This window comes from Scomber japonicus, chromosome 17, assembly GCF_027409825.1.
Source record: "Scomber japonicus isolate fScoJap1 chromosome 17, fScoJap1.pri, whole genome shotgun sequence".
Lineage (NCBI taxonomy): Eukaryota > Metazoa > Chordata > Actinopteri > Scombriformes > Scombridae > Scomber > Scomber japonicus.
The window spans coordinates 5,500,109-5,572,197 of NC_070594.1; the positions used below are offsets into that span (position 1 = coordinate 5,500,109).

The 72,089-nt window shown below is 39.2% G+C and overlaps 2 long non-coding RNA genes across 3 annotated transcripts; both read right to left on the minus strand.

The window, feature by feature from the left end:
* Positions 1-13,250: 13,250 nt before the first annotated feature.
* On the minus strand, positions 13,251-13,899 carry LOC128377617 (uncharacterized). The gene is made up of 3 exons (XR_008323329.1): positions 13,885-13,899; positions 13,510-13,776; positions 13,251-13,337 (listed from the first exon to the last, which is right to left on the minus strand). It is a non-coding gene; the product is annotated as an uncharacterized LOC128377617 (long non-coding RNA).
* An 8,236-nt stretch (positions 13,900-22,135) lies between these two features.
* LOC128377618 (uncharacterized) lies at positions 22,136-42,601 on the minus strand. 2 transcript variants are annotated; one of them, XR_008323330.1, is made up of 4 exons: positions 42,582-42,601; positions 42,237-42,284; positions 41,993-42,061; positions 41,744-41,869 (listed from the first exon to the last, which is right to left on the minus strand). It is a non-coding gene; the product is annotated as an uncharacterized LOC128377618 (long non-coding RNA). The 2 variants fall into 2 exon arrangements; XR_008323331.1 differs by lacking the exons at positions 41,744-41,869; positions 41,993-42,061; positions 42,582-42,601 and adding exons at positions 22,136-22,383; positions 22,553-22,621 and having other exon boundaries at positions 42,237-42,277.
* Positions 42,602-72,089: the final 29,488 nt, after the last annotated feature.

Here is a 72,089-nt window from a genome sequence, read left to right on the forward strand (position 1 = left end):
TTCTCATTGTTACTTCTGTTGTTGCTGTTGTTGTGTCGTCACCAGGACAAATGGAAGAACAATAACAACCCCCCCACCCCAAAAAAACAAAACAAATTGTGAGGAAAGAAAATACCTTATGTAACTAAAAGAATGCTATCATCACGATTATACAAATGTAGGTTGTGATTCACATAATTTCATGGTGATTATAAACATCTAATATTAATATTAATCTTACCTGAGGACTGAGGGCTGAAGGTAAACACATGCTTTTCTTGAGTGAAACCATCTGTCACTTCACACTTAAACACCTCATGATATGATGACTTCAGCTCAAGATTAGAAATAGGAAATATCACATCACTGCGGCAGACTCCCTTTGATATGTGCAGGTCTTCATGCATATTTTTACCCTCATACCACCACTGCACTGTGTGTTTGCATGAATCATGTGTCCGCACAAAGCAGAACAGCTCCACATTGCCACTTACTTCACGTTCATCAACTGGTGAAGAACATGAAGACACAATTGCTTTATAAATAATTGTAATGTTTCAGCATGTTGTTCTGACAAGACGGTTTGAGCTGAAGACTAAATTGTGTAAATACTCACTTTTCAAAGTAGACAGAACAACCCGTGTGTCTGATCCTGATCTGTGCTGCTGACAATGGTAAAGACCAACATCCACAGACATGACCTTCTTTACAACCAGAGAACAGTCCGCTGCAACACTCAATCTATCTGATTTAATTATAGTATTTTCCTGAATTTGCCCTTGTATGACCAGATCTGCAGTGATTCCACTTGAATCGATGAAGATCCAGTAAGTGTTGTTACATTTATCCTGATTGGCTATCACATGATTACAAGGCAGAGTAGCATCATCTCCCTCTCTGACGATGACAGAGGGAAACTGTCCAGTCACTGCTGTGAAAAAACGAGATAGAAACATGAGAAATTAGCTCAAATATGAATACAGCTACCTGCCTATAGCTAGTATGAAGAAAAGTAGATTCAACAGCAGTTTTCAAAAGTGATTCTTGGTTTTCAAGAGTCCACTAAACTCATCAGATGAAAAACAAACAGCTGTTGGCTATCTTGATGAATAAAGTGTTTCTGGTATTTTCTGTGTCTCCTTACCTTTAATCTGAAGCTCCAGTATCACAAATACAACCATTTGAATCCATCTGAATGTATCCATCGTGTCTTTCTGTCTCTTTTTCTGCTCTTTCTCAGCTTACAACGGTCACAGTCTCTGAAGTGGTGCGTGCAAGCAACAAATGGTGAATCTACTTCCTGTAAGTTGTTTCCTCATTTTGAGGAACTGACTTACAGGAAGTAGGGTCTGTGTAACAATCTTTTATCATTTGCAAATCGCTGAATTGATGTAAGTAGGGAATATCAACTTTACATCTATCCAAGTGTCTCAGTTTGATCAGTATTTACAGTTTAGTCTTTTATAGTTAACTTTCTCATAGTGAGTCCAACGATAGATTAATAATCGGCAGTCTTTTCTAAAAATACAGCTGCAGGAGGAAGTTGTGGTTCAGTGAGGAGATGACATCAACCACTGACGTTTTCAGTCTCACAGATGATGTGGAGAGAGTCAGCTGACCAGAAATGAATATCAAACATTTTCAGTCAAAATGTAAACTTCACTCATGCAGGAATCAACTAGGAACAGAACTTGGAACCAGGAACAAAATCTCAAATATTCAGGTACAATTTGGATGTTTCACATTTTTAGAAGAGCAAAACTGAAATGATAATTCATATTTTCTGAGTGGTTTGTGAGTATTTTTTGACCAGTCTCTGCCAACCTCACTCAATAGAGGGTGCTGATTTCTGCCATTTCCAGTGAATCACAAAATTTGTAGCAGCCTTTCTGTGATATGTACAGGTCTTTATGCACATAAAATAAAATGTGTGTATATATGTAAACAAAAATATATAATCAGTTTAAAGCGCTATTTGTCAAGATATGCACGTGTTCACAAGTTCATAATATGAGCGGTACAATGTAATGTAGCAAAAACGTGTGAAACTGCTCTTGTGGTGTGAGGTTTTGGTATTGACAGACCTCAGCCTCTTGCTGGAGGGAAATGTTTGGAAAGGTACAAATGGAACAAATAAATGTTGAATTTGGATGCAGAGCAGTCCCTTAAACTTTGCTATATCACCCCACAATGCAAGAGTTTCCTCCCAGCTGACTGTTATTTTAAAATTTCATCTTTAAATTTTTTGGTTGATGAACTTTTAAACATTCATCAAGCAAAAGGTGTCCTACTCAAAGGTTTTACTGTTTAACCTACTGCACAAAACACTTAATTTATCCTGGAAATGATCATACAAACAACCACCACAAGAAAACACTGCCTGCTGAATTTTTCTGTAATAGACCAAGACTACAATCTTTCCCCAAACTTAACCAAGTGCCACCAGTGCCAAAACACCATATTATTACAGGATCGGATATTTTGGTGGAAAAACAAATTGTGAGTAGGGACGTTGTCACTGAGTATTTCCCTCATAGTACATTCAGTATGTACAGTACAGTTTTTGCAACTTGCAAAATACATTAACCTCTTAAACTTTGCTTGGTCAGTTACTACAAGCTCATGCTGTGCAGCTAAACTTAGCTCAAATCCACTCCACGCGTCAATCCAAGTGGCAACCAAATGTCAGACTGAATTTAAGGGAAACCAGAAGGGGAAGCGAGGCAGAGGTACAAAGTCCAGTAAGGCAAGTTCTTTAATCCAAGAGGAGGCAGGTGGTCATACATGGCTAGCAGGAATCAGGCAAACAAAACAGGCAAGGAGCAGGCAGAAAATCTGACGTAAAAAAACCAAACCGGTCGTACACAAAGAAACAAACAGGAATAATGCGAGAAAGCAAGTACACAGGGTAACAAAGACAATCTGGCAAGGAAGACATGGTTGGGGGGCGGGGTTATATACACAGGGAGGCAAGACACAGGTGAAACAAATAGGTAATCAACTAAGGCGGGAAAAAGAACAAAGAGGGGAAGTAAAACTGACAGCACAAGGGAAGACTACACTTTCAAAATAAAACAGGAAGTGTACAACACTACATAAAATACAGAGTCTGACAGGAAACAAGACTTCTCAAATATTTCCATTTAATGAAATGGTACAGTCATAATGTCACAGTTAGGCAGGCAAATGGACCCAAATGCAGAAGCAACAGGCAGAAAGAGTCATAAACAAAGGAGAGAAGAGACATAGAAATTGGATCTCCACAAAGAAAACATTCTCACTTTCCTTTTGGGGCTTACAGGAGATATAACTATATAAATACAATTTTACAATTAAAATGTACAACAAAGTAAATCAATTGTACAATGAATGTAAAGATATTAATACGCTGGTCTATTATTTGTTGGGTTAGTTGACAGTAGCATAGATGTTGCTGGGATCAGTGGAGGCTCCGGCAGAAGAGGGGGAAACTCTCACAGTGCTGTAGGTCACTGCATCACCTTCACCATCACCATCATCTTCAACCTGAACCTGAAAACCAAAGAAAACAACACATATCAATCACAACATACAATACATATAGATTTCTGTGTTCGTAACGCAGCAATGATTAGCATAAACCCGCCCCTGCTGCTGTAGGGGTATAAGTACATTCAGCACACACTACTACTACTACAGTCTACAGTTAGCCAGTTAGCTGCGAGTTAGCCGCTGAGCTAGCAGCCGAGTTAGCCGCCGAGCTAGCAGCTGAGTTAGCAGCAGAAAGCTCTCAGACATAGCGTCCATGTTTCTGGTAGAGGTGGTGACTTTGATTGACAGGTGACACTTGGTAGGGGGCGGGGCTTCAGCGAACTCGGAGGCCACACCCACAGCGTTTGGGAGCAGAGAAAGAGGCTGAGTTTTACACAACTTTGAAGCCTAATTTCATATATTTGGCGATTTTTTTAATCATTCAAATTTGGCAGGGTGGTTAACAACACACTTTTCTGTGGTATGTCAAACTCAGAACACATATTTATTCTCACTTTACACAGACTTTAAAGGTTGTAGCTGGTGATTTTCCATATTTTATATTTTTCTTATTATCAACAAATCTCATGTGCAGAGCCAAACTAACAATGAACCTACTTGGTCTACTGATCTATCTAACTCAACTGATAAGTGTTGTACTTGTATCCAAAGCCTGATATATCTGTGTCCTGGACCTCTGTTGTTGTGCATGTGTGGTAACATGTAGCTTGTTGTGCTGCATATTAATGATGTTATTCCAATGTAGTAGAAAGTCAAGAGGTTCTGATAAGTAGCACAACAAGCTAAAGTGAAGCTCTATAAACACAGCCACGTTCCTGCACATGCTCAGTGGTGTCTGTGTCAAGCTGAGTGCTGTGTTTCATGCTGTCTCTAGTTAATTTATTGGGTGTATAGGTTTGATTTATTTGCATGTCTATGTTTGGTTGCTGTCCTTATAGTTTTAAGAACAGCCTTTTTACTTTTCATGCATGTTTTGAGTTAATTGAAACACAGCTGGACCTACAGCTGTGGGTTTTAGTCTTACTTTTAAGGACCTCTCCCTTCTAGAAAAAAGACATTTTGTTGCCAATAGTTTTGTCTTGTCTTACGTCCTTGCACAATGAATATCTACTGTTGCAGCTCATGAGCGTGCGTTTATTAAGTACTGCTCACCCTCATGTGAAGTAACCTCAAAGTGTGGTTTGTAGTAATAGCCTATTTATAACCATATAAGTACAACCACCCTTTCTTACACCTGCCTTAAACTGAACTACTCTACTAAGACTGAAAATGTCTGTTTCAATGCTGTTTTTACAAAAAAAAATAACGAGCTGAAACTCTTTGTGATGAAGGAACATGTCACCCAGTACAAGATGTGACTCATTTACATGTTTTTAATAGTATTTTTTGTCAACAACAGAGGTCTGCAGACCAGAACTTATTTACTGGTTTGGGTATGCACATGGGATTTTTGACAATAAGAAAAATATAGAATTATAACTTAGCTTACCCGGGCTTTACTGTTGGCCTTCTTGGTGTAGCTGACGGAGGCGTAGGAAACACCTTCTTCAGGATCAATCTACACAGTGAAGACAACATGATGGCTGCTCAGTAACATCTGGATTTATACTGACACATTTTTACTATTTGATTTTGTTTTGTTTGATCTCTGAATGCTTTTAAGTTCATTAACAGTTGTCTGAGAGTGTGAGGTTTTTTTTTCTGTGACACCCAACACGTGACACTCATGACTTCCTCCTTCTATTCTAGCTTTTCTGATGTAATCTGTTGCATCAGCTTCCTTTTTCTTCTCTCTTGCAACTCAACAGTCACAGAAGTCAACAGATAGATAACAGTGAGTATAACTTTGTGTAGTGTGTCGTGTGTAGTGTGTAGTGTGTAGTGTGTGTGATCTCACCGAGTCCTGACTGGGTTCTGGAGCAGATTGAGTCACTGCAGGGTTTGAGCTCAGTCTCTGGACAAACACAGTAAAGAAAGTACATGCTTCTGATTGGCTGGTGTAAAAATAATGCGACATTATAGATGTGATTAACACTTAAAGGATAAAGCTGGAAATTTTTTTTTATGTTTCTCAATATCAACCATGAAACTAAACTAAAAATGAATGTATCTACTAACAAGTATTGTGTATGTATCCAAGGCCCCATATATAGGCCACTTCTGTAGGCCGTAGACCTCAGTTGTCCAAAAACTATCAAATGTCACATCACTGCAGTGGGTGACATGTTCCTTCACCATAAAGAGTTTGGTCTCAGTACTTTGTTTAAAAACAAAAGCAGCTCCAAAGACTAATAACAATGATGTAGCTTGTTGTGCTACATGTCACTTTATACAAAAGTTAAATATAATGTACAATATAGTGCAAAATCAAGAGCTTGTTAGCACAATAAGCTACTGTAGCTGTAAACATGTTCCTGCACATGCTCAGTGGCGTCTATCTTACACTGAACTACTCTCCAGAGACTGAAAACATGATTGCTGTTATTGATATTTGGAACTGTTCCTAAACAAACCAACGTGTCCAAAGTTCATAATGATGATTTAATTTGTTTTTGGACAACAACGGAGGTCTACGGCACAGGAATACACACACAATACTTGTTAGTAGATCAGTTCATTGTTGGTTTGGTTCTGCATTCAAGATTTGTGAACTTTCCCCTTTTAAAATGTGATTGTAAGTCAGCTGTTTACTCTGCAAAGTCAGAAAAACATTTGATAATTCAGTTTTAAACTCACCATTTCTTCATCTGTCGGTGCTTTCTTCCCTAAAAAGACAAAAGAGTGAGTCGATTTCCACAGTGAAACTCCAGGTTTGTCAAAACTTCTCGTTAATAAAAGTTTAATTGGAGAATGTTCTTACCTCTAGTTTTCTTCCATCTAATGACAACCACAACAATTATTAAGAGTGCAACTAAACCCACAGCTGCAACGATGTACCGCCACCAAACTGGAAAGAGAGAAAAAACATTCAATACATTTTGGCTGCAGCTCTCTGTTCTTTGTGAATATCTGTCCACCTGCAACCAAGTGTAGGTCTGGCAGTCATACTTTTGTGAGAGAGAGAGAGAAAGATAAAAAGTTCTCACAAGAAATACAAAAAGTGTTCAGTTGCTACCTTCTGATGTTGCTGAGTTCGTCCCTGGTTTGCGGCTGTTTACAGTTGTTCTCATTGTTACTTCTGTTGTTGCTGTTGTTGTGTCGTCACCAGGACAAATGGAAGAACAATAACAACCCCCCCAAAAAAAACACAAATTGTGAGGAAAGAAAATCAGAAATATACAAATGTAGGTTGTGATTCACATCATTTCATGGTGATTATAAACAGCTAATATTAATCTCACCTGAGGACTGAGGGCTGAAGGAAAAGAGATGTTTTTCTTTAGTGAAACCATCTATCACTTCACACTTATATAGCTCATGATATGATGACTTCAGCTCAACATTAGAAATAGGAAATGTTGCAGTACTGTAGCAGCCATCGTTTGATACATCTTTACCCTCATACTGCCATGTCACTCTGTGTCTGCATGTATCATGTGTCCGCACAGAGCAGAACAGCTCCATATTGTCGCTTCCTTCACGTTCATCCACTGGTGAAGAACATGAAGACAAAATGGCTTTATAAATAATTGTAATGTTTCAGCATGTTGTTCTGACAAGACAGTTTGAGCTGAAGACTTAATTGTGTAAATACTCACTTTTCAAAGTAGACAGAAGAACCTGTGTGTCTGATCCTGATCTGTGCTGCTGACAATGGTAAATACCAACATCCACAGACATGACCTTCATTACAACCAGAGAACAGTCTGCTGTAACACTCAGTCTGTCTGATTTAATTTTGCTATTTTCCTGAATCTGCCCTTGTATGATCAGATCTGCATTGCTGAAGATCCAGTAAGTATTGTTACATTTATCCGGATTGGCTATCACATGTTTACAAGGCAAAGTGGCATCATCTCCCTCTCTGACGATGACAGAGGAAATCCCTCCAGTCACTGTTGAAAACATGAGATAGAAACATTAGAAATAAGAACAAATATAAATATGGCTTTCATGTCTATAATAAGTGTGAAGATTCAACAGCAGTTTGCAAAAAGTATCTGGTTCTTGGTTTTCAAGAGTCCATTTAACTCATCAGGTGAAAAACAAACAGCTGTTGGCTGTCTAGATGAATAAAGTGTTTCTGGTATTTTCTGTGTCTCCTTACCTTTAATCTGAAGCTCCAGTATCACAAATACAACCATTTGAATCCATCTGAATGTATCCATCGTGTCTTTCTGTCTCTTTTTCTGCTCTTTCTCAGCTTATAACGGTCAGAGTCTCTGAAGTGGTGCGTGTAAGCGACAAATGGTAAATCTACTTCCTGTAAGTTATTTCCTCATTTTGAGGAACTGACTTACAGGAAGTAGGGTCTGTGTATTTTTTCTCTCCTTTGCAAATTGCTGAATTGATGTAAGTAGGGAATATCAACTTTTCATCTATCCAATTTTCTCAGTTTGATCAGCATTTACCGTTTAGTCTTTCATAGTTAACTTTCTCATAGTGAGTCCAACGATAGATTAATAATCAGCAGTCATTTCTAAAAATACAGCTGCAGGAGGAAGCTGTGGTTCAGTGAGGAGATGACATCAACCACTGACGTTTTCAGTCTCACAGATGATGTGGAGAGAGTCAGCTGACCAGAAATGAATATCAAACATTTTCAGTCAAAATGTAAACTTCACTCATGCAGGAATCTTCTTCTTATGAACTCAGAACTTAAACTGGATTTTAGAGCTAGGAACAGAACTAGGAACCAGGAACAAAATCTCATATATTCAGGTACAATTTGCATGTTTCACATTTTTAGAAGAGCAAAACTAAAATGATAATTCATATTTTCTGAGAGTGGTTTGGGAGTATTTTTTGACCAGTCTCTGCCAACCTCACTCAATAGAGGGCGCTGATTTCTGCCCTTCCAGTGATTCACAAAATTTGTAGCAGCCTTTCTGTGATATGTACAGGTCTTTATGCACATAAAATAAAATATATGATCAGTTTAAAGCACTATTTGTCAAGATATGCACGTGTTCACAAGTTCATAATGTGAGCGGTACAATGTAATGTGCAAAAATGTGTGAAACTGCTCTTGTGGTATGAGGTTTTGGTATTGACAGACCTCAGCCTCTTGCTGGAGGGAAATGTTTGGAAAGGTACAAATGGAACAAATAATCGTGAATTTGGATGCAGAGCAGTCCCTTAAACGTTGCCATATCACCCCACAATGTAAGATTTTCCTCCCAGCTGACTGTTATTTTAAAATTTCATCTTTAAATTTTTTGGTTGATGAACTTTTAAACATTCATCAAGCAAAAGGTGTCCTACTCAAAGGTTTTACTGTTTAACATACTGCACCCTCTTCTGGACAAAACACTTAATTTATCCTGGAAATGATCATACAAACAACAACCACAAGAAAACACTGCCTGCTGAATTTTTCTGTAATAGACCAAGACTACAATCTTTCCCCAAACTTAACCAAGTGCCACCAGTGCCAAAACATAACCATATTATTACAGGATCGGATATTTTGGTGGAAAAACAAATTGTGAGTAGGGACGTTGTCACTGAGTATTTCCCTCATAGTACATTCAGTATGTACGGTACAGTTTTTGCAACTTGCCAAATACATTAACCTCTTAAACTTTGCTTGGTCAGTTACTACAAGCTCATGCTGTGCAGCTAAACTTAGCTCAAATCCACTCCACGCGTCAATCCAAGTGGCAACCAAATGTCAGACTGAATTTAAGGGAAACCAGAAGGGGAAGCGAGGCAGAGGTACAAAGTCCAGTAAGGCAAGTTCTTTAATCCAAGAGGAGGCAGGTGGTCATACACGAAAAGGATAGCAGGAATCAGGCAAACAAAGCAGGCAAGAAGCAGGCAGAAAATCTGAGGTCAAAAAAACAAACAGGTCTTACACCAAAAAACAAACAGGAATAACGCGAGAAAGCAAGTACACAGGGTAACAAAGACAATCTGGCAAGGAAGACATGGTTGGGGGGGGGCGGGGTTATATACACAAGGAGGCAAGACACAGGTGAAACAAATAGGTAATCAACTAAGGCGGGAAAAAGAACAAAGAGGGGAAGTAAAACTAACAGCACAAGGGAAGACTACACTTTCAAAATAAAACAGGAAGTGTACAACACAACATAAAATACAGAGTCTGACAGGAAACAAGACTTCTCAAATATTTCCATTTAATGAAATGGTACAGTCATAATGTCACAGTTAGGCAGGCAAATGGACCCAAATGCAGAAGCAACAGACAGAAAGAGTCATAATCAAAGGAGAGAAGAGACATAGAAATTGGATCTCCAGAAAGAAAACATTCTCACTTTCCTTTTGGGGCTTCCAGGAGATATAACTATATAAATACAATTTTACAATTAAAATGTACAACAAAGTAAATCAATTGTACAATGAATGTAAAGATATTAATACTCTGGTCTATTATTTGTTGGGTTCGTTGACAGTAGCATAGATGTTGTTGGGATCAGTGGAGGCTCCGGCAGAAGAGGGGGAAACTCTCACAGTGCTGTAGGTCACTGCATCACCTTCACCATCACCATCATCTTCAACCCGAACCTGAGAAACAAAGAAAATAACACATATCAATCACAACATACAATACATATAGATGTCTGTGTTCGTAACGCGGCAGTGATTAGCATAAACCCGCCTCTGCTGCTGTAGGGGTATAAATACATTCAGCGCACACTACTACTACTACAGTCTACAGTTAGCTGCGAGTTAGCCGCTGAGCTAGCAGCCGAGTTAGCCGCCGAGCTAGCAGCTGAGTTAGCAGCAGAAAGCTCTCAGACATAGCGTCCATGTTTCTGATAGAGGTGGTGAATTTGATTGACAGGTGACACTTGGTAGGGGGCGGGGCTTCAGCGAACTCGGAGGCCACACCCACAGTGTTTGGGAGCAGAGAAAGAGGCTTAGTTTTACACAACTTTGAAGCCTAATTTCATATATTTGGCACTTTTTTTAATCATTCAAATTTGGCAGGGTGGTTAACAACACACTTTTCTGTGGTATGTCAAACTCAGAACACATATTTATTCTCACTTTACATGGACTTTAAAGGTTTTAGGTGGTGATTTTCCATATTTTATATTTTTCTTATTGTCAACAAATCTCATGTGCAGAGCCAAACTAACAATGAACCTACTTGGTCTACTGATCTAACTCAACTGATCTATTTATAAGTGTTGTACTTGTGTCCAAAGCCTGATATATCTGTGTCCTGGACCTCTGTTGTTGTGCATGTGTGGTAACGTGTAGCTTGTTGTGCTGCATATTAATGATGTTATTCCAATGTAGTAGAAAGTCAAGAGGTTCTGATAAGTAGCACAACAAGCTAAAGTGAAGCTCTATAAACACAACCACGTTCCTGCACATGCTCAGTGGTGTCTGTGTCAAGCTGAGTGCTGTGTTTCATGCTGTCTTTAGTTAATTTATTGTGTGTATTTTATTTAACTGCATGTATAGGTTCGATTTATTTGCATGCATGTTTTGAGTTAATTGAAACCCATCTGGACCCACAGCTGTGGGTTTTAGTCTTACTTTTAAGGACCTCTCCCTTCTAGAAAAAAGACATTTTGTTGCCAATAGTTTTGTCTTGTCTCACGTCCTTGCACAATAAATATCTACTGTTGCAACTCATGAGCTTGTGTTTATTAAGTACTGCTCACCCTCATATGAAGTAACCTCAAAGTGTGGTTTGTAGTAATAGCCTATTTATAACCATATAAGTACAACCACCCTTTCTTACACCTGCCTTACACAGAACTACTCTACTAAGACTGAAAATGTCTGTTTCGATGCTGTTTTACAAACAAAGTAAGATGCCGAAGCTCTTTGTGATGAAGGAACATGTCACCCAGTACAAGATGTGACTCATTTACATGTTTTTAATAGGTTTTTTTTTACTCATTTATGTATTTTAATAGTGTTTTTGTCAACAACAGAGGTCTACAGACCAGAACTCATTTACTGGTTTGGGTCTGAACATGGGTTTTTTGACAATAAGAAAAATATAGAAAATAGCTTACCCGGGCTTTACTGTTGGTCTTCTTGGTGTAGCTGACGGAGGCATAGGAAACACCTTCTTCAGGATCAACCTACACAGTGAAGACAACATGATGACTGCTCAGTAACATCTGGATTTATACTGACACATTTTTACTACTTGATTTTGTTTTGTTTGATCTCTGAATGCTTTTAAGTTCATTAACAGTTGTCTGAGAGTGTGAGGTTTTTTTTTCTGTGACACCGTGACACTCATGACTTCCTCCTTCTATTCTAGCTTTTCTGATGTAATCTGTTGCATCAGCTTCCTTTTTCTTCTCTCTTGCAACTCAACAGTCATTGTATGTCTCATGCAGAAGTCAAAGACGCATAACAGTGAGTATAACTTTGTGTAGTGTGTAGTGTGTAGTGTGTGTGATCTCACCGAGTCCTGACTGGTTTCTGGAGCAGATTGAGTCACTGCAGGGTTTGAGCTCAGTCTCTGGACAAACACAGTAAAGAAAGTACATGCTTCTGATTGGCTGGTGTAAAAATAATGCGATATTATAGATGTGATTAACACTTAAAGGATAAAGCTGGCAATTTTTTTATGTTTCTCAATATCAACCATGAAACTAAACTAAAAATTAATGTATCTACTAATACGTATTGTGTATGTATCCAAGGCCCCATATATAGGCCACTTCTCTAAGCAGTAGACCTCAGTTGTTGTCCAAAAACTATCAAATGTCACATCACTGCAGTGGGTGACATGTTCCTTCACCATAAAGAGTTTGGTCTCAGTACTTTGTTTAAAAACAAAAACAGCTCCAAAGACTAATAACAATGATGTAGCTTGTTGTGCTACATATCACTTTATACAAAAGTTAAATATAATGTACAATACAGTGCAAAATCAAGAGCTTGTTAGCACAATAAGCTACTGTAGCTGTAAACATGTTCCTGCACATGCTCAGTGGCGTCTATCTTACACTGAACTACTCTCCAGAGACTGAAAACGTGATCGCTGTTATTGATATTTGGAACTGTTCCTAAACAAACCAACATGTCCAAAGTTCATAATGATGATTTAATTCGTTTTTGGACAACAACGCAGGTCTACGGCACAGGAATACACACACAATACTCATTAGTAGATCAGTTCATTGTTGTTTTGGTTCTGCATTCAAGATTTGTGAACTTTCCCCTTTTAAAATGTGATTGTAAGTCAGCTGTTTACTCTGCAAAGTCAGAAAAACATTTGATAATTCAGTTTTAAACTCACCATTTCTTCATCTGTCGGTGCTTTCTTCCCTAAAAAGACAAAAGAATGAGTCGATTTCTCCAGTGAAACTCCAGGTGTGTCAAAACTTTGTCTATGAAAGTTAAATCAGAGAATGTTCTTACCTCTATTTTTCTTCCATCTAATGACAACCACAACAATTATTAAGAGTGCAACTAAACCCACAGCTGCAATGATGTACCACCACCAAACTGGAAAGAGAGAAAAAACATTCAATACGTTTTTGCTGCAGCTCTCTGTTCTTAGAGAAGAGAATATCTGTCCACCTGCAGCCAAGTGTAGGTCTGGCATTCATACTTTTGTCTTTGAAAGCTAAAAGAGAGAGAGAGAGGAAGATAAAAAGTTTTCACAAGAAATAAAAAAAGTGTTCAGTTGCTACCTTCTGGTGTTGCTGAGTTCGTCCCTGGTTTCTGGCTGTTTACAGTTGTTCTCATTGTTACTTCTGTTTTTGCTGTTGTTGTGTCGTCACCTGGACAAATGAAACAACAAAACACCACAAATTGTGAGGCATGAGAATACCATGTGTTTATCATCTGAAGTAACTATAAAAATGCTATGATCACAAATATACAAAGAAAACAAATAAAGGTTGTGATTCACATCATTTCATGGTGATTATAAACAGCTAATAATAATCTCACCTGAGGACTGAGGGCTGAAGGTAAACAGATGCTTTTCTTGAGTGTAACCATCTATCACTTCACACTTAAACATCTTATGATATGATGACTTCAGCTCAAGATTAGAAATAGAAAATCTTGCATCACTCCGGCAGCCTCCCTTTGACATGTGCAGGCCTTCATGCACATTTTCACCCTCATACAGCCACTGCACTGTGTGTCTGCATGTATCATGTTTCCGCACAAAGCAGAAAAGCTCCACATGGCCACTTTCTTCACGTTCATCAACTGGTGAAGAACATAAAGACAAAATTGCTTTATACATGATTGTAATGTTTCAGTATGTTGTTCTAACAAGACAGTTTGAGCTGAAGACTCAATTGTGTAAATACTCACTTTTCAAAGTAGACAGAACAACCTCAGTATCTCGTCCTGATATTTGCTGTCGACAGAAGTAACGACCAACATCCTCTTGTGTGACCTTCTTTACAACCAGAGAACAGTCCGCTGTAACACTCAGTCGGTCTGATTTAATTTTGGTATTTTCATTACTCTGCCCTTGTTTGACCAAATCTGCAGTGTTTCTTCTTGAATCGCTGACGCTCCAGTAAGTATTGCCGCATTTATCCTGATTGGCTATCACATGTTTACAAGGCAGAGTTGCATCATGTCCCTCTCTGACGATGACAGAGGAAAACTGTTCAGTCACTGCTGTGAAAAAACATGAGATAGAAACATGAGAAATAAACTAAAATATGAATACAGCTTCCTGCTTATAGCTAATGTGAATAAAAGTAGATTCAACAGCAGTTTGCAAAAGTGGTTCTTGGTTTTCAAGAGTCCACTAAACTCATCAGATGAAAAACAAACAGCTGTTGGCTGTCTAGATGAATAAAGTGTTTCTGGTATGTTCTGTGTCTCCTTACCTGTAATCTGAAGCTCCAGTATCACAAATACAACCATTTGAATCCATCTGAATGTATCCATTGTGTCTTTCTGTCTCTTTTTCTGCTCTTTCTCAGCTTATAACGGTCGGAGTCTCTGAAGTGGTGCGTGTAAGCGACAAATGGTGAATCTACTTCCTATAAGTTATTTCCTCATTTTGAGAAACTGACTTACAGGAAGTAGGGTCAGTGTATTTTTTTCTCTCCTTTGCAAATTGCTGAATTGATGTAAGTAGGGAATATCAACTTTTCATCTATCCAAGTTTCTCATTTTGATCAGCATTACAGTTTAGTCTTTTATAGTTAACTTTCTCATAGTGAGTCCAACGATAAATTAATAATCAGCAGTCTTTTCTAAAAATACCGCTGCAGGAGGAAGCTGTGGTTCAGTGAGGAGATGACTCAAACCACTGACATTTTCAGATGACTCAAACCACTGACGTTTTTCAGTCTCTCAGATAATGTGGAGAGAATCAGCTGACCAGAAATACAAATTTAAAGTCAAAATGTAAACTTCACTCATGCAGGAATCAAGCTGGGTGTTAGAGCTGAAGGGGAAAGTCACCAGTCACCCACCCAGGAACAAAATCTCAAAATTTCAGGTACAATTTGGATATCATAAAGGGAATTTGGCTTGCGGGTGGTGAAGTCATAGGTGGAGCAAGGCTAAAGAAAAAGAAAATATCACTTTTAAAAGTCACACCGACAACCCCAAAAAGAAGAGATGATTAGATTACCAGGACAGAGACAAATACGCGCAAATGTTTTATTAAGATGGTTAAATTAAACATAACATGTTGCACAGATTCAGGAAGTGACCACAGTAAATCTTCAGGGACATGAGATTGAGTGTGGAGAAGATGCATTTACCACCAGTTCCAGTGTGCAATGGGAGGCTGCTTCTACTACCTTTTTACAATCGGCTCCATTGCCTTGTCAGCCATGTGTATGTGTCCTCAGATGTGTTATGAACTGACTGACATGAGAAACACGAGACACACACCAAAATGCCATATTTACATTTACATTTCACTGATTCACACTTGTCTTGCTCTTGAAAACCGTGTGTATGCATGGTCTCAAGGATGCATGAGCTGCTCATTCTGATTTTGTGAATATCAGTTTGTGAGTGTGAAATGGTGTATGAATGTTTAAACATACATACATAGATACATGTGGCTGCAGGTGTTTGGCATCTCCTCCCTGCTGCAGCTTCTTCCTCACTTAAACCTCTGCAGCTAGTCCAAAATGTTGATCTGTCTGCTGTTCGATCTCTGAGTTTTCCCGTTCATCTCCACTTCTCATCCGTCAAACACATTTAATGTAAGATAATAAAAGTCATGACTCTGTTAATACAATTACAAAACACAGTGTGAGCGTTCAATAAATCTTTATTTGCAGATTTTTATTATAACAGCATCAGTTATAACAAACATAAAACTGTTACTCACTCAAAATAAGGTTCATATCTCATATACACAACTAAATCTTCTAAGAAATGTTGAACTCCCAGAAAGCATATTAACAGCAATACTAATTAAAATGAGTAAAATGTTTCTTTACACTATGCGGTAAAAACTGGGGCCAATACAAGCAAGGTCTTAAAATCAGCTCTAAATAAAAGTATGGAAGCTAATAAGGAAGTAAAAACTGGATTTTCAACACTGGTGGTAAATAAATTCTATTCTATTCGAATCTATTCTAGATAAAAGAAAATAAAAGATAAAATCCAGCTGCTGTGCTCTGAACCAGATGCAGATGAGAAAGATTTTTGTTGTTGATCAACGGAGTCTGACTGACCCATTTTCATAGATTACTGCTCCATCATCTTCATCTTTGTCTTTACGCGCCTGTGAAAAAAAACACAATAGATTTGATAGATAAATGAAATGATAGATATTCTGACACATTACAGAAGCACTCCCTGACTCTTATTGTGTTATTAAATGTTCCTCCCAACTGGCTGTTGATGTATTGTGAACGCAGTGTACAACTAAATCAGCAGAACCTGAATGCACCATCACTTTGACTGTGGCTGTGTCTGAGCTCACTCCTTATTTACCACATAGTGCACAACATTTATGCCATTTTATTTGTGTATCTGAATACTGAGTGTGTAAATGTTTCCACTATATAGCACCTTTAAATATTCAACCATGGAATCAAAAAGGTAAAGTCCATGGCATGTTCACTACTTTCTCCTAACAATCCCACCATTTTGATCATTTTGTTTTAAAGGATGTAATGGGAATTCTTATTATTCATCTTCTCTGACACAAATGAGCAACTATGTCATATGATTAGGTATATGTGTGTGTGTCATAATCTGATGACCATGACACCACTTATGTTACATTAAATGCTGATTGAGTGAACATCATGTATGTTATAATCTACTGACTAACCATTGTACTGACTGTACACACATTATGACATGACTATTGTGCTTACATTGTTCTGATGGTAGAACAAGGCCATCCTTTTACAAGATAATGTATAGTATATAATCTGACTATTTCCTCTGCTCTGGGCTCTCTCGTGCCATCTCAGTCCGTCTACAGACAACTGAATGAACCAGAGAAAGACAACGAACGACTTTGTGCTTCTTGATACAAAATACTGCCAGAACAAGGAACAGTATGTGGGATTTAGTGGCATCTAGTGGTGAGGTAGCAGATTGCATCCTGTATAGCAACAGTACCTCGGCACAAAACAACTGACGCATTAAAAAAAGCAAAAAATTCTACCAATTAACTTCTGATACCTGTTAATCAAAAAGCAGGGCATGTGACTATCTCATGAAGCTGCTTTAGATATTGCCAATAGTGTACAAAGCTGTGATCAAGGCAAACAGAGGCTACTTTGAGGAATCTAAAATATTTCTTCATATTTATCTTATCGGATAACAATTTGATTATTTTATCATAAAGGACCAGTGTGTGGGATTTAGTGGCATCTAGTGGTGAGGTTGCAGATTGCATCCAACTGAATACCCCTCCCCTCGCCTTCCAAGCAAAGTAGTGGCTGCAGAACCTGTGAAAACTGCAAAAGGCCCTCTCAAGAGCCAGTGTTTGGTTTGTCTGTTCTTTGCAACATGGTGGACATGTAGACCTGTTCCCTATATAGATATAAAGGGCTTATTCTAACAGGTAACAAAAGTATGATTCTTATTTTCATTGATTATAAACCAATTAAAACGTATGTAGGTCAATTCTGTTAGATGCCACTAAATTCTACACACTGGTACTTAAAAATACACGTTGCCATCCATCTGGGGTTTTTCCTTGAAAAGACTAAAAACAGTAAAAATCTGGGTTCTTGAAAATGTCTTGTTCATAAAAAGTAATTTTCTCACCTTTATTTATAGTCCATATGTTGACTGCCACAACAGTTATTAAGAGCACAGCTAAACCCACTGACACGATGATGAACCTTTGCCAAAGTGCGGAGAGAACTAAAACAATAAAAACATTTGACACTGTTCAAACTCAAAAGATGAGAGAAATATATACAGAAATGGACATTTTACTACCTGAAAATGATGCATTTATCAGTGCTACATATAATTAGTGGTCTCATGATGATAAACTATTTGATAATAATAATAATACATGTAACAAGAAGTAACTATTAAATAAACGTGTATTTTGTTATGTCTCACATTGGGATGATATCATTTAAAACAGCTTGTCGTATTCATGTCTGATTTCTCACCTGAGGACTGAGGGCTGAAGGTAAACAGCTGTACTTTTCCAGTGTACATCTCTGTCACGCTACACTTGAGTAACTCAGAATACTTTGACAGCTCAGTAAGATGAGAAGTTGTAAACTCCACGGTAGCAGAACAAGAAGACTGTGACCGCTTCATGTGCTGAGTGTTCACATCCTGATCATTACTCCCATACACCCACTGCACTGTGTGTCTGCACTCATCATGTATCGACATAGAGCATCTTAACTTCACCTTATCAGCGTCCTTATGTTCAGTCACTGGTGAAGATGGAGATATTGTGAGAGAAAGACAACAAGAGTAAAATTAACTTCATCACTGTAATCATAATTATTGTAATGTTTCAGTATATTGTTCTAACAAGACAGTTTGATCTGAAAACATTATGATGTAAATACTCACTGCTAACAACAGACAGATGAACCAGAGAGTCTTGATCTTGTTGTTGTCCTGATTTGTTGTACTGTCTGCAGGTGTAACGACCAAAATCCTCAACTGTGACCTTCTTTATAACCAGAGAACAGTTCGCTGTAAGACTCAGTCTGTCTGATTCAGCTTTGGCATTTTCACCAATCTGCCCAAGTTTAATAAGCTCTACTGTGTTTGTTGAACGACTAAAGATCCAGGAAGTACTGTTACATTTATCCTGATCAGTCATCACATTTTCACAGGACAAAGCAACTTCATCTCCATCTCTGACAGTGATGTAGAGGAACGTTTGTCCAGTTACTGCTATTGAGAGAAAAATATGAAGGTAGAACAGAAGTTGGCAAATGTGCTTCAGTTTCCTAAGAGTCTTCAAAACTCACCACCCGTAGACTTGACTGTCTTAATTAAATAAAGCTTAATAATATTGTTTGCTGTGTATTATGTATATATCTTACCAGTAAATGGAAGCACCAGCATGAGGAGTAAAGACATTTTAATCCATCCGAAATCAACCATTGTGCTTCTTTTTCTCTTCTTCTTTGTCTCTCGTGCTTTTGCTTTGAACTAACTAAATCAGAATCTGTTGCTCCGACTGGACTGCTGAACAGACTCCTCCTTCAGTCACAGTTAAAGAAAATAAATTCCTGGTCCAACTGTACTGAAGTGAGCTACATCACCTGATGCATTAACCTCACCTCACCCTTAATGGCGTGACCACCTGGCCCAGTGGAAATGGTGATCGTGGTTAAGACTGCATCTGAAACTATCTCTCCCACAACAATGATGTATGTGCCACTTTACTCATATGAGATCATGAAAAAACAGGTTGAGGAATGAGCTCAGTTGCAGTTTGAAGTTATTTTGATCAGAGTGAGCCATGAGAAAGTAGAGGTGTGAATGCACTTTGTCTTTTTTTAATCTTTGGTGGTTAGCCATCACCGTCCTCGTTGCTACCTTTCTGCAAAGCACTTGGGCAGGATGTAAGACTCAAGTTCACGTCTGTCTTTAGTCTCAGTGCATTTGTAATAATGATGTGCTTGAGCTCATGAAAAAAAGGAAAGAACTGAGGAGATTGAATGTGTGAAGATTATGAATTAATATAAATGATCATGAAAAAGAAACTAGCCTTTTTTTTGTTTAAACATCGCACTGAGTAGAAACACCTGAACAGGCAGAATAGACAGAATTTGACTCTTGTGGTGAAGCATGGTGATACTGCAGCTGCTGGGAAAAAGGACAGATAGGATGTTGTATTAGTGGTCTGAGACCTGTTTATACCTTTGAAGTCATTTTCTGAGAACTGAGGGGGAGGTGTTTTCGTGAGAATGTGGAAACAACAGCAGCAGAGGTCTGCAGGTTTTAACCTCTAACGATGACCTAATGAACACCAAAACCACACGAGGCTCACAGTCACAGAAAAGGACTGAGGACGTTGTACGTGTGAAGATTATTGATTACTATAAATGTTGATGCAACACCAATTAGTCTTAAGATAATGTTTAGTAGAAAACACATGAACAGAAAGAATAGCATAAAGACAAAGTTTGACTCTTGTAGTGCAGCATGGTGATACTGCAGCAGCACCGAGACCACAACACACTTCCTATCCACTGCTGCATTTCAAAGTACTTCATGTTTATAACCATGACCTCATCATGTGACACTTCTCTGTGCACAGGACCAGTATGACCAGTAAGACAAATGATTCTCCTTTAAAATTACTTTTTCTGTGGATCCCACTGTAATGTCTGATAAGTAAAAAGTATAAAATATGTGTTGAAACAGAATTAGGATTCAGTAGTGACGGGATTCATGGTGATGTTTGACACACATGAACAGACAGATGAAGAGTCAATCAGATAAGATGGTGTATCAGAGGGCTGAGACCTGTTAGTTCCTCATTGTATCTTTGAAGTCAGTTTCTAAGAACTGAGGTGGAAGTGTTTCGATGAGAACGTGGAAACAACAGCAGCAGACGTCTGCAGGTTTTAACCTTTAATGATGACCTATAAACACCAAAACCACACAAGGCTCACAGTCACAGAAAAGGACTGAGGAAGTTGAATGTGTTAAGAATAAAAACGAGCTAGTCTTGTTTTTTAAGACGGCATTGAGTAGAAAACAGACAGAATGGTGTCAATGCAGAATTGGACTCTAGTGGTGCAGCATGGTGATACTGCAGCAGCTGGAAAGAACACAGAACAGATGGTGTATTAGTGGTCTGAGACCTGTTAGTTTCTCTTTGTACGTTTGAGGTCAGTTATTCTGAGAGCTGAGGGGAAGTGTTTTGGTGAGAATGTGGGTACAACAGCAGCAGAGTTCTGATATGACGACATGAACACTACAACCACACGAGGCTCACAGTCACAGACAGGCCAAACTTTATCAAGGCACCAGACAAAGAGAATACTTTCATCTCTGAAAATCACCAGTGAGACCCCAGCAGTATGTTTCTGATGTTAACTGGTGTGCTTGCTGCTCTGTGTTTGTCCCAGAAGTGTGTACATGAATCATCATTTATAAACTTTTTAGTGGTTACTTAGATTTTGTCGAGTCTCCAGAGAGGAGACACCCCTGAGCTTGCTTGTTCATGCTTCATACCAAACTTATTTCCAATAGCAAGGAACACACTAACAAAAATATGCACTCAAACAATTTATTAAGAAAATAATTGAGGAGCATGGTTCTTCCATAGCGCCCAGGCAGCGTGCACCTCCTCAGAACCCGATGATAGAGAGGAAGAAGCAGGAAGAGAGAAATGGGGTGAGGAGGAGGGGCGCTAAATAAGAGAGCGGAAGTGGAGGTGAGGGCTATGTGGTATTCATAAGACTGGCTGGAGGCGGAGCTGTTGTGGTGTTGTCCTCTTCCTGAAACTACGCTGTATGAGCTTCACTACAAGAGGCTGTGATAGGCTAGCTGAGCACTGTGAACACAACCATGTTTCTGCACATGCTCAGTGGTCTTACACGTGTGTGATAGATGTATGTGTATTTGATTTAAAAATAGTCTGAAAGGCATATGACACATGAATTGAATTTTATTTTAAACTGTAAAACTGAACAATAGATCTGCAACCCTTTTGGATTTATTATTACATTTTCCACTCATTCAGATGTTTAATATTAGGACTCTGAAGGATGATGTCATTTATTCAGTCCAAGTCAGGGATGTCACATGATCACATCACAGCTCTGCTACATAGACATTATAACACACTTATAAAACTAAACAATATCAGATACATGCTTAAAGAGAGACAAACAGATAAAAGGAAATAAAACAACAGTGAAAAAGAAGATTGTAACTTTTACTCAATGTTAACACAACTATCAGTGAGCTCAATAAAGAGCTTGACAGTGAGTTCATAAAGGATCTTTTATCTGACTGCATCCCTTTCTGGATAAAAGACTATGTACAGAAATACAACATACGTACATACAACATAGGGGAGAAAAACTTTTTTATGATATTCCCTTTATATGTCAAACACAGTCAGCTGTGTACTCTGTATTAATAAGATTATTAAGATAAAAATCTTTATAAGGTTTGCACTGCATAGACAAATTCCCCACAAGGATGCAGTCTCTATTATGACGTAAAGGCTAATTGCTTTGCTAAAGCTTTAACTAATCCGTAATGAATGAAATGTAATGATATGAACACTGTTATCACTTATTTTTTGGGTTTGTTGACAGTAGCGTAGAGGTTGCTGAGATCAGTGGAGGCTCCAGTAGAAGAGGAGGAAGCTTTCACAGTGCTGTAGGTCACTGCATCATCATCATCACCATGAACCTTGGAAACAAACAGGAAACAACATCACACATAAATTACACATAATGAAAAAGCAAAACTGGACAGGAGCTGGGAGATCTGAACGTTGTCATTCTAATAACTGAACATTAAGGATAAAATAAATGTTCTTTTTTTTCATCGTTGAGTAACAAACAAACACTCAGCTTACCCGGGCTTTACTGTTGGTGTTCTTGGTGTAGCTGATGGAGGCGTAGGAAACACCTTCTTCAGGATCAACCTACACAGTGAAGACAACATGATGGCTGCTCAGTAACATCTGGATTTACACTGACTCATTTTCTGTTATTTTATTCTCTCTCAAAGAAGGTAAATTAGGCTCAAGAGTCACTGCGTCACATTTTAGAGAACAAATGCATAAAAAATCAAGTGTAACTTTGATTTATGTATTGCGTGTATTGTGTAATCTCACCATGTCCTGACTGGTTCCTGGAGCAGTGTTTAAGCTCGGTCCCTGGACAAATACAGTCTTGTTACCGTTTGCTATTGACAATAATAGATACTTAAAGGGGACATTGAATGTCTTTTGGTCATCTGTCTTTTAAATATTGTTATACGTTATCAAAGTTGACTTGGGGTGAACATATGTAAAGAATATTCCTTGGAAGTCAAAAGTCAGGGTTTCAGTCTGCTCTGAACGCTTCCTTTGCTAAATGACTTCCCCATCAAACTGACATCAGATCGTTCATATACCAACAAGCCATGAAGTTTTTTGGATATGGACAGATGTATTTTAGAAGTTGGTATTTGTATAGAAGTATAGAAGTGAAATTCAAATGATATTGTTTCAGTCAGGAACACTCTCATCATAGATCAAACCATTTGGTGCGAGAAATGGTAATACAGTCTTACTTGGCGTTGAAGGCTCCACTGAGCTAAAACAGGGAGCGCAATGCAAAAACCCATGCAGAGTGGGCTGAAAGCAAAACATGAATTTCAGAATTTCATACTTGAGCCATGATGGGACCCTGAACCAGAAAGGTGGAGGCAAGCTTTACCAGTAGCAGCAGCAGCATGAGCACCAGTGTTGGTGTAGCAAGATCAGTGTAGGTGGGACTCATATTTAAAGAATGGCTGTGATTGGTGTGTGACTGATGCAATCAGTGGCTGTCAGCTGATTACAGCTGGAGGGTATGACGTCCGTGTCCTGCATGAACTAACGCAAGTCTTCATTTGTTTTCATAGTCTCTGAAAGCCAAAGGAAACTTTTGGAAGCTGGCCAATCAGAAGGAGTTTTTAACTGGATTAATCAATATATTCTAATAGAGCCCCAGAATATAAATATACAGAATATATCCCCTTTAAAAAAGAATATCAAAAAGCTTTTGGACTCACAATGTTTTCTTCCATCTGTGTTTTGTTCCCTGAAAAGACAAAAGAGTCGACTTTAGCTTTTACAGTGAAAATAAAGGCTTAACTAAATATATTTTTTAACAAGGTTTCATCTGACAGTGCACTCACACTTAGTTTTCCTCCATATGATGAGCACCAGAACGATCATCAAGAGTGATGCTAAACCCACAGCCACACCGATGATGGTTGCTGTAAAATGTGAAAATATTAAAAACATTATTGACTGCACAGTTCAGTTCTGATCAAAATCCTGATCAAAAAGAAAAAAGAGACAAATGAGTGTTAAGTCTCTACCTTGTTGTTTTGTTGGAGTATGATTGGTTGGTGGTGCTGTTTGGTTCATCTTTGCCTCTGTGCTTTTTCCCATTGTTGTTGCTGTCACTGGTTTTGTTGTTGGTGTTGATGTTGTTGTTAACTTTGTTGTTGGTGATGTTGTTGTTGAAGCTCTTTTTGTTTCCTCATCTGGACAAATTAAAAAGAACAAGAGAAAAACAGAGAGATGAAAACAAAAGAATTTTCTTTGGCTTGACTTATTCACTTTGTCCACTTATTCCTGTTGGTATCTATATTGTGGATTTCACATCCTCACCTGGATGAGTGAAATCCCAAAATACAAGCAAACAAATACTCCATAATAAAAATTCATACAAAAAATGAAAAAATAATGAGAGTTTACTCACCTGAAGATGGAGGGTTGAAGGGAAACAGCTGCTCTTCTCCACTGTTTTCATTTGTCACGTTACACTTGAATAACTCAGAATACTTTGACGTCTCAGTAAAATGACAAGTTGTAAACTCCACAGTAGCAGAACAAGAAGACTGTGACTGCTTCATGAGCTGAGTGTTCACATCCTGATCATTACCCTCATACACCCACTGCACTGTGTGTATACACCGTCCATATATCGACACAGAGCAGCTTAACTTCACCTTATCAGCGTCCTTATGTTCAGTCACTGGTGAAGATGGAGATATTGTGAGAGAAAGACAACAAGAGTTAAATTAACTTCATCACTGTAATCATAATTATTGTAATGTTTCAGTATATTGTTCAAACAAGACAGTTTGAGCTGAAAACATTATGATGTAAATACTCACTGATAACAACAGACAGATAAACCCAAGAGTCTGGACCTTGGTGTCGTCCTGATCTGTCGAACTGTCTGCAGACGTAACGACCAGCATCCTCAACTGTGACCTTCTTTATAACCAGAGAACAGTCCGCTGTAACACTCAGTCTGTCTGATTTAGCTTTGGCATTTTCACCAATCTGCCCAAGGTTAATCAGCTCTACTGCTGCTGTGCTTCTTGAATCAGTGAAGAGCCAGGTAGTTCTGTTACATTTATCCTGATCAGTCATCACATTTTTACAGTACAAAGTGGCTTCATCTCCATCTCTGACAGTGATGTAAGGGGAAGTTTGATCAGTTACTGCTGTTGAGAATTTGAGAGACAAATGTGATAAATGAACTGAAATAAGAATATGACTGTAGTGTGAATGTAAAAATCAAACAACTTATTTGACTTACTGAAGTGAAGGTTATTTAAGATTTTTGTATCTTACCTGTAAACTGAAGCCCCAGAATCAGAAATAAAAACATTTTAATCCATCTGAGTTCAACCATCGTGCTTCTCTTTCTTTCTCTCTGTCTTCTTCTCACGCTCTCAGCTCTCAAAATGCAGAAACACACGATCTACTTCCTATAATGAACAAAGTGTCTCCTCCTCTTTGTGGCCTTAGCTTTTTGTAGGCGGGTCATATTTGTTCCCCCTCTCTTTAAATTTGAAGGTTTTTTTGTTTAACAAGCATTGGCACACATACCTTGCAACATGTTATATAATCTTACAAAACAACAGAATATCTATAAATCTACTGTACATAAGCAGCCAAGAGTAAATACATAAAGTTTTAGAATAAGATATTGTAGTAGTTAAGGGTGAATGTGTCCACCCACTCAACATCAAAACCACTTCCCTTCTGTGGCTGCAGCTCAAAGATCATGTTTGCTTTCATGAACATGACGTAATGCTTTTAAAGTGTGAAAACGTTGTTCTCTCACATCCTGTGCATAGGTGCAGCATTTTCCTCTCTCATATTGGTTAACCACATAACAGAAGTTGACTCTTGTTCAATGATGAGACTGAGCCTGGATCCTTCATGTCTTTCTCTCTGGTCCCGAATCTCCTCTGTTCTCCTTCCTCCCATTTCTGCATGCATTCTCCTTCTATTACACCTCATATTCATAAATAGTCCTTGTCTACATTGTCTGTCTTGCTCTTCTTGCAGGGATCCACCAGCACCACTCCACCAAACACCAGAAGGATCATGACTCCTCGGTAGGTGGGTGTTGTGTTCTTCATTTGTAATTGCTACTTTATACCACAAGGGGGCATTGTAGTGCTGTAAGGACGGTGATACGCAGTAGAGTAGAGTGAGATACTGTTTCCAAGATGGCGACTACACTGTACACGGAGCTAAAATGTTACTGAACTACGTTTTGTTATTTACTGTCGCCTCCTAAGCTGGAGGTCTGCCGGAACCTCCAGCCTCAGTCACACCATTCACAGAGTCTGAGTCTCCACCAAAGCTTTGATTCATCTTTCAACTACAACGCCCACCTTGTTACTCCTTTTTATTTGAACTCCTGCTTGTGCTGCCATCTAGTGGTTGCTTGCTCACATAGGCACGCTGACCCTTTGCAGTAAACAACTCTGTATTATTGTGCAATTATAAATAATAGTTGTTGCAAAAGAGACTTTCATACTGTAGTGATTGACTGTGTGAGAAGGCTGTGAGATATGTTATTCAGTTCAGTCAGTTAATAGGAATCAAAACGAGACTGTCTTCATACAGTATCATATTTTCATCTTTATTGTTTGTTGTTGGACAGGTAAAAAAAAAGGTATACAGGTATATTAATAATACACTCAACAGGTTGCCATAACAGGTAGAGCATAATACCAGTAATAGTAATAGAAATGATCAACAGTGCAACCTTTTTCCATGAAAGCACTAAGAAAGGTTAAGTACAACAACAGAAACATGCATACAGTGGCAATTTACAGCTTTAAATGTTTTTTAAAGTTGGAATAAACAATATTCAACCTCATAATGTAAAGTTATAATGGAGTAACTGCAACAGAGCAGAGAGTGAAATCACAGTGTAGTCAGGACTGACGTTTTATTTCTGGAGGGATTTTCCCACTGTACAGCTCTATTCACCCCTCCTCCTTCAAATGACGCAATTTAATGACATATACACATTATATGGTATGCCTCATCTCAACTCTACCATTTCTCTGAGTCATAATTACTAAGGCTGCTAGGTGGAATCTGTCCCTCAAACATAACTACACATTGTTTTTGGGCCACTATAGCAACATTTATCTGTTGATCAGTGGAGTCAGACAGAAGCAGAAGGTTCTTAAATGTTTTCATATATCACTGTAGCTTCATCTCCATCTTCATCATCATGCACCTGTGAGGAACAACACAACACACCTGAGCTTCTGAGATATAATAGAACAAATAAATGATTTTTGTTGATTCAGCCACACAATGCTCTCTTTATTGTTCTCTTCACAAAATCACAGTAAATAGTGAAGTACCACAAACATTTGAATATTCAGTTTTAAAACTCACAGTATTGTCATCCATCTGTTTTTTGTGTCCTAAAAAGACAAAAAGACAGTTGAGTTGAGCTTCCAGGGTTAAAATCCAAGTTCATCTCACATGTTATTCATTAAAATGTAATTTGTAAAAGCTCTCACCTTCAATTCTTGTCCATATGTTGACTGACACAACAGCAATTATAAGCGATGTCAGACCTGTGGACAAAATGATTAACCTCCACCAACCTGGAAATTAAAGTGAAAACCATAAAAATGTCAGCAGCAACAAATCCTGCAGCTAAATATAGAGAGTTGTCTTTTTTTTCTTTCCAATGATCCAAATATTCCAAATTCTAACTATCCACAGCCAGGTGTCACACAAAGATACACATTTTTGAGTCATAACCATGTGTTGTTGTGTTAATGTGTGGTTCCTTGATTGTGTGCCTTTTTCAGTGCTGCTGATGTTATGGACTCAGGTGGACAAATTAACTTACAAAAGCAAACAAGCTGTGTGGAAAACATATCTCATCTTATCCATCTAATCATGAAAAAGCACATCCTAAATGTTTAAAATATTTAAAATAATCACATGAAGCTTTGGCATGAGTCAATATGGAAAAGCTCATTATGCTCTGCCTTTAAATATCAGTGTAAAAATCTTTCCCATGCTGCCAAAATCCTTTCATTCTTAATTCTGACATCATAATACTTGACCAATGATCTTCCTACGCTTGTTCCTCTCGCCAATTAGGCAATTAATGCTATTTTTCAGATCTGCTATGGTGATAACATGGGATCCTGTCCTATTTTCTATCTTTGTAAGGGCCCACGCTCCTAAAGATGCCTCACAACAACTGAGTATTAACCAAAATCTCTGTGTTGCAATTCACAATCAACTTTATACTTTGTACTTTGTGATAAATTCATAATCTCACCTGAGGCCTGAGAGACGAAGGTGAACAGATGCTCTTCTTTAGTGTAACCATCCGTCACTTTACACTGAAATACTTCACAAGATGTTGACTTCTTGAGCTTGAGATGAGGAGTCGGAAATGTCACAGTGTCTGAGCAGTTATGCCGTGATGTATTGCTGTCTTCATGATCTTCATCCACATCGTTACCCTCATACAGCCACTTCACTGTGTGTCTGCACAGATCATGAGTCCACACAGAGCAGAACAGTGTCACCTGCTCACCGTCATCCTGTTCATTCACTGGTGAAGAACATAAAGCTTTATCAATTGTGGTAATGTTTTTATAGTAATACTCTAATATTTAAATACTGTAATACTAATATACTCACTGTTAATAACAGACAGAACAACCTGGGTGTCCTCTCCTGAGCTGCGCTGCTGACAGTGATAAGCACCAACATCTTCAGCTGTGACTATCTTTATAACCAGAGAACAATCCGCTGCAACACTCAGTCTGTCTGATTTAATTTTGGTATTTTCATGAATCTGCCCAAGTACAACCAGATCCACTATGTTTCCACCTGAACCGCTGAAGATCCAGTCAGTACCGTTACATTTATCCTGATTGGCTGTCACATTTTCACAAGGCAAAGTGGCAAAATCCCCATGTCTGACGATGAAGGAGGAATACTGTCCAGTCACTGCTGTGAAAAAGATGAGATATAAACATGAAAAGTAAACCAGGTTTCCAAGTTGTAGGATTCCACTAAATCATGGTATATCTTGTGTATCCTTACTTGTAATCTGAAGCTCCAGTATGAGAAATAAACACATTTTAATCCATTTGAATTCAGCCATCATGCCTCTCTGTCTCTTGTTACTACTGCCTCTCAGCTATTAATGATCAGTGTGTGCGAGTGCGTGTTGAGGAGAAATGTGTCACTTCCTCATGGGGACTTCCCTAATAAGTTACTTGGACATTTTTTAAATTTGGCAATAATCACATCTTTACATTACATATTTGTTTATTATATAGTCTGCTGGTAAGACTTGCTTCACAGACAGACTATTTGCACTGATGTAAAGATGGTTACTTTGGAAACAATGAGACAATTAAAAAAAAGAAAAGTAGGAAAGTACAGGATGCATAAAGTAAAATGTTACCAAGGCGTTATAAAAATACAGCAGCAGAGGAGGAAGCTGTGAGTCATTGCCACTGGTGTGTTTTTCAGACCACCTCTCAGACAAAAAGAAGAAATAAGAAGAGTACGTGACATATTAGCTTTAATATGTCTCTCTAAAATAATGCACCAAACACAATTGATGATTTCTAAAAAAAAAAAAAACATTTAATTAAATTTTAATCTGCAAAACTGTACAATTGATCTACAACAACTTTGGATTTGTTATAGTTTACACTTTCCACATTCAGCTGTTTTAAAGTACAATACTCAAGAATGACACCAAATCAGGGATGTCACATGATCACAAACCTGACACTTTTATACTACAACAAAGCAAAAACTGAACCGAGACATTAATGTCATTATCACACTATAAAAAGTAACAGATACATGCTTAAAGAGAAAAAAAACACTACACAACACCAGCAGAAACATCACTGAGCTCAATAGTGATGTTTGTGATTGTGAGTTCAATAAGGATTGCATAACTTACTGCATCCCTTTCTGGATAAAAAGGCTCTTTAAAGAAGAGATAAAGACATTGCAAATATTATATCCAATATACTACTGAAAAAAAATGTTCTTCTGTTGTCTTTCCATTCAAGCACAGCCAATTCTGCACACTGCAAATAACTGATCATTAGGATAAAATATACATTTCTCTCTAAGGTTTGCACTGCATAGACAAATTCCTCACAGGGATACAGTCTCTATTATGAAGCAAAGGCTAATTGATTTGCTAAAGCTTTAACTAATCAGTAATGAATGAAATGTAATGATATGAACACTGTGCTCTCTTATTTTTTGGGTTTGTTGACAGTAGCGTAGATGTTGCTGTGATCAGTGGAGGCACCAGTAGAAGAGGAGGAAGCTTTCACAGTGCTGTAGATCACTGCTGCATCACCACCACGAACCTAACAAACAAAAGAGGAACAACATCACACATAAACTACACATAGAGTAATGGCATGAAAAAGAAAAACTCTACATAACTGGACAGGAGCTGGGAGATCTGAAAGTCATCATTTTGATTAGATAAGTGAAATTAACAAAACATTTCCTTTTTTCTCCATCCTGATGAAACTTTTCTCTTCCTTTGTAGCAGTATAACCAAACACCCAGCTTATAATGACTGCTGAGTAGCATCCTAAATTTACACTGACTCACTCAGAGAAATTAGGCTCAAAATCCACTGTGACACATTTTAGAGAACAAAAACACACAAGTATAGTTTTAGAGAGCAGAACAGGTAGACCTAAATGCAATAGACCAAAGGAGGGAGCAGGGCTGCAGAAAAAGGTCTTTATTATTGGCTGATCTGAGCAGAACAAAACGGAAAAAGAACTTCTAACAAGATCCAACAAGGCCTGACCTGAAAACCAAGACTAAAGGCTACGTTCATACCGCAGGCCTTAATGCTCAATTCCGATTTTTTTTGTTTGGCTGTTAATATTACACTTTTAAATGTGGCCTCCTGAAGTGACCTGCATACTCAGTTGATCATTAATGACGTCACGCACAAAACGGTGTTTACGGAAGCTATCATGGCAACAGCAACAGCCAGTGAAGTTATTGGTAGTCTCATTTATGGTCCAATGATGAAAACAGTGTGTGAGAGGGTGATGTTAAAAAAGAGGAAGAGGAGAAAGAAAATGTGTCTTCATGTGGAGCATTAGCTGTGTGTTGCTCCAGAATAATGTCAAAGCCACATTAAATGCAACCTGACTGTTCAGATTGTGGTCACATTAAAAAAAAAAATCCGATAGGTATCCGATTCAGTTCTACATTTGAATGTGGCCTGAATCGGATTTGGAAATGTCCGATTCAATGCGACTTGTGCTGTTCACATTGTCAGAAACAAATCAGATATGGGTCATATTTGAGCGAACAAATCGGATTCAGGTCACTTTTAACTGCAGTGTGAAAATAGCCAAATACTAACTGGACTTACAAATTGATGGGGAACAGGTAACTAAATAAGGGCAGACTGGGAGCTGATTGGCTAGGAGGACAGCAGAGGCAGGGCAGGGCTGATGACACTGATATAGGACAGGTGTGAGGGCAAGGCAGGGCTAACGAACTTGATGCAAGGCAGGTGTGGAGGGAAAAATGGGCTGGAGAGGAAAGCAGGAACGTAGAAGGGAAACACAGAACAGACTGAAAATCAAAACCAACTCTTGCTTTCGAGTTCCCCCCCCCCCCCCCCCCCGCCCTCTCTTCTGTTCTTCTCTCCTCCCCCCCAGGTTCTTGGGGCTCGTCACTGACCGGGCGCAGTGGCGGATTCCTTCGTCCGACCTCCCCACACCGCATCAAAAATCACCGTATCAAGAATACACAATTCATTCAAATTCTGTCAATAAATCTGTTAAAACGTATCTCGTTGGTGATGTGTTCCTTGCTCGTGAATAAGATAAATAACACTCAGCTTACCCGAGCTTTACTGTTGGTCTTCTTGGTGAAGGTGACATAGGCGTAGGAAACACCATCTTCAGGATCAGACTATAAAGTAAAGACAACATGATGGCTGCTCAGTAACATCTGGATTTACACTGAATTTACTCATCTAATGTTATTTTAATTGCTCTCTCAAAGATATAAATTAGGCTCAAGCGTTATTGTGTCACATTTTGAAGAACAAAAACAAAATCAAGAGTAACTTTATACTTCTGGAAGCTGACCAATGAGAACAGAGTGGGCTCATCAGGAGGCGGGTCTTAAAAAGACAGGAGCTACAACAGCCTATTTCAGACAGAGGCTGAACTGAGGGGCTGCATAAAGAGCCAGTATAAAATAAATAAGGAGTTTTTAACTGTAAATCATGCAAAAATATTCCAGTAGAGTCCTAGAATAAAAATATAGAGCTGAATGTGCAGGATATATTCCCTTTAAAACAAAATACCACAAACACTAGTCTTCTCTGAAAATTCTTAACTGCATAAACATTTAAACTCACGTTTTCATCCATCTGTGTTTTGTTCCCTGAAAAGACAAAAGAATCAACTTTAAGTTCGACAGTGAAAATCCACATTTAATAAATTTGTTTATAAAGGTTTCATCTGTCATTGTACTCACGTTTAGTTTTCTTGCATCTGATGAGCACCAAAACAATTATTAAGAGTGATGCTAAACCCACAGCCACAATTGTGAACTTTGCCCAGTCTGGAAAATCTGGAAATGTTAAAAATATTTTGATTGCACAATTCAGTTCTGTTCAAAATCCTGATCAACAGTGAGAAAGAAGACAAGTTGTTAAGTCTCTACCTTGTTCCTTTGTGCTTTTTCCCATTGTTGTTGATTTCATTATTGGTATTGATGTTGTTGTTGTGGCTCTTTTTGTGCCCTCATCTGGACAAATTTAAAAGAACAAGAGACAGAGAGGTGAACTGGAAGACAAAAGGACTTTGTTTGATTCAACTTATTCTGCTTTTACACTTATTCCTGTTGGTGTTTATGTTGTGAATTACTCACCTGGAGCCTGTACTACTAAGAAAGTTAAACATGCCCAGGACATTTTTTCATTATCTGGCTTCACTGAGCCTAACATTGGCCGTCAAGCTTGCAACCTATTAGCTCAGTCAACTGTGGGTTTTCCAGCTACGTGCATGTTCATGTGAAACAGGATGTTGTGAAGTGAAGTGACGTACATAAAAAATGAGATGAAACAGTGATACCAAGTACGTGTCAAAAACTTCTGTTGTAGGGACAGCAGAAAGTCATTTTTATATGTGTATAAACAACAGCCTGTAATTATACAACAGAATAAACAGATGTAGAAACACTACAACTAATGTCCGCATATTAAAAATAGATTAAGACTTAGAATACATGTTGGTATTATTTCCTTGAGAATAGAGTGAGTACAATATACTATTTAGTTGGATGATGAAGAAACCATCACATCAGATATGATGCACGAATGTCCATCGTGGCACCTGGGCAGAAACAAAACACTGGTAATGTTGGTTTTCGAGAGCCAAGACCCTTTGCTGGTCAGTTTGATGAGGGCGATGGCATGGTTGATGGTAGTATAGTGAAGAGAGAAATCTTCACTCAGAATCTGAATCAGGTTATTAATACTGGGGATGGTGCTGCTGTGTGATGCTGAAAGATCAATAGGTACATTTCTTTCTATAGTATTTCCTGGTTGCATGCCAAGTGGGCTGATGCAGAAGGTAGGGAAAGGGGCCGATTATAAAGCCTTCTTCAACCTCCTTGGAGAGTAAGCGGTCAACTGATTCTGGGTCAGTTATGGCTGGAAACAGAAGATTCTATGGAAATGCCAGCGTGGAAACCTTTAAATCTGGTTACCAGGAACTCTATGAATGCTGGATCAGGGTGACTATGGAGTGCTGCTGCCAAAACCAGAATATTAACAGGCATGGATGGGTGCTTACCTAGCTTCTGTTAATTGGGGTTGTGCAGGCACGCAGGGCAGGCACTGCCTCTGGTGCAAAAAGAGTAGAGGTGAAGGTAACGCCACTGGGACATGCTGCATCCGGCATCACTGAAATTGTTGCATATTGTGCGACCGCCTTGGCACATGATGAGCCTTCTTTTTTTATCTATACCATTGGGAATGGGTGAGGTGGATGCCACTGCTTTGAAACTAAACTACATCCCTGTTTGCTAGATGCTCTGTTTTAAAACCACAGAGGAAACAGAAAAGCTGTAACAATAAAATGTTTCTACAGACCAATAAAAATGTAGATATTGCTCTTTTTTATACTTGTCACTTTATTGTAAACTCTGGGCTTTTGTCTGTAGGAATGATAACTTTTTATTTCCAGTGATCTGATTTGTCAGTGGAGTGTTAACAGCTTGTAAACTGACCGTTTGAAGTTAACCTGCTCCAGAGCAGATTAGCTCTTCACCATGAGTTATAATAGTGATGTAACCAAGTAAGAAGTCAACCACCATCTGGAATTACCTCCTTAACCCTAAATCCTACTTTGTAATACAGGCCCCTGGACAAATGAAATTCCAAAATACCAACAGACTGTAGTGAGAGAATACTAAATTTAATGAGGCAGTTTACTCACCTGAAGATGGAGGGATGAAGGGAAACTGCTGCACGTCTCCACTGTTTTTATCTGTCACTCTACACTTGAATAACTCAGAATACTTTGACGTCTCAGTAAGATGGGAAGTTGTAAACTCCACAGTAGCAGAACAAGAAGACTGTGACTGCTTCATGAGCTGAGTCTTCACATCCTGATCATTACCCTCATACACCCACTGCACTGTGTATGGACACCATCCATATGCCGACACAGAGCAGCTTAACTTCACTTTATCAGCGTCCTTATGTTCAGTCACTGGTGAAGATGGAGATATTGTGAGAGAAAGACAACAAGAGTAAAATTAACTTCATCACTGTGATCATAATTATTGTAATGTTTCAGTATATTGTTCCAACAAGACAGTTTGAGCTGAAAACATTATGATGTAAATACTCACTGATAACAACAGACAGAAAAACTGGAGACTCTTTAACCAGATGTCCTGATCTGTCGTACTGTTGGCAGAAGTACTGACCAACATCCTCAACTGTGACATTCTTTATAACCAGAGAACAGTCCGCTGTAATATTCAGTCTATTTGATTCAGCTTTGGCACTTTCACTAATTTGCCCAAGATCAACCAGCCACGCTGTTTCTTTTTTTGTCGAACCACTGAAGAGCCAGGAAGTACTGTTACATTTATCCTGATCAGTCATCACATTTTTACAGGACAAAGTGGCTTCATCTCCATCTCTGACAGCGATGTAGAGTGGAGGTTGTCCAGTTACTGCTGTTGAGAATTTGAGAGAGAAATGTGATAAATGAACTGAAATAAGAATATGACTGTAGTGTGAATGTTAAAAAAAACCCCAATCTGTTAGACTATCTCGGTAAAATGGTAATTTACTAAAGGTTCATTGGTAATAGTCTTACCTGTAAAGTGAAGCTCCAGTATCAGAAATAAAAACGTTTTAATCCACCTGAGTTCAACCATCGTGCTTCTCTGTCTTTCTCTCACACTTTTAGCTCTCGAAATGTTGTTAGTGGTGCCTCATACTAAGAAATGCGGAAATCTACTTGTTATCAGAAGTGAAGTGTCTCCTCCTCCTTCTCGCTGTTTTTCTAACATTATCAACCTTTTGTAGCCGAATCATATTAGCTTTTCCCTTTATGTTTTTGCATTTTACGAACAATGGCGCTTGCATCTGCTGTATGAATCTTATAAATCAATCAAATATCCATATGTCTTCCTTATATAAACAACAATAGTAAATACATAAAGCATTAATTGTTAGTTAAGACTGAGTGTCTCCACCGGCTCACCACCAAAACCACTTCCCTTCCACTGCTGCATCTCAAAGATCATGTTTGTAATCATGATCATCAGATAACTTTTTGTAGAGTGTCAAAAAAGCTGTCTCACATCCTGTTTACAGTAGCAGCATTGTTCTGCTATGTCTTGACAGTGATGAAGAGGGATGTTTGTCCAGTTACTGCTGTTGAGAATTGAGAGAAAAATGTGATAAATGAACTGAAATAAGAATATGACTGTATAGTGTGAATGTTAATACGATTAATTCAATAAGATTTGATTACATTTTTGTATCTTATCTACAAACTTATCTACTTCCTATAATGAAGTGTCTCCTCCTCTTTGCGGCTTCAGTCTTTTTTTCTCACTTGTAAGTTGTCAACTTTTTGTAGGCGGACCACATTAGCTTCCCTTCTCTTTACATGTTAAGGGTTTTGCATTTCACAAGATATCTGCAATATGTTACATAATCTTGTAAATCAATAAAATATCTATCTATCCACTATCAGCAGCCAATAGTAAATACATAAAGGATTAGATATTGTAGGAGTTAAGGGTGAATGTTTCCACTCACTCACCACCGAAACCCACTTGCTTTCGACTGCTGCATCAAAGATCACGTTTGTACTCATGAACATCACGTAACACTTTTAAAGTGTGAAAACATTGCTGTCTCACATCCTGTGCACAGGAGCAGCATTTTCATCTCTAATGTTGGTTAATCACATAATTAGAAGTTGACTGTAGTTCAACGATTAGACTGAGCCTGGATTCTTTACGTCTTTCTCTCTGGTACAGAATCTCCAGTGTTCTCGTGCCTCCCATTTCATTCCATTTATCAAGTCACTGCATGCATTTAAGCCTTCTATTACACCTCTTATTCATAAATGGTCATCGTCCACATTGTCTGTCTTGCTCCTCTCGCAGGCATCTACCAGCTCCACAACTCCACCAACCGCCAGAGAGATCAGTGCTCCTCGCTGGGTCAGGCTCAGATGTCCGTCTGCCAGGATTGCTCCAGCCTCAGTCATGTCGTCCATGGACCAAAACTTTGATTCATCTTTTAACTGCAACGTCCACTTTATTACTCTCTTGACGGAAAAATAAACGTTTGTAAAAATGAGAAGCACAAAATTAAACATCATCACAATTTGCTGTCTAACTCTGCTGCAAGAGCGGCAAAATAATCAGTAAAAACAGTAACTAGTGTCACTAAAGAGCAGAAAGGTAATGAATAAATCAAACTGAATGTCAGTCCTGATGTGCGCTGCTGAAAGTGGTAAAGACCAACATCCATGGGTGTGATCACAAACATTTTTTTTTTTTTTTTTTAAGTATATTTTTTCGGGCTTTTTTTGCCTTTAATGTACAGGACAGTGAAGATAGACAGGAAACAGGATGCAGAGAGAGAGACAACAGATGACAAGCAGGATAAGACCGCTCAGCTCGGGATTCGAATCAGGATCGCCTGCAACGAGGACCATAGCCTCAACACATGGGGTAGGTGCTCTACCCGCTGAGCTATGCTCAACCCCACAAACAGTTTGATGTAACACTCAATCTGTCTTATTCAACTGTAAAGGGTGTTTTAAAAGACATAAGTATTCAGAGTATATGGTTAAAAAATACAGTGTACAGGAATTTAAAATGTCATAATAAGATGTTAAAAAGTCAGTTTGTTAAGGGACTATGGTACAGTTCATGGTTAAACGTTAAATAAAATAAGTGTGGTTACACCCCTATATTTTTATTTTATTTTCTTGTGTCTTAAATAGTGATTAAAAGGCCAATTTCATTGTACTTTACTGGTCACAGCGTAATACTCAAACATGTCAACAGAGGGCGCATAGAGATTGGGAGGAAACTAAGAGGCAGCCTTACAGCGAACATGAGCTAAAGCTGTCTGCCTCTTTGTTTACATCTACATGTGGGTTAATATTCCCCTAAAATACATGCATCTGCTCAAGTATAAGAGTTAATAGTGGGATGTTTAGTAGTTGATGAGTAGTTTTGCAGTATTGTGTTGAAATAAAGATGTTTTGCTGTACTGTACTGTGCATTGCTACGTGGCGCACCTGTGTTGTTTTGTTGTGTAAACTGAACCAAAGGTATGTAAAGGGGCCAATTCGTATACTTTGTTAACTTCATCACTGCAATGATAATTATTGTAATGTTTCAGTATATTATATATATATATATATATATATATATATATATATATATTATATTATATATATTGTTTTCTCACTGTGCATGAAATATGTATTGCATTGTATCTTTGAAGTCAGTTTCTAAGAACTGAGGTGGAAGTGTTTCGATGAGAACGTGGGAACAACAGCAGCAGAGGTCTGCTGGTTTTAGCCTTTAACGATGGCCTAATAAACACCAAAACCGCACAAGGCTAACACAAAAAAGGAACTAGTCTTTTTTTTTTTTTAAAGATAGCATGGAGTAGAAAACAGACAGAAAAGCATCAAACAGAATTTGACTGTAGTGGTGCAGCATGGTGATACTGCAGCAGCTGGAAAGAACACAGATCAGATGGTGTATTAGTGGTCTGAGACCTGTTAGTTTCTCTTTACACCTTTAAGGTCAGTTATTCTGAGAGCTGAGGGGAAGTGTTTTGGTGAGAATGTGGGTACAACAGCAGCAGAGCTCTGATATGACGACATGAACACTACAACCACATGAGGCTCACAGTCACAGTGTTATCACCCAGCACGCTAGGGGCATGGGAAGCATCATATTACCAGATATTATGGGTTAAATAAAGTTAATTATTAGCAGGAAGTCAGACGTTTTTTAAAATAATACACAACCAAAAGGGACAAGTGCCAAAGTAAAGGACTGGTGGATGCTGCTCAAAACATCCACCAAGGCACATCGACTGCAGGGTTGGTCAAACACTTAAAGGTTCAGCCTGTTGACAGCGCTGGACTAGGTGTGTGTGTGTGTGTGTATCCAATCAGGATCACTGCTGAGAGCCACCAGGAAATGGGAAGAGCCACAGGGACCAAACACTGATATATAGTAGTAGTATAGTAAAGCACTGTAGAAGTTCATCTCTGAAAATCACCACTGAGACCCCAGCAGTGTGTTTCTGATGATAACTGGTGTGCTAGCTGCTCTGTGCTTGACCCAAAAGTGTGTACATGAATCAGTCATTTCCTTTTTTTAAAAGGACATTTTCTGTGGAGCCCCAATATTGGTTAAGACACATAACTGAAATGCCCAATAAGTAAAAAGTATAAAATGTGTGTTGAAACAGAATTAAGATTCAGTAGTGACAGGATTCATGGTGATGTTTGACACACATGAACAGACAGATGAAGAGTCAATCAGATAAGATGGTGTGTCAGAGGTCTGAGACCTGTTAGTTCCTCATTGCATCTTTGAAGTCAGTTTCTAAGAATTGAGGTGGAAGTGTTTCGTGGGAACAACAGCAGCAGACGTCTGGTGGTTTTAACCTCTAGCTATGGCACAATAAACACCAAAACCACACGAGGCTCACAGTCACAGAGAAGGACTGAGGACATTGAATGTGTGAAGATTATTGATTACGAAAAAGGAACTAGTCTTTTTTTAAAAAGACAGCATTGAGTAGAAAACAGACAGAATAGCGTAAAGACAGAATTGGACTCTAGTGGTGCAGCATGGTGATACTGCAGCAGCTGGAAAGAACACAGATCAGATGGTGCATTAGTGGTCTGAGACCTGTTAGTTTCTCTTTATACCTTTGAGGTCAGTTATTCTGAGAACTGAGGGGAAGTGTTTTGGTGAGAATGTGGGTACAACAGCAGCAGAGCTCTGATATGACGACATGAACACTACAACCACACGAGGCTCACAGTCACAGACAGGCCAAACTTTATCAAGGCACCAGACAAAGAGAATACTTTCATCTCTGAAAATCACCAGTGAGACCCCAGCAGTATGTTTCTGATGATAACTGGTGTGCTTGCTGCTCTGTGTTTGCCCCAGAAGTGTGTACATGAATCAGTCATCACTAATAACCTACTTAGTGGTTACTTAGACATTGTCTCTAGTCTTTGGACAGTAGTTGTGTGTGAGGCCACTGAGCATGTGCAGAAATGCAGTTGTGTGAGTTTGACAGGACGTTGTTAGCTTGTTGAGCTACATATCACAACCTCTCCACTTTTTACTAAGTTGTAAAATTCTCAAAGAAATTCAGTACAAAGTGAAGAGGTTGTGATATGTAGCATAACAAGCTAATGAAGCTGTAAACAGAAGCAAGTTCCTGCACATGCTCAGTGGTGTCACACACACAAAAAACAGAAACAAGAAGAATTTGTTTGCATTTATTTTATTGTATATTGTGTATTGCTAATATTTCGCATATATACTATACAATATAATATATGATCATCAAGCAAAATGTTAATTTCCACAAAAGTCTGAAAAAGCATGAAACATTAAAATATATTTTTAAACTCTAAAACTGTACAATGAATCTACAACCTGTTTGAATTTCTCAGGTTTCACTCATTCAGATGTTCAATATTTGACTCTAAAAGGTGACACCACTTATTTAGTTCAAGTCAGCAAAGTCACATGATCACATCACACCACTGCTCAGTTTGCCTTTTTACACTTGAACTACAACAAACTGAACGACAGACATACGTGTGTAAATTATGACACTATAAAAATACCAGATACATGCTTAGAGAATTCAGTTCAGTCCTAAAATGATAAGAAATAAAATAGCAGTGAAAACTAAGATTTTAACTTTCACTCAACACCAGCAGAGACATCACTGAGCTCAATAAAGGGCCTGATAGAAAGTTCATTAACGATATTTGAGCTTACCGCATCGCTTTCTGTATAAAAATATATTTATAGTAATACTATATAAAAGAGAAAAAGCTGTTAAAAATCTTATCCATCACTAAATCATCATAATACTGAAAAAACATGACATTTTTTATCATTACCTTCAATAAAATATACATTTCTTTGCATTGTATAGACAAATTCTCCACAGGGATACAGTCTCTATTATGAAGTAAAGGCTAATTGCTTTGCTAAAGCTTTAACTAATCAGTTATAAATTTAATGTAATGATATGAACACTGTGGTGAACGGATGTCCAATAATATCGGATATTTACTTAAAAATGTTATATCAGGAAGTATCGATATCGGTTTTTATAACCGATGATTGTTCTGTAGGCTTCAGTATTTCTGAGTCTGCTTGAACGCAGCATGGGCATGTTTACTGGCGCGTGCTTGATGACGTATAACAACAACAACATGCTAGACTCGTGGGTTGCTAACCGTGGCTAAAGAGTTAATAGCGTCCACCGCCATGTACACGAACACACAAACCAGAAACGAGGTTTAACTCCTCGTTGGCATTTTCTCTGTTATATTTTCGGGGAGTCGCCTCTGTGACATCACCGTTAGAGTCCGGTGGGTCCTATCTGGGTCTCTGCTGGAGACACAACACCTGAGAGGACCGAGTGAGAGGACTTCCTGTAAAGGTACTGCCTCCAAAATATTTACCAGGAACTTCCTGAAGTTCCTGCAGTGGAAACGGGGCTCATGTCTGTGGTTTGGAACTATTTCCAAGTCTGTTCTACAGATAGTAAATTAGCAATTTGCAATGTCTGCAAAGCAAAGCAGAATAATAAATATGGCAGTGACATATTGGCACTTTTTTCCATAACTGAAGTTGAAGTTGTTCTCTTATTTTGCACAGACAGTGTTTACATGTGGACAACCATGTTGCATTTATGTATGCATCCAGTGGGGCATCACAATACAATTAGGCATAATGTGTTAATTCCACAATAGGAGATATGTTATGTTGTAACAGTTTTGGTGTAAAAAGCCTGAATATATATGTTGGTAACGGTTGATATCGAGTTGTTAATCGTAAATTAAGAGTTGGACAATATCAGATATCGGCAGAAAAGCCAATATTGACCATACCTACTGTGGTCTCTTGTTTTTTAGGTTTGTTGACAGTAGCATAGAGGTTGCTAGGATCAGTGGAGGCTCCAGCAGAAGAGGAGGAAGCTTTCACAGTGCTGTAGGTCACTGCATCATCATCATCACCATCACGGACCTTGGAAACAAACAAGAAACAACATCACACATAAATTGCACATAATGACATGAAAAAGCAAAACTCAGCAAAACTGGACAGGAGCTTGAAGATCTGAAAGTTGTCATTCTACACTCAGCTTACCCGGGCTTTACTGTTGGTCTTCTTGGTGTAGCTGATAGAGGCGTAGGAAACACCTTCTTCAGGATCAACCTACACAGTGAAGACAACATGATGGCTGCTCAGTAACATCTGGATTCATATTAATGTTATTTTATTCTCTCTTTTAAAAAGAAATAAGGATCAAAAGTCACTGTGTCACATTTTAGAGAACAGTTATGTAAAAAATCAAGTGTAACTTTATACTGAGTGTTTTGTGTAATCTCACCATGTCCTGACTGGTTCCTGGAGTCATTGCAGTGTTAAAGCTCGTTCCCTGGACAAATACAGTCTAGTTACTGTTTCATATTGACAGTAAGGATACTTAAAGGGACATAAAATGCCTTTTGGTCATTTTATGTCTTTTATGTACTCACACAATATCATACATCTATGTTAAACATGGATTAGGTTTCAAAACTTGCAACAATACTCTCGTAAAGCCCTAGAATAAAAAAAAGAGACCAGAAGCTATGAAGAATATGTCCCCTTTAAAACAGAATATCAAAAACACTGGTTTGCTCTGAGAAATCATGACTGTGTAAACATTTGATAAATCAGCTTTTAAACTCACAATATTTTCATCCGTCTGTGTTTTGTTGCCTGAAAAGACAAAAGAGTCAACTTCAGCTTTTACAGTGAAAAACTATATTTATTAAAATGTCTTTTATTTATCATTTATGACAGTTTCATCTGTAAATGTACTCACGTTTAGATTTCTTGCATCTGATGAGCACCAAAACAATTATTAAGAGTAATGCTAAACCCACAGTCACACCGATGATGGTTGCTGTAACATGTGAAAATTTTAAAAAACATTATTGACTGCACAATACTGCATGAAGCATTCCTAAATGATAAGTAAGTGATGTTTGACTGTTTATTGATTTATATAAATCTTACTGTGTAGCACATTTCCTCTAACGGTTATAATGGTTTTCTGTTATCAGTGCCATAAATAGCAACAAAGTTATTTATCATCAGTAACATGTTAATATATATCACAATGAGAGACATTGTAATGTTTATTGAAACCACACATCCTCCATCACTATGTCATCACCTGTACCGTCTGCTGATGAAGAATTATAATTAAATGTTCACTAAATGAAGATCTCCAGTCTCTGACTCTTTAATGAGAGTCTCCTGTTCATATTGCTGCTTCAACCAGTGTTAAATTATAAAGTGTAGAAGAGCTGATGGACTCTACCTTGTTGATTTGGTGTAGTATCATTGGTTGGTGGTGTTTGGTTCATCTTTGCCTCTGTGCTTTTTCCCATTGTTGGTGTTGGTGGTTTTGTTGGTGTTGATGGCGTAGTCGTTAACTTAGTTGATGTTGTTTTTAAATTTGTTGTTTCTGGTGATGGTATTGGTGTTGTTGTTGGTGTTGATTTTGTTGTTGGTGTTGATTCTGTTGCTGGTGTTGGTTTTGTTGATGCAGCTCTGTTTGTGTCCTCATCTGGACAAATGAAAAAAGAACAAGGACAGACAGAGAGATGAACAGGAAGACTAAATAACTTTGTTTGGCTCTACTTATTCACTTTTTCCACTTATTCTTAATGGTGTTCATGTTGTGGATTTCACATCCTCACCAGGGGGGTATTCCAGAAAGTGTGTTATGTGAAAAATCACAGTATGTTAACCCTAAAATGAGGGAAACTCTGTGTTATCCGTTCCAGAAAGAGAGGTAACTGAAACTCTGAGTCAGTCACCATGGTAACTGAAACTCTGAGTCAGTCACCATGGTAACTGACTCTGTGAACATAACCTGCTCGCTGGCAGGTTTTCTATAAGAAACCCTGAGTTTCTACCTGTCTCCTCCTACCTGAAGCAAGCTGCTAGACATGGGTGGTCTGTTTCTTCGGAATCTGATAGATATCGAGGCAGAATTCATTTGCAATGCCTTACGTCTGGAGAGGACTTTTAGAGCTCAATTGGATGTGCTTTCATTAGAGCTCAAATGTTAATCTAATTTTTAGGAAGTATTTTATTGAGTATTCATGTACACATCGTCACATTTTAGTTTCAGTTACCTCTCTTTCTGGAACAGATAACACAGAGTCTCATCTTAAGGTTAACCAGGTCTCAAGTTTCATGAAAAGTTTGGAGTGAGGTTACATCTATTTGGGCCGCAGAGACTCGAAATTCTGTGCCTTTTGCCAGCAGTGGCCCCTCGGCCTCAACCAGTTCTCCCAATTATATTTGCTACTTAAAAACCAGTTCAATTTGACATACTGTTCATAATTGACCAGTAGAAATAGAAATTAAAATAATGGGTTAATCCAATAAAAGACAAATTCAGCTAAATAAAATCAATTGTTTCATCTATGCCTTCTTTTAAAAAACAAATGGATCAATAAGAAAAAGACATTTGGCCCAAATGAGCCTCTTAACCCTCACACACTGTTCATATTCCGATCATTCACAGTATCCCTGCAGAATTAGTCTCTACCAGATTTCTGCACAACAAACCATTCATGAATACCTCATCATCAGTCACATGTAAACAGATTAATCCTTAATGAAGCTTTCAGAGAGCAGAGAGTTTATTCTTCAGTTTTTACACTTTGTGTTTATGGAGAAGAAACATGAATTGTATTAGATGTGAAGAATGTGACAGTTTCCTTTTTTTTTTTTAAATTTTTTAATAAATATGGGTCAAACGTGTATCAGCTGCACACAAATGTTGTTATAAGTTATAATATTTCCAAAGTACAAAGTAAAAAGTATTTAGGGTGTTTTTACAGGTCTCTGAAGAGCATGGTTAAACAGCAGTGCTCAGCGTGTGTGTGTGTGTGTGTGTGTGTGTGTGTGTGTGTGTGTGTGTGTGTGTGTGTGTGTGTGTGTGTGTGTGTGTTGTAAGTGTTTGTGGCAGATATTGATGCCTTGATGTCAGAGGTTAAACATAGTACATTGTGGGTTGTTTGGGTAGAGCGCTACACAGACTCGTGTATGAGAACCTGCTCGCAGCGGGGGACAAAAAAAACATAGTTTCCAAATTTACCCGGCAACAAGAAATACTATTTTCTGATTGGCTGGTAGGTCACTAACTCAGGACAGCTGGGAACTCAGCAGAGAAATGTGCCTACGCCTCGCTGTTCATATATTATATATTAATTTCTGTGCAGTGGGCTCTATCACTTCTCAGCGTGAGAAATGACAGGTGTAGCGTGTGAACTGCTTGAAATGAGTGAGAGTTAACTTACTCTGAGTTTTCATATAACCCGCTTTCTGGAATAAACCCCAGAACAAATTAAATCCCAACAAACTGTGATGATAAAATACTCCATAATAACCATCTACACTATAAATGAGAAACTTAATGAGGCAGTTTACTCACCTGAAGATGGAGGGATGAAGATAAACAGCTGCTCTTCTCCACTGATTTTATCTGTCACGCTACACTTGAATAACTCAGAATACTTTGACGTCTCCACAGTAGAAGAACAAGAAGACTGTGACTCCTTCATGTGCTGAGTGTTCAAATCCTCATCATTACCCTCATACACCCACTTCACTGTGTGTAGCCACCGTATGCACTCATCATATGTCGACACAGAGCAGCTTAACGTCACCTTATCAGTGTCCTTATGTTCAATCACTGGTGAAGATGGAGATATTGTGAGAGAAAGACAACAAGAGCAAAATTAACTTCATCACTGTAATCATAATTATTGTAATGTTTCAGTATATTGTTCTAACAAGACAGTTTGATCTGAAAACATTATGATGTAAATACTCACTGTTAACAACAGACAGAAAAACCAGAGAGTCTCGACCTTGTTTCTGTCCTGATCTGTCGAACTGTCTGCAGCTGTAACGACCAGCATCCTCAACTGTGACCTTCTTTATAACCAGAGAACAGTCCGCTGTAACATTCAGTCTGTCTGATTTAGCTTTGGCATTTTCACCAATCTGCCCAAGTTTAATCAGCTCTACTGCTGTGTTTCTTAAACGACTGAAGATCCAGGTAGTTCTGTCACATTTATCCTGATCAGTCATCACATTTTTACAGGACAAAGTGGCTTCATCTCCATCTCTGACAGTGATGTAGAGGGTTTTTTGTCCAGTTACTGCTGTTGAGAATTTGAGAGAGAAATGTGATAAATGAACTGAAATGAGAATATGACTGTAGTGTGGATGTTCAAAACAGTTTATTTGACTGTCTCAGTAAAATAAAGGTTATTAAATAAGATTTTTGTATCTTACCTGTAAACTGAAGCCCCAAAATCACAAATAAAAACATTTTAATCCATCTGAGTTTAACCATCGTGCTTCTCTGTCTTTCTCTCTGTCTTCTTCTCACGCTCTCAGCTCTCAACATGCAGAAATACACTATCTACTTCCTGTAATGAGGAAAGTGTCTCCTCCTCTTTGTGGCTTTGTCTGATTTTTTCACTTATAAGTTTGCATTTTATGATCATGCTGGTGCTCCCATCTGTATTATTTATTTATTATTATGTATTCTTAATTATCTATATAAGATCTTATATTATAACCAGCTGAGAGTAAATGCATAAAGGATTAGATATTGTAGTAGTTAAGGTTGAATGTGTCCATCCACTCACCACCAAAACCACAACACACTTCCTTTCCACTGCTGCATTTCAAAGTACTTCATATAATGCATAAAATATGTGAACTATAATTCTGCCGTAACATGATTCATGATTACATCACACCTCTACTCAGTTTGCCTTTTGACACTTTTTTACAACAACAGTGGTCTGAGACCTGTTAGTTTTTCTTTATACCTTTAAGGTCAGTTATTCTGAGAACTGAGGGGAAGTGTTTTGGTGAGAATGTGGGTACAACAGCAGCAGAGCTCTGATATGACGACATGAACACTACAACCACACGAGGCTCACAGTCACAGACAGGCCAAACTTTATCAAGGCACCAGACAAAGAGAATACTTTCATCTCTGAAAATCACCAGTGAGACCCCAGCAGTATGTTTCTGATGATAACTGGTGTGCTTGCTGCTCTGTGTTTGTCCCGGAAGTGTGTACATGAATCAGTCATCACTAATAACCTACTTAATGGTTACTTAGACCTTGTTTGAGTAACTACAGCATGGACTTAAAGACTCCTTGTGCTACCATCTAGTGGTTGCTCCTGAGACATACAAGCCCGGTCTGACTGTTTCTCTGACAGTGATGTGGGAAGTGTGTTCAGTTACAGCTGTTGATAATTTGTGAGAGAAATGGAGGTGTTGAAATTAACTGATTACGATACGGACGTGGACGAGTCTGCATCGATTAACAAAAGTCAAGAATCGATTATTTAGTTAGTTAATAACTTGATGTTGACGGACGACAAAGGCGGAACCAAACAGTGAGAGCAGCGCAGCAGTCGGACAGTGTTATAGTGCGCACACGCGAGAGTTCATCTGTAGTTCATCTTAAAAAGAGAAGCGACTGCAGCATTTTGTGATTGAATAACTAAATAATTACCTTTGTGAGACGATCATGAAGTTTACTGTGAACTTTTAACGCCGTCACTCAGCCAACAGAGCAGCTGACCAACACACTGCTGGTCTCAGTCTGTGGATCTAACAGTACAGCAGAGAGGCTGCTCTGCACTACTGGAGACATGATAACACACAGCTGCACTCACCCTCAGTTTGTTCCTCTCATACAGACAGGCCCTACTAGGTCTATACTACTGTTGACTTATTTTGGTCTACTTGAAGACATTTAAATGTTCAACATGAATCTTGAATGTTGACATCCACATTTTTAAAGTACTTTCTAAATTTGATTTATTGTATCAATTGATGAAAAATGAGCCATGCAGTAATATAGAAAAATCAGGATGTGATACGTTGAGATCTTTTTACAGTCTATGGTTGAGATGCATCGTAGAATCGAATCGTGAGGACAGTGAAGATTCACACCACTAGAGAGAAATGTGATAAATGAACTGAAATGAGAATATGACTGTAGTGTGAATGTTACAAAACAGTTTATTTGACTGTCTCAGTAAAATAAAGGTTATTAAATAAGATTTTTGTATCTTACCTGTAAACTGAAGCCCCAGAATCAGAAATAAAAACATTTTAATCCATCTGAGTTCAACCATCGTGCTTCTCTGTCTTTCTCTCTGTCTTCTTCTCACGCTCTCAGCTCTCAAAATGCAGAAATACACTATCTACTTCCTGTAATGAGCAAAGAGTCTCCTCCTCTTTGTGGCTTCAGTCTTTCCTCACTTGAGATTTTGCAACTTTTTTGTAGATGGAGCTAAAGAAAGCTAGCACTCACATCTGCAGTACCTTTATATAATCTCACATATTCATATAAGATCTTATAATCAGCTAAGAGGAAATACATAAAGGATTAGATATTGTAGTACTTAAGTGTGAATGTGTCCATCCACTCACCACCAAGACCACAACACACTTCCTTTCCACTGCTGCATTTCAAAGTACTTCATGTTTATAACCATGACCTCATCATGTGACACTTCTCTGTGCACAGGACCAGTATGACCAGTAAGACAAATGATTCCCCTTTAAAAATGACTTTTTCTGTAGAGCCCCGATATTGGTTAAGACACATAACTGCAATGTCTGATAAGTAAAAAGTATAAAATATGTGTTGAAACAGAATTAGGATTCAGTAGTGACAGGATTCATGGTGATGTTTGACACACATGAACAGACAGACGAAGAGTCAATCAGATAAGATGGTGTATCACAGGGCTGAGACCTGTTAGTTCCTCATTGTATCTTTGAAGTCAGTTTCTAAGAACTGAGGTGGAAGTGTTTCAATGAGAATGTGGAAACAACAGCAGCAGAGGTCTGCTGGTTTTAGCCTCTAACGATGATCTAATAAACACCAAAACCACACGAGGCTCACAGTCACAGAAAAGGACTGAGGACGTTTTTTAAAGATAGCATGGAGTAGAAAACAGACTGAATTGGACTCTAGTGGTGCAGCATGGTGATACTGCAGCAGCTGGAAAGAAAGATGGTGACTATGGGTTTGACCTGTTAGTTCCTCATTGTATCTTTGAAGTCAGTTTCTAAGAACTGAGGGGGAAGTGCTTTGGTGAGAATGTGGGTACAACAGCAGCAGAGCTCTGATATGACCACATGAACACTACAACCACACGAGACTCACAGTCACAGACAGGCCAAACTTTATCAAGGCACCAGACAAAGAGAATACTTTCATCTCTGAAAATCACCAGTGAGACCCCAGCAGTATGTTTCTGATGATAACTGGTGTGCTTGCTGCTCTGTGTTTGTCCCAGAAGTGTGTACATAAGTGATGATCACTTTTTGCTCACTATCTCCTTCCTGTAATGAGCAAAGAGTCTCCTCCTCTTTGTGGCTTCATTCTATTTTTTTCACTTGTAAGTTAACAACTTTTTGTAAATGATGCATATTGTCATGCACCATCTGTATTATTTTATGTATTTTTATTCATCAATATAAGATCTTATATTATACATAGCTAAGAGTAAATGCATAAAGGAATAGACATTGTAGAAGGTAAGGCTGAATGTGTCCATCCACTCACCACCAAGACCACAACACACTTCCTTTCCACTGCTGCATTTCAAAGTGCGTCTTTTAATGCTTTTAAAATGTGCAAATATTGTTTTCTCACGGTGCACAGGACCAGTGTTTGTCAATATTGTTGTGCCCCAATATTTATTAAGACACATCCCACATAACTGCAATATCTGACAAGCATAAAGTAGTTTAAAGTATGTGTTCAAACAGACTTCATGATGTTTGACAGCACACATGAACGGACAGATGAAGGGTCAAACTTTGACTCTTGACGCACTTGATGCGACATGGTGATGCTGTAGCTGCTGGGAAAGGGTTAGGTGGTCTGAGATCTGTTAGTTCCTCATTGTATCTAGCAGTTTATTTTAGCCTGTGAACTGAGGGGGAAGTGTGATGGTGAGAATGAGCAAATGCAGCAGCAGAGAGGTGTTGTCTTCTAATGATGACCTCACAAACATCACAACCACAAATGCTTCACACTGTCCTGACTGAACATCAAGCTCTCACAGTCTTACTTTTGCACATATGTACTGTCAATGTTGTTCATAATGTGTAAATAAGTGTTTGTAGCATTGTTCTTTCCTTCTCACAAACTGGCACATTTGTGGTCAGCTGAATGTGGTGAACTGTGGAGTCTGTGCTGCTGACGTTTGATTTCCGTCACCTCTCTGTGTGTGAGAGGTTTTTATGCTACATGCACACTGCAGAGATGACTGGAGATGCATTTACATACATTTATGTCACAGTATGTTCATGCATTCACAATCATCACCTCTGAATGTAGATCGAGCAGTCGTGTTTTTGTGCATTCTCATGTAGGAGTGGATGCATGTTGTGGTCTATGAGCCACTGGTTCCTCATTACAGCTTCGTCTTAAGAATGAAGAAGGAAGTGTCATACTGAGAATGTGAGTACAACAGCAGCACATCTATAGATCAGATCAGACCGTTAACACTTGATTAAGATATATGTTAACGACTCATAAATGGAGTGTGTTGTAAGTGTTCATGGCAGATATTGATGCCTTGATGTCAGAGGTTAAACATAGTACATTGTGGGTTGTTTGGGTAGAGCGCTACACAGACTTGTGTATGAGAACCTGCTCGCAGCGGGGGACAAAAAAAACCTAGTTTCCAAATTTACCCGGCAACAAGAAATACTATTTTCTGATTGGCTGGTAGGTCACTAACTCGGGACAGCTGTGGACTCAGCAGAGAAATGTACCTACGCCTCGCTGTTCATATATTATATATTAATTTCTGTGCGGTGGGCTCTATCACTTCTCAGCGTGAGAAATGACAGGTGTAGAGTGTGAACTGCTTGAAATGCGTGAGAGTTAACTTACTCTGAGTTTTCACATAACCCGCTTTCTGGAATAAACCCCAGAACAAATGAAATACCAAAATACCAACAAACTGTGATGATAAAATACTCCATAATAACCATCTACACTATAAATGAGAAACTTAATGAGGCAGTTTACTCACCTGAAGATGGAGGGATGAAGGGAAACAGCTGCACTTCTCCACTGTTTTTATCTGTCACTCTACACTTGAATAACTCAGAATACTTTGACATCTCAGCAAGATGAGAAGTTGTAAACTCCACAGTAGCAGAACAATAAGACTGTGGCTCCTTCATGAGCTGAGTGTTCACATCCTGATCATTACCCTCATACACCCACTGCACGTTGTGTAGACACCCTCCCTCTGTCGACACAGAGCAGCTTAACTTCACCTTATCAGAGTCCTTATGTTCAGTCACTGGTGAAGATGGAGATATTGTGAGAGAAAGACAACAAGAGTAAAATTAACTTCATCACTGTAATCATAATTATTGTAATGTTTCAGTATATTGTTCTAACAAGACAGTTTGATCTGAAAACATTATGATGTAAATACTCACTGTTAACAACAGACAGATAAACCTCAGAGTCTTTATATTGTTGTTGTCCTGATCTGTCGAACTGTCTGCAGATGTAAAGACCAGCATCGTCAACTGTGACCTTCTTTATAACCAGAGAACAGTCCGCTGTAACACTCAGTCTGTCTGATTTGGTATTTTTTATCTGTCCAAGTTCAAATAGTGCTAGTACAGCTGTGTTTCTTGAACCATCAAAGACCCAGGAAGTACAGTCACATTTATCCTGATCAGTCATCACATTTTCACAGGACAAAGTGGCTTCATCTCCATCTCTGACAGTGATGTAGAGGAAAGTTTGTCCAGTTACTGCTGTTGAGAATTTGAGAGAGACAGAAATGTGATAAATGAACTGAAATGAGAATATGACTGTAGTGTGAATGTTAAAAATAAACAACTTAATGTGTCTGTCTCAGCAAAATGAAGGTTATATAATACGTTTTTTGTATCTTACCTGTAAACTGAAGCCCCAGAATCAGAAATAAAAACATTTTAATCCATCTGAGTTCAACCATCGTGCTTCTCTGTCTTTCTCTCTGTCTTCTTCTCACGCTCTCAGCTCTCTAAATGTAGAAATACACTATCTACTTCCTATAATGAACAAAGTGTCTCCTCCTCTTTGTGGCTTCAGTCTGTCCTCACTTGTGATTTTGCACCTTTTTTGTAGATGGAGCTAAAGAAAGCTAGCACTCACATCTGCAGTACCTTTATATAATCTCACATATTTATATAAGATCTTATAATCAGCTAAGAGTAAATACATAAAGGATTAGATATTGTAGTAGTTAAGTGTGAATGTGTCCATCCACTCACCACCAAGACCACAACACACTTCCTTTCCACTGCTGCATTTCAAAGTACTTCATGTTTATAACCATGACCTCATCATGTGACACTTCTCTGTGCACAGGACCAGTATGACCAGTAAGACAAATGATTCCCCTTTAAAAATTACATTTTCTGTGGAGCCCCAATATTGGTTAAGACACATAACTGAAATGTCAGATAAGTAAAAAGTATAAAATATGTGTTGAAACAGAATTAGGATTCAGTAGTGACAGGATTCATGGTGATGTTTGACACACATGAACAGACAGATGAAGAGTCAATCAGATAAGATGGTGTATCAGAGGTCTGAGACCTGTTAGTTCCTCATTGTATCTTTGAAGTCAGTTTCTAAGAACTGAGGTGGAAGTGTTTCAATGAGAACGTGGAAACAACAGCAGCAGAGGACTGCTGGTTTTAACCTCTAACGATGGCCTAATAAACACCAAAACCACACGAGGCTCACAGTCACAGAAAAGGACTGAGGACGTTTTTTTAAAGATAGCATGGAGTAGAAAACAGACAGAATTGGAGTCTCACGGTGCAAAGTGGTGATACTGCAGCCGCTGGAAAGAAAGATGGTGACTGGGGGTTTGACCTGTTAGTTCCTCATTGTATCTTTGAAGTCAGTTTCTGAGAACTGAGGGGAAGTGTTTTGGTGAGAATGTGGGTACAACAGCAGCAGAGCTCTGATATGACGACATGAACACTACAACCACACGAGGCTCACAGTCACAGACAGGCTAAACTTTATCAAGGCACCAGACAAAGAGAATACTTTCATCTCTGAAAATCACCAGTGAGACCCCAGCAGTATGTTTCTAATGATAACTGGTGTGCTTGCTGCTCTGTGTTTGTCCCAGAAGTGTGTACATGAGTGATGATCACTTTTTGCTCACTATCTCCACCCAGTTGCAAGAAGGGGAAGCAAGGCAGAGGTATAAAGTCCAGTAAGGCAAGCTCTTTAATCCAAAGAGGAGGCAGGTGATCATACACAAAAAGGCTAGCAGGAATCAGGCAGAAAATCTGAGGTCGAAAAAACAAACCGGTCACATGAACAAGGCGGGAAAGCAAGTACACAGGGTAAACAAAAAAAAGAGACAATCTGGCAAGGAAGACATGGTGGGGCGGGGTTATATACACAGGGAGGCAAGACACAGGTGAAACAAATAGGTAATCAACCAAGGCGGGAAAAAGAACAAAGAGGGGAAGTAAAACTGACAGCACAGGGGAAGACTAGACTTTCAAAATAAAACAGGAAATGTACAACACAATATAAAATACAGAGTCTGTCTATTTTTTTCACATGTAAGTTAACAACTTTTTGTAAATGATGCATATCGTCTATAAGTGTGCACATTTTTGCATTTTATGATCATGCACCATCTGTATTATTTTATGTATTTTTATTCATCAATATAAGATCTTATATTATAATTAGCTAAGAGTGAATGCATAAAGGATTAGACATTGTAGAAGTTAATGGTGAATGTGTCCATCCACTCACCACCAAGACCACAACACACTTCCTTTCCACTGCTGCATTTCAAAGTGCTTCATATAATACTTTTAAAATGTGTAAATATTGTTTTCTCTCGGTACACAGGACCAGTGTTTGTCAATATTGTTGTGCCCCAATATTTATTAAGACACATCCCACATAACTGCATCATCTGACAAGCATAAAGTAGTTTAAAGTATGTGTTCAAACAGACTTCATGATGTTTGACAGCACACATGAACGGACAGATGAAGGGTCAAACGTTGACTCTTGATGCTCTTGATGCAACACAGTGATGCTGTAGTATGGAGCTATTACTGTTGCAATATTATTTGCAAATGCGTATCTCAATCTGTGTGTGTGTATTCAGATCTGTGTGTGTGTAATATGATCTGTGTGTGTGTGTAATATGATCTGTGTGTGTGTAATATGATCTGTGTGTGTAATATGATCTGTGTGTGTGTAAAAAAAAATCTGTAAATGTCTGTCATCACTTACAACTCAGGCAGGAGCTCTCGATTGGCTGTGTTTTTACACGTGAATTTTGCAACACTTCTGCCGCGGCAGATCCGTGATCTGCAAATGTGTAGAAATGAGATTTGTCTGTGACCTCAGTGTTCCTTTGCCCTGCGCTCAGGCTCACAGGCTCACGCTGCCTGGCTGCAGTAGCAGTACCGCCTACACACCACCAGTCGGCGCGTAGCACCCAGTGATGATAAGCGTGTCATTTGGGGTCATTTCATTGCGCTCACGGTTGGCGTTGTGTCGAGTGTATGGTCGGGAGGCAATACACATGGATTCAAGAGTGTTCGCTGTAAGTACAAGTTCATGTTTCAACAGTAACTTAGTTGTCAGAAGTATTGTTACTTGACATATTTGCTCAGTGACAAACACAAGCTGAGCAAACGTAACTTGTTCACAAATAACATTACTGATAATTTATTTTATGAAGGCAATAATACTTCTGACAACTAAGTTACTGTTGAAACATGAACTTGTGTGACACACACACAGATCATATTACACACACACAGATCATATTACACACACACAGATCATATTACACACACACAGATCATATTACACACACACAGATCTGAATACACACACACAGATTGAGATACGCATTTGCAAATAATATTGCAACAGTAATAGCTCCATACTGTAGCTGCTGGGAAAGGGTTAGGTGGTCTGAGATCTGTTAGTTCCTCATTGTATCTAGCAGTTTATTTTAGCCTGTGAACTGAGGGGGAAGTGTGATGGTGAGAATGAGCGAATGCAGCAGCAGAGAGGCGTTGTCTTCTAATGATGACCTCACAAACATCACAACCACAAATGCTTCACACTGTCCTGACTGAACATCAAGCTCTCACAGTCTTACTTTCGCACATATGTACTGTCAGTGTTGTTCATAATGTGTAAATAAGTGTTTGTAGCATTGTTCTTTCCTTCTCACAAACTGGCACATTTGTGGTCAGCTGAATGTGGTGAACTGTGGTGTCTGTGCTGCTGACGCTTGATTTCCGTCACCTCTCTGTGTGTGAGAGGTTTTTATGCTACATGCACACTGCAGACATGACTGGAGATGCATTTACATACATTTATGTCACAGTATGTTCATGCATTCACAATCATCACCTCTGAATGTAGATCGAGCAGTCGTGTTTTTCTGCATTCTCATGTAGGAGTGGATGCATGTTGTGGCCTATGAGCCACTGGTTCCTCATTTCAGCTTCGTCTTAAGAGTTAAGAGGGAAGTGTCATACTGAGAATGTGAGTACAACAGCAGCAGATCTATAGATCAGATCAAACCGTTAACACTTGATTAAGATATATGTTAAAGACCCATTTGAGTTAGCTGGGCTGTTTTGAACCCCAGCAGTGTACATTGATATATAATTATGACAAAGTTTAATACACTGAATGAAGCTTCTAGTCAGTTATCCTGTCATGAGACCACAACTCAACTGTGACTTTATTAATAACCACTGAACAGACTAACTGGTTTCGTTTTGACATTTTTTCCTGTCTGCTCAGAACAACCAGCTCTAAACGTAACTTCCTATTACTGTCTGATCAATCAGTCAAACTTTATTTGTATAGCACTTTTCATACATGGTAATGTAACACAAAGTGCTTTACAAAATAAAAAACAAAACAAATAAAACAAAACAAGAAATTAGTGATTAGTAGCATTGTGCTTTTCTTCTAGCACATTTGTGGTCAGCTGAATGTGGTGAACTGTGGTGTCTGTGCTGCTGACGTTTGATTTCCGTCACCTCTCTCTGTGTGTGAGAGGTTTTTTGTGCTACATGCACACTGCAGAGATGACTGGAGATGCATTTACATACATTTATGTCACAGTATGTTCATACATTCACAATCATCACCTCTGAATGTAGATCGAGTAGTCCTGTTTTTGTGCATTCTCATGTAGGAGTGGATGCATGTTGTGGTCTATGAGCCACTGGTTCCTCATTACAGCTTCGTCTTAAGAGTTAAGAGGGAAGTGTCATACTGAGAATGTGAGTACAACAGCAGCAGATCTATAGATATAACAGATCTACAGCAATTATAATGTTGCTCTATGTAAAGTCTCTTTATTATTGCTGATAGTGGTGACAGCCTAAGTCTCTGTGTTGTGTGGTGATGATGGTGATGGACTAACAGCTGACAGTTAGTAGTTGACTCCAACAAAGACACACAGACAGCTCAGATGTTGCTTCAATGATGAGTTGTATGCTTACAAACACTGGGATCTGGGAGATACAAGCCTGGTCTCAGTAAAACTTAGTATAAATGGAATCATAATCAAAAGAAATTAACAATATAGATACATAGATAATCACTCTGGGTGTAAATATAATTATATTTAGTTATAAAGTCTCTCTCAGATAGACTATACATTAATATTTACAGGTTAATTTCATTGTACTTTACTGGTCACAGTGTTAGCGTAATACTCAAACATGTCAACAGAGGGCGCATAGAGATTGGGAGGAAACTAAGAGGCAGCACTACGGAGAACGTGAGCTAAAGCTGTCTGCCTCTTTGTTTACATCTACATGTGGGTTAATATTCCCCTAAAATACATGCATCTGCTCAAGTATGAGAGTTAAGAGTGGGATGTTTAGTAGTTGATGAGTAGTTTTGTAGTATTGTGTTGAAATAGAGATGTTTTGCTGTACTGTGCATTGCTACGCTAGCGCAGCTGTTGCTAACGAGTAAAGCTAACACCCAGTACAATGGATAGCTGAGGAGATGCACGGGTTTGTTTTGTTGTGTAAACTGAGCCAAAGGTATGTAAAGGCCTAGTTTGAATACTTTGTTTATTGGTAATTTTGTAATAGATATAAATGAAGTTGATTTGTGGATGTGTAGCAGTGCAGTGGCAGTAGAGTGAGAGTGGAGTTTCGTGGCTCACTGTCAAATTGTATTATGGTATATGTAGAGTAATTCAAGTGTAACTCAAGGATGAGGATGTCTGTTATACTTGAAAGTAACTTACCTGGAATCAAAAGTGTTTTGATAATCACCTCAAGGACCCATTTGGTATTGACATTTGTGATTGAGTAAATTGTTGAGTATTTCCCTGTGAAGCTGAATAAATCCTGCAGCTGAGCCAGACACAAACTAAAATTGGCTGCCTCTTTGTTGACATCTTTACACACAGACAGCGATGTTGATTCAATGATGAGTTGTTTATTGCTTACGAACACTTTGGGATCTGGGAGATACAAGCCTGGTCTGAGTAAAACTATTCAGTATAAATGAAATCATAATCAAAAGAAATTAACAATACTAATGCTCCCCCGGTGATGGACTTTATAACTGCATCGTTACCATGGATACTGTGTAACCTATAGCATTGAATATGACACTTAAAATAACGGCATCAAAATATAAAAATAACATAAATATGTACATCTTACAATGATTAAATAAAGGTAAGATTACTGACAGTCATCACTAATAACCTACTTAGTGGTGACTTAGACCTTGTCTGTGGGAGTAACTACAGCAAGGATAAAAAGCCTGCGTGTGCTGCCATCTAGTGGTTGCTTCTGGGAGATACAAGCCCGGTCTGACTTGTTTCCCTGGTGATGGGCTTTATAGCTGTACTGTTACCATGGATACTGTTCAGCCTACAATATTAAATCTGAGACTTTAAAAAACAGCATAAAGATATGAAAATAACAGAAATAGTAGATGTTGCTGTTAAATATAGAAACCATTTAAAGTTGTTTGTTTAATGTAACATGAAAGAGGATTATTTTACACAATGTACAGTTTGAAGTAAGGCTGTTTAAAGGATTACTTCACATTTTTAACACACAGGTGCTCATATCAACATTACTGTAATCAAAGATCTCTTTCTAACAAGTTTCTAGTATCAGAGATGGGAGACAAAATCCTCATTCTGTACAAAAATATATTTCAAAGTTTATCTGTTTATCCAAAAGTTGTTTTAATTTCCATCTTTGTGTTAATTTCTGTTCACTGCAGCTCAGCAAGTAAACACAAAGAGGAACTGGCCAGTAGATTAATATCAGTTATAATAAAGAGAAGACAGTTACTGACTCTATTAAAGCTCCCAGCTCAGTTCAGTCTATTCTACACAGTTTAAAACATATCTCACTCCCAGCAAACATGTGAAACTTAACAATAATCATGAAAACAGAGACAAAACTATAGTATTAAAAAGTAAAATACAAGAATTTGGTTTAAATTCTTAAAATGGGTGAAAAGTTTAACAACACAGTGCAAGATAGTTAAAAAGAGTCTCCCACCTAAACCCACCAAGACACAAACAAAAGCTTTAACTTGTCATGTAAAATGTGATGAAATGTTATTTACTCTGCTGAGTTGATGTTGGAGTGAAAGTTGTTGATCAGTGGAGTCTGATAGAAACAGAAGGTTCTCCAATGCTCTCATATATCACCGTAGCTTCATCTCCATCTTCATCATCATGCACCTGTGAGGAACAACACAACACACCTGAGCTTCTGAGATATAATGGAACAAATAAATGACCTTTGTTTCAGAGTAATACAGTCAGCACTGTTTATTCTTATTCTCTTTACAGAATCACAGTAAATAGTGAACTACCACAAACATACAGGAAGCATTTGAATATTCAGTTTTAAAACTCACAGCATTGTCACTGATCTGTGTTTTGTTCCCTGAAAACACAAAAAGAGTCAAGTTTAGTTTCATCAGTAAAAATCCAGATTCAATAAAACTTGTTCATAAATGTTGTGTGAATGTTTTCACCTTTATTTCTCGTCCAGATGTTGACTGACACAACGATTATTATGAGTGCAGTTAAACCCACAGACACGATGAGGAACCTCAACCAGCCTGGAAAGAGAATTAAAACATTAAAAACATTTGTCACTGTTCAAACTCCTGTAGTTAAAATATGAGAGAAATACAGTTTATACAGCACGTGTGATTTTTACAACCTGAAAAATGTTGCATTTATCACAGCTTCATTACAATATTAGTACAATATAGTTCAATATTTAAGCTGAACTGTGAACTTTGATGCTGAGTGTATGTTGTTACAGAGAGGAAGCACCAACAATACAGAAATATATCTCTTCTATCCATCAGAGACTGAGAGACAGAAAGAGAGAGAACAGTGAGCAACAACAAGGTTTGAGACTCAGACGTGTGTGAACACACTGACTGAGATGAACTGAATAAGAGAATATCTCCACCCACAGCCAAGAGTCAGTCTGACATTCATACTTTATATTTAAAAAGAGGAAAGAGAGATAGAAGATGTTAAATAACTACCATGTTGCCTTATATGAGTATGATTGATTATTGGTGCTGATTGTAACATGTTAATATATCGCTATGAGAGACATTGTAATGTTTATTGAAACCATCACATCCTCCATCACTATGTCATCACCTGTACCGTCTGCTGGTGAAGAATTATAATTAAATGTTCACTAAATGAAGATCTCCAGTCTCTGACTCTTTAATGAGAGTCTCCTGTTCATATTGCTGCTTCAACCAGTGTTAAATTATAAAGTGTAGAACAGCTATACACTCTACCTTGATTTGGTGGAGTATGATTGGTTGTTGGTGCTGTTTGGTTCATCTTTGCCTCTGTGCTTTTTCCCATTGTTGTTGGTGCTGATTTTGTTGGTCGTGTGGGTTTCGTTGATGCAGCTCCGTTTGTGTCCTCATCTGGACAAATGAAAAAAGAACAAAAAACAGACACAGAGATGAACTTGAGTTTAGTGCGTGCACGACTGCTATAAAAACCCATCATCAATGGAGCCCCGATACCTTGATTCACCATGGCAACTACCCCAACCAGTTCTCCCAATTATATTTGCTACTTAAAAACCAGTTAATACTGTTCATAATTGACCAGCACAAACAGAAATGAAAATAATGTGTATATCCAATAAAAGAAAAAATCAGCTAAATAAAATCAATTGTTTTTATCTATGCCTTCAACCAAATGGATCAATAAGAAAAAGACATTTGGCCCCAAATGAGCCTCTTAACCCTCACACACTGTTCATATTCAGACCATTCACAGTATCCCTGCAGAATTAGTCTCTACCAGATTTCTGCACAACAAACCATTCATGAAAACTTCATCATCAGTCACATGTAAACAGATTAATCCTTAATGAAGCTTTCAGAGAGCAGAGAGTTTATTCTTCAGTTTTTACATTTTGTGTTTATGGAGAAAAAACATGAGTTGTATTACAGTGGGGCAAAAGTATTTAGTCAGTCATCCATTGTGCAAGTTCTCCCACTTAAAAAGATGAGAGGCCTGTAATTTTCATCATAGGTACACTTCAACAATGAGAGACAGAATGGGGGGAAAGAATCCAGGAAATCACATTGTAGGATTTTTAATGAATTAATTGGTAAATTCCTCGGTAAAATAAGTATTTGGTCACCTACAAACAAACAAGATTTCTGGCTCTCACAGACCTGTAACTTCATCTTTAAGAGGCTCCTCCGTCTCGTTACCTGTATTAATAGCACCTGTTTGAACTCGTTATCAGTATAAAAGACACCTGTCCACAACCTCAAACAGTCCCACTCCAAACTCCACTATGGCCAAGACCAAAGAGCTGTCAAAGGACACCAGAAACAAAATTATAGACCTACACCAGGCTGGGAAGCCTGAATCTGCAATAGGTAAGCAGCTTGGTGTGAAGAAATCAACTGTGGGAGCAATTATTAGAAAATGGAAGACATACAAGACCACTGATAATCTCCCTTGACCTGCGGCTCCACGCAAGATCTCACCCCGTGGGGTCAAAATGATCGCAAGAACGGTGAGCAAAAATCCCAGAACTACACGGGGGGACCTAGTGAATGACCTGCAGAGAGCTGGGACCAAAGTAACAAAGGCTACCATCAGTAACACACTACACTGCCAGGGACTCAAATCCTGCAGTGCCAGACGTGTTCCCCCTGCTTAAGCCAGTACATGTCCAGGGGCTGTCTGGGTAGAGAGCTACACAGACTCGTGTATGAGAACCTGCTGAAATACTATTTTCTGATTGGCTGGTAGGTCACTAACTTAGGACAGCTGTGAACTCAGCAGAGAAATGTGCCTACGCCTCGCTGTTCATATATTATATATTAATTTCTGTGCGGTGAGCTCTATCACTTCTCAGTGTGAGAAATGACAGGTGTAGCGTGTGAACTGCTTGAGATGGAATAAACCCCAGAACAAATGAAATCCCAAAATACCAACAAACTGATGATAAAACACTCCATAATAACCATCTACACAATAAATTAGAAACATAATGAGACGGTTTACTCACCTGAAGATGGAGGGATGAAGGGAAACAGGTGCTCTTCTCCACTGATTTCATTTGTCACTCTACACTTGAATAACTCAGAATACTTTGACGTCTCAGTAAGATGAGAAGTTATAAACTCCACAGTAGCAGAACAAGAAGACTGTGGCTCCTTCATGTGCTTCACATCCTGATCATTACCCTCATACAGCCACTGCACTGTGTGTATACACCGTCCACATGTCGACACAGCGCAGCTTAACTTCACCTTATCATTGTCCTTATGTTCAGTTACTGGTGAAGATGGAGATATTGTGAGAGAAAGACAACAAGAGTAAAATTAACTTCATCACTGTAATCATAATTATTGTAATGTTTCAGTATATTGTTCTAACAAGACAGTTTGATCTGAAAACATTATGATGTAAATACTCACTGATAACAACAGACAGATAAACCAGAGAGTCTCGACCTTGTTGTTGTCCTGATCTGTCGAACTGTCTGCAGGTGTAAAGACCAACATCCTCAACTGTGACGTTCTTTATAACCAGAGAACAGTCCGCTGTAACACTCAGTCTGTCTGATTTAGCTTTGGCATTTTCACCAATCTGCCCAAGTTTAATCAGCTCTATTAGTGTGTTTCTTGAACGACTGAAGAGCCAGGTAGTTCTGTTACATTTATCCTGATCAGTCATCACATTTTTACAGGACAAAGTGGCTTCATCTCCATCTCTGACAGTGATGTCGAGGGAAGTTGGTCCAGTTACTGCTGTTGAGAATTTGAGACAGAAATGTGATAAATGAACTGAAATAAAAATATGACTGTAGTGTCATTGTTACAATGAAACAGCTTATTTGACTCTCAGTTAAATGAAGGTTATGATTTTTGTTCTTACCTGTAAACTGAAGCCCCAGAATCAGAAATAAAAACATTTTAATCCATCTGAGTTCAACCATTGTGCTTCTCTGTCTTCTTCTCACGCGCTCAGCTCTCAAAATGCAGAAATACACTATCTACTTCCTGTAATGAGCAAAGTGTCTCCTCCTCTTTGTGGCTTTAGTCCATTTTTTTCACTTGTAAGTTCACTTTTTATAAATGACGCATATTGTCTATAAGTGAGAACATTTTTGCATTTTATGATCACGCTGGTGCTCCCAACTATTTTATTTTCTGTATTCTTATTTATCTATGATCTTATATTATAACCAGTTGAGAGTAAATAAATAAAGGATTAGACATTGTAGAAGTTAATGGTGAATGTGTATTTTGAAGGGGGAAGCGGGCCGCTTGGTTGGCAGCAGTGCTCTCGCTCACGCCAACCTTCGGCTTCGTGGTTGCCGCGGCTGTTGCTGCGAGGTACGTTGTTGTTTTTTTTTTTATTCTCTGTATTGACAGTTATTGGACGCAGCTAGTGCTGTTGTTTTTTGTTGCCGGCTACTGTAGCGTTTGCTAGCACAGCTTTGCTGTCGCCTTTTGTTGTTTTTCCCCTCCGGTCCCGGGGGCAGTGTGCACACTCATACCCGGGTACCTGCTAGTTTCCTGTGGCAATCGCAGTATTATCTGTCGTTTTTTGTTCTGACCGGCTGCAGTGTTTTCGCTCGCGCCGGTTCGCTCCTGTTGGCCGGTGGTAGCAGCAGTGCTCTCGCTCACGCTACCGGCGGCTTTGGTGGGGGTTCCCCGGAGGGCTGCGTCTCGCTTCCTCTCCCGGTGTGAGTTACCCCAGCAGCGCTGCTGCCATGTCGCACTCCTGCGCTGAGTGTATGGCACCCCTGGAATTGGAGGATGGCCATGATCTCTGTCCCCCCTGCCTGGGCGTTGCTCACCTGCAGGAGGGACTCTCGGAGGACCCATGCATGAACTGCCGGTGCATGCCTTGGCCGGTCCGTGTGGCCCGGCTGAGGGATGTGGAGCAACGGGCGGGAGGGGCGGGCGTTTACCTCGGCCCGGCCCTGCTTCCAGCGGCTCGGCCGGGCAGGCCTAGACCTGCGGCAGATGTTCCCCGAGGGGCCCCGCCGGCGAAGAGAGCCAAGAGCGGGCTCGCGGCACGGGTGACATGCTGTCAGCGGAGCTTGGTCAGATGAAGGAGCTTCTTCTGGCCCTTCAGCCGGGGGCTCCGGGGCAGGGAGCCCAGGGGGAACGGCCCGCTGAGGAGGACGCCATTTCCCTCGCGGCGTCGGCAACCCTGTTCGAGGACTCAGTGGGGGCTGCGCCCTCCCAAGCCTCGGGGTCCCTCTCACAGGACTCCACTGGGGGCTCTTCAAGGGGGGCGGCGGAGGCCTCTATGGGAGCCATTGTCAGAGGGGCCCTGGCACGCCTGCAGCTTGACGTGCCTCAGGAGGGCTCTGCTCCGGCCAGTGCCTTCTTCAGGCGGCAGCGGGCTCCGGCAACCTTTGTGGTTCCCCCGTCGGCAGACTACATCGCGGAGCTGCATGCGTGCTGGAGGGACTCCAAGGCCTTTTCCCATTCCACCTCGGAGGCCCGGGCCTTGGCGGCCATGCAGGACGCCGCTAAATATGGCCTGGGGCGTATGCCGTCAGTGGAGCCGGCCATCGCCTCGCTGATAGTGGCTCCGGACGAGACGCTTCGGCGAAACGCCAGGTGCCCGCGTCCTCAGTGTCGGGTCACTGATGACCTGCTGGTCAAGGCGTACGATGCTGGGGCACGGATGGGCAGCACCGTCTACGAGGGTGCAGTACGGCTGTCAGTGGTGAATGTTCTCTCGGTGGTGCGCTGAGAGGCACATGGACCCACTGCACTGCTCCGTCGCTGTCATTCTGGACTTCCTGCAGCATCTCTTTGACAGTGGACGCTCGCCGTCCACTCTGCGGGTGTTTGTGGCCGCTATATCAAGTCGCCGTGCTCTGCTGGAGGGGGTCACTGTGGGGTCCCACCGGCTGATTTCTAGGTTCCTGAGGGGGGCGCTGAGACTGCGCCCACCTAGGGTCAGGAGAGCCCCGGCATGGGACTTGCCCCTGGTGCTGGGGGCCTTGTGTCATCCTCCCTTTGAGCCACTGGCCCAGGTGGACCTCAAGTGGGTGTCTATGAAGGTGGCCTTCCTCCTCGCTGTAGTCTCGGCACGGCGTGTGGGGGAACTTTTCGGTCGCCGATTTGTGCCTGAGGTGGGCCCCGGATGGTTCTGGGGTCACATTATGGCCAAATGTGGCATTCCTTCCTAAGGTGCTGGCCACTTATGTGAACCAGCCGCTCCATCTGGCCCGTTTCGAGGGTGGTTCGCCCCTCTTGTGCCCGGTGCGAGCCCTACGGGCCTACATCGCAGCCACCGCCGGCATTAGGCGGACGGAGCAGCTCTTCCTCTGCCATGGTGGTCCGAGGAAGGGCAGGGCCCTGTCCAAGCAGCGGCTGTCCCACTGGATTGTGGACACCGTTGCTCTTGCCTACCAGGCCTGTGGGCGCCCTCCGCCTTCGGGGGTGCGTGGCCACTCCACTAGGGGATTGGCAGCTTCATGGGCGGCCCTGCGAGGGGTGCCCCTGGCCAATATTTGTGCTGCGGCCTCCTGGTCCTCCCCCAGCACATTTGCTCGGTTCTACAGGATTAATGTGGCTGCTCCCTCTCCTCTAGGGGCTGTCCTCGCTCCCGGAGTCTCCACGGCGAGTCCCTGAGGTGAGTGTTCTGCATTCCTCGTGACTCTGTTGGTAATGGTCATCCAGTGCTTTAAGCACCGCCTCTGGCGGTCAGGAAGGATGAAATAGAACGAAAGTTACGGATGTAACTACGGTTCTATGAATCCTGGATGACCGCCAGAGCGTTCAGTCACTCTGACTTTTCGTGGGTTCGCAAGAAGATTCGAGTGGAACAGATCCTCAGGTGACACCGGAATTTATCCCTTCGGGTCACGTGAGGGTCATAGGTGACTTTGTTGGTATATGTACTCGACCCGTGCATGCGCAAGACGGAGATATCCAGTGCTTTAAGCACCGCCTCTGGCGGTCATCCAGGATTCATAGAACCGTAGTTACATCCGTAACTTTCGTTCACTAGCCACACGTGCTGCCGTCTTCTTATGGGAGAGGCTAACAACAAAACACACCTACACCTAGCTGCAAGTCTTACTCCCAAGACGCATTCACAGACACTCGGAAAAACCAGCACTTTAACTGAACAGAACAGATTCTGGCTTAAACTCTCAAATTTATAAAACACAAAACAGTAACATGCCCAGTTTGTTACAATATGTTCAAACAGAACTATAATTCTGCCGTGACATGATTCATGTTGATCCATCCAAGTCAGGGATGTCACATGCCTTTTGACACTTTTTTACAATAACAGTGGTCTGAGATCTGTTACTTTCTCTTTGTAGACAGTTTATTCAGTTACTGCTGTTGAGAATTTGAGAGAGAAATGGAGGTGTTGAAATTAATTGATTATACGATGCATCGCGATGCCGACGTGGATGCATCGCGATGCCGACGTGGACGAGTCTGCATCGATTAACAAAAGTCAAGAATCGATTATTTAGTTAGTTAATAACTTGATGTTGACGAACGACAAAGGCGGAACCAAACAGTGAGAGCAGCGCAGCAGTCGGACAGTGTTATAGCGCGCACACGCGAGAGTTCATCTGTAGTTCATCTTAAAAAAAGAAGCGACTGCAGCATTTTGTGATTGAATAACTAAATAATTACCTTTGTGAGACGATCGTGAAGTTTACTGTGAACTTTAAACGCCGTCACTCAGCTAACAGAGCAGCTGACCAACACACTGCTGGTCTCAGTCTGTGGAGCTAACAGTACAGCAGAGAGGCTGCTCTGCACTACTGGAGACATGATAACACACAGCTGCACTCATCCTCAGTTTGTTCCTCTCATACAGACAGGCCCTACTAGGTCTATGCTACTGTTGACTTATTTTGGTCTACTTGAAGACATTTAAATGTTTAACATGAATCTTGAATGTTGACATTCACATTTTTAAAGTACTTTCTAAATAAAAAAGGGAATTCATATTTATTTTACTTATTCTATCAGTTGATGAGCCATACAGTAATATAGAAAAATCAGGATGTGATACGTTGAGATGCATCGTACAATCGTATCGAATCGTGAGGACGGTGAAGATTCACACCACAAGAGAGAAATGTGATAAATGAACTGAAATGAGAATATGACTGTAGTGTGAATGTTACAAACAGTTTCTTTCACTGTCTCAGTAAAATGAAGGCTATAAAATAAGATTTTTGTATCTTACCTGTAAACTGAAGTCCCAGAATCAGAAATAAAAACATTTTAATCCATCTGAGTTCAACCATCGTGCTTCTCCGTCTTTCTCTCTGTCTTCTTCTCACACTCTCAGCTCTCAAAATGCAGAAATACACTATCTACTTCCTGTAATGAGCAAAGAGTCTCCTCCTCTTTGTGGCTTCGTCTGATTTTTTCACTTGTAAGTGAAGAAACTTTTCATAAATGACACATATAGTCTATAAGTTTGAAAATAATTGCATTTTATGATCATGCTGGTGCTCCCATCTGTATTATTTTATGTATTGTTATTTATCTATATACAATCTTATAACCAGCTGAGAGTAAATACATAAAGGATTAGATATTGTAGAAGTTAAGGATGAATGTATCCATCCACACACAACCAAGACCTCACACTTCCTTTCCACTGCTGCATTTTAAAATACTTCATATAATGCATAAAATATGTGTTTAAACAGAACTATAATTCTGCCGTAAGATGATTCATGTTGATCCATCCAAGTCAGGGATGTCACATGATCACATCACACCTCTGCTCACTTTGCCGTTTGACACTTTTTTACAACAGTGATCTGAGACCTGTTAGTTTCTCTTTATACCTTTTGAAGTCAGTTATTCTGAGAACTGAGGGGAAGTGTTTTGGTGAGAATGTGGGTACAACAGCAGCAGAGCTCTGATATGACGACATGAACACTACAACCACACGAGGCTCACAGTCACAGACAGGCCAAACTTTATCAAGGCACCAGACAAAGAGAATACTGTCATCTCTGAAAATCACCAGTGAGACCCCAGCAGTATGTTTCTGATGATAACTGGTGTGCTTGCTGCTCTGTGTTTGTCCCAGAAGTGTGTACATGAATCAGTCATCACTAATAACCTACTTAGTGGTTACTTAGACCTTGTCTGTGGGAGTAACTGCAGCGAGGATAAAAAGCCTGCGTGTGCTGCCATCTAGTGGTTGCTCCTGGGATATACAAGCCCAGTCTGACTTGTTTCCCTGGTGATGGACTTTATAGCTGTTCTGTTGCCATGGATACTGTGTAATCTATAATATTAAATCTGAGATTTTAAAAAACAGCATAAAGATATGAAAATAACTGAAATATTAGATTTTGCTGTTAAACATAGAAACCATTTAAAGTTGTTTGTTTAATGTAACATGAAAAAGGATTATTTTACACAATGTACAGTTTGAAGTAAGGTTGTTTAAAGGATTACTTCACATTTTTAACACACAGATGCTCATATCAACATTACTGTAATCAAAGATCTCTTTCTAACAAGCTTCCAGTATCAGAGATGGGTGACAAAATCCTCATTCTGTACAAAAATATATTTCAAAGTTTATCTGTTTATCCAAAAGTTATTTTAATTTCCATCTTTGTGTAAATTTCTGTTCACTGCAGCTCAGCAAGTAAACACAAAGAGGAACAGAAGGTTCTCCAACGTTTTCATAGTTCACCGTAGCTTCATCTCCATCTTCATCATCATGCACCTGTGAGGAACAACACAACACACCTGAGCTTCTGAGATATAATGGAACAAATAAATGACCTTTGTTTCAGAGTAATACAGTCAGCACTGTTTATTCTGATTCTCTTTACAGAATCACAGTAAATAGTGAACTACCACAAACATACAGGAAGCATTTGAATATTCAGTTTTAAAACTCACAGCATTGTCACTGATCTGTGTTTTGTTCCCTGAAAACACAAAAAGAGTCAAGTTTAGTTTCATCAGTAAAAATCCAGATTCATCAAAACTTGTTCCTAAATGTTGTGTGAATGTTTTCACCTTTAGTTCTCGTCCAGATGCTGACTTACACAACGATTATTATGAGTGCAGTTAAACCCACAGACACGATGAGGAACCTCAACCAGTCTGGAAAGAGGATTAAAACATTAAAAACATTTGTCACTGTTCAAACTCCTGTAGTTAAAATATGAGAGAAATACAGTTTATACAGCACGTGTGATTTTTACAACCTGAAAAATGTTGCATTTATCAGAGCTTCATTACAATATTAGTACAATATAGTTCAATATTTAAACTGAACTATGAACTTTGAGTGTATGTTGTTACAGAGAGGAAGCACCAACAATACAGAAATATATCTCTTCTATCCATCAGAGACTGAGAGTCAGAAAGAGAGAGAACAGTGAACAACAAGGTTTGAGACCCAGACGTGTGTGAACACACTGACTGAGATGAACTGAATAAGAGAATATCTCCACCCACAGCCAAGAGTCAGTCTGACATTCATACTTTATATTTAAAAAGAGGAAAGAGAGATAGAAGATGTTAAATAACTACCGTGTTGTCTTATTGGAGTATGATTGATTATTGGTGCTGATTGTAACATGTTAATATATCGCTATGAGAGACATTGTAATGTTTATTGAAACCACACATCCTCCACCACTATGTCATCACCTGTACCGTCTGCTGATGAAGAATTATAATTAAATGTTCACTAAATGAAGATCTCCAGTCTCTGAGTTCTCTTTAATGAGAGTCTCCTGTTCATATTGCTGCTTCAACCAGTGTTAAATTATAAAGTGTAGAAGAGCTGATACACTCTACCTTGTTGATTTGGTGGACTATCATTGGTTGGTGGTGTTTGGTTCATCTTTGCCTCTATGCTTTTTCCCATTGTTGGTGTTGATGTTGGTTTTGTTGTTGGTGTTGGTTTTGTTGTTGGTGTTGGTGTTGGTTTTGTTGTTGGTGTTGGTTTTGTTGTTGGTGTTGATGTTGGTTTTGTTGTTGGTGTTGGTTTTGTTGTTGGTGTTGGTGTTGGTTTTGTTGTTGGTGTTGGTTTTGTTGTTGGTGTTGGTGTTGGTTTTGTTGTTGGTGTTGGTTTTGTTGATGCAGCTCCGTTTGTGTCCTCATCTGGACAAATGAAAAAAGAACAAAAAACAGACACAGAGATGAACTTGAGTTTAGCGCGTGCACGACCGCTATAAAAACCCATCATCAATGGAGCCCCGATAGCTTGATTCACCATGGCAACTACCCCAACCAGTTCTCCCAATTATATTTGCTACTTAAAACCCAGTTCAATTTGACATACTGTTCATAATTGACCATCACAAATAGAAATGAAAATAATGGGTCAATCCAATAAAAGACAAATTCAGCTAAATAAAATCAATTGTTTTTATCTATGCATTTTAAAAAACAAAACAAACGGATCAATAAGAAAAAGACATTTGGCCCAAATGAGCCTCTTAACCCTCACACACTGTTCATATTCAGATCATTCACAGTATCCCTGCAGAATTAGTCTCTACCAGATTTCTCAAAACAAACCATTCATGAAAACCTCATCATCAGTCACATAGAAACAGATTAATCCTTAATGAAGCTTTCAGAGAGCAGAGAGTTTAATCTTCAGTTTTTACACTTTGTGTTTATGGAGAAGAAACATGAATTGTATTAGATGTGAAGAATGTAACAGTTTCCTTTTTTTTTTAAATTTTTGAATAAATATGGGTCAAACGTGTATCAGCTGCACACAAATGTTGTTAAGAAGTTATAATATTTCCAAAGTACAAAGTAAAGAGTATTTAAGGTGTCTTTACAGCTCTCTGAACAGCATGGTTAAACAGCAGTGCTCAGCGTGTGCGTGTTTGTGTGTGTGTGTGTGTGTGTGTGTGTGTCTGTGTGCGTGTGTGTGTTGTAAGTGTTTGTGGCAGATATTGATGCTTTGATGTCAGAGGTTATACATAGTACATTGTGGGTTGTTTGGGTAGAGCGCTACACAGATTAGTGTATGAGAACCTGCTCGCAGCGGGAGACAAAAACGTAGTTTCCAAATTTACCTGGCAACAAGAAATACTATTTTCTGATTGGCTGGTAGGTCACTAACTCGGGACAGCTGTGAACTCAGTAGAGAAATGTGCCTACGCCTCACTGTTCATATATTAAATATTATTATTAATTTATTATGAATTTTAATATATCACTTCTCAGCGTGAGAAATGACAAGTGCGGCATATGAGGGTTAGGATTAGTCACTGGTGAAGATGGAGATATTGTGAGAGAAAGACAACAAGAGTAAAATTAACTTCATCACTGTAATCATAATTATTGTAATGTTTCAGTATATTGTTCTAACAAGACAGTTTGAGCTGAAAACATTATGATGTAAATACTCACTGCTGACAACAGACAGAACAACCACAGAGTCTGGACCTTGTTGTCGTCCTGATCTGTCAAACTGTCTGCAGGTGAAATAACCAGCATCCTCAACTGTGACCTTCTTTATAACCAGAGAACAGTTCGCTGTAACACTCAGTCTGTCTGATTTAGCTTTGCCACTTCCAACAATCTGCCCACGTCTAATCAGCTCTACTGTGTTTGTTGAACGACTGAAGAGCCAGGAAGTACCGTCACATTTATCCTGATCAGTCATCACATTTTCACAGGACAAAGTGGCTTCATCTCCATCTCTGACAGTGATGTAGAGGAAAGTTTGTCCAGTTACTGCTGTTGAGAATTTGAGAGAGAAAGGTGATAAATGAACTGAAATAAGAATATTACTGTAGTGTGAATCATAGCAAAAAACGATGTATTTGACTATCTCATTAAAATAAAGGTTAGTCAATACAGTACTATTGGAAATAGGTTATGTATCTTACCTGTAAACTGAAGCCCCAGAATCAGAAATGAAAACATTTTAATCCATCTGAGTTCAACCATCGTGCTTCTCTGTCTTTGTCTCTGTCTTCTTCTCACGCTCTCAGCTCTCAAAATGCGGAAATACACTATCTACTTCCTGTAATGAGCAAAGTGTCTCCTCCTCTTTGTGGCTTCAGTCTATTTTTTCTTCCTTGTAAGTAACAGCTTTTTATAGGCGGAGCATATTCGCTTTGAGTCGGAAGATCTTATATTATAATTAGCTAAGAGTAAATGCATAAAGGATTAGATATTGTAGTAGTTAAGTGTCAACGTGTCCATCCACTCACCACCAAGACCACAACACACTTCCTTTCCACTGCTGCATTTCAAAGTACTTCTTTCAATACTTTTAAAATGTGTAAATGTAATTTTCTCATGGTGCACAGGACCAGTGATTGTCAATATTGTTGTTCCCCAATATTTATTAAGACACATCCCACATAACTGCAACATCTGACAAGCATAAAGTAGTTTAAAGTATGTGTTCAAACAGAATTCATGATGTTTGACAGCACACATGAATGGACAGATGAAGGGACAAACTTTGACTCTTGACGCACTTGATGCGACATGTTGATGCTGTAGCTGCTGGGAAAGGGTTAGGTGGTCTGAGAT